Here is a 72,089-nt window from a genome sequence, read left to right on the forward strand (position 1 = left end):
ATATGGCGCCTGCCGTCTGCACGTCCGTCATATAGAGGTTTCATCATTAGCAGAGATAATGTACGGCTCTGTATTAAAGCAGCGTGTTACAAATGCTGCTCTCTGGTTATCATCTCTGCATAGTCACTATAACTCTACCTACATGTACATATTATCTCAATTACCTCCACTAACCTGTACCCCAGCACATTGACTCTGTACCGGCACCCCCCTTCTATATAGCCTCCACATTGACTCTGTACCGACACCCCCCTTCTATATAGCCTCCACATTGACTCTGTACCGGCACCCCCCTTCTATATTACATTTACATTACATTTAAGTCATTTAGCAGACGCTCTTATCCAGAGCGACTTACAAATTGGTGCATTCACCTTATGATATCCAGTGGAACAACCACTTTACAATAGTGCATCTAAATCTTTCGGGGGGGGGGGGGGGGTAGAAGGATTACTTTATCCTATCCCAGGTATTCCTTAAAGAGGTGGGGTTTCAGGTGTCTCCGGAAGGTGGTGATTGACTCCGCTGTCCTGGCGTCGTGAGGGAGCTTGTTCCACCATTGGGGTGCCAGAGCAGCGAACAGTTTTGACTGGGCTGAGCGGGAGCTGTGCTTCCTCAGAGGTAGGGAGGCGAGCAGGCCAGAGGTGGATGAACGCAGTGCCCTTGTTTGGGTGTAGGGCCTGATCAGAGCCTGACGGTACGGAGGTGCCGTTCCCCTCACAGCTCCGTAGGCAAGCAGCATGGACTTGTAGCGGATGCGAGCTTCAACTGGAAGCCAGTGGAGAGAGCGGAGGAGCGGGGTGACGTGAGAGAACTTGGGAAGGTTGAACACCAGACGGGCTGCGGCGTTCTGGATGAGTTGTAGGGGTTTAATGGCACAGGCAGGGAGCCCAGCCAACAGCGAGTTGCAGTAATCCAGACGGGAGATGACAAGTGCCTGGACTAGGACCTGCGCCGCTTCCTGTGTGAGGCAGGGTCGTACTCTGCGAATGTTGTAGAGCATGAACCTACAGGATCGGGTCACCGCCTTGATGTTAGTGGAGAACGACAGGGTGTTGTCCAGGGTCACGCCAAGGTTCTTAGCACTCTGGGAGGAGGACACAAGGGAGTTGTCAACCGTGATGGCGAGATCATGGAACGGGCAGTCCTTCCCTGGGAGGAGGAGCAGCTCCGTCTTGCCGAGGTTCAGCTTGAGGTGGTGAGCCGTCATCCACACTGATATGTCTGCCAGACATGCAGAGATGCGATTCGCCACCTGGTTATCAGAAGGGGGAAAGGAGAAGATTAATTGTGTGTCGTCTGCGTAGCAATGATAGGAGAGACCATGTGAGGATATGACCGAGCCAAGTGACTTGGGGTATAGTGAGAATAGGAGAGGGCCTAGAACAGAGCCCTGGGGGACACCAGTGGTGAGAGCAGTCTCAGTTGAATGCCCAGTCTTGAAACCTGACTGATTAGGATCAAGAAGGTCATTCTGAGAGAGATAGCAAGAGAGCTGGCCAAGGACGGCACGTTCAAGAGTTTTGGAGAGAAAAGAAAGAAGGGATACTGGTCTGTAGTTGTTGATATCGGAGGGATCGAGTGTAGGTTTTTTCAGAAGGGGTGCAACTCTCGCTCTCTTGAAGACGGAAGGGACGTAGCCAGCGGTCAAGGATGAGTTGATGAGCGAGGTGAGGTAGGGGAGAAGGTCTCCGGAAATGGTCTGGAGAAGAGAGGGTCAAGTGGGCAGGTTGTTGGGCGGCCGGCCGTCACGAGACGCGAGATTTCATCTGGAGAGAGAGGGGAGAAAGAGGTCAAAGCACAGGGTAGGGCAGTGTGAGCAGGACCAGCGGTGTCGTTTGGCTTAGCAAACGAGGATCGGATGTCATCAGCCTTCTTTTCAAAATGGTTGACGAAGTCATCCGCAGAGAGAGAGGAGGGGGGGGAGGGGGAGGAGGATTCAGGAGGGAGGAGAAGGTAGCAAAGAGCTTCCTAGGGTTAGAGGCAGATGCTTGGAATTTAGAGTGGTAGAAAGTGGCTTTAGCAGCAGAGACAGAAGAGGAAAATGTAGAGAGGAGGGCGTGAAAGGATGCCAGGTCCGCAGGGAGGCGAGTTTTCCTCCATTTCCGCTCGGCTGCCCGGAGCCCTGTTCTGTGAGCTCGCAGTGAGTCGTCGAGCCACGGCGCAGGAGTGGAGGACTGAGCCGGCCTGGAGGATAGGGGACAGAGAAAATCGAAGGATGCAGAAAGGGAGGAGAGGAGGGTTGAGGAGGCAGAATCAGGAGATAGGTTGGAGAAGGTTTGAGCAGAGGGAAGAGATGATAGGATGGAAGAGGAGAGAGTAGCGGGAGAGAGAGAGCAAAGGTTAGGACGGCGCAATACCATCCGAGTAGGGGCAGAGTGAGAAGTGTTGGATGAGAGCGAGAGGGAAAAGGATACAAGGTAGTGGTCGGAGACTTGGAGGGGAGTTGCAATGAGATTAGTGGAAGAACAGCATCTAGTAAAGATGAGGTCAAGCGTATTGCCTGCCTTGTGAGTAGGGGGGGAAGGTGAGAGGGTGAGGTCAAAGGAGGAGAGGAGTGGAAAGAAGGAGGCAGAGAGGAATGAGTCAAAGGTAGACGTGGGGAGGTTAAAGTCACCCAGAACTGTGAGAGGTGAGCCATCCTCAGGGAAGGAACTTATCAAGGCATCAAGCTCATTGATGAACTCTCCAAGGGAACCTGGAGGGCGATAAATGATAAGGATGTTAAGCTTGAAAGGGCTGGTAACTGTGACAGCATGGAATTCAAATGAGGAGATAGACAGATGGGTCAGGGGAGAAAGAGAGAATGTCCACTTGGGAGAGATGAGGATTCCAGTGCCACCACCCCGCTGGCTCGATGCTCTAGGGGTATGCGAGAACACGTAGGCAGACGAGGAGAGAGCAGTAGGAGTAGCAGTGTTATCTGTGGTAATCCATGTTTCCGTCAGCGCCAGGAAGTCTAGGGTCTGGAGGGTAGCATAGGCTGAGATGAACTCAGCCTTATTGGCCGCAGACCGGCAGTTCCAGAGGCTGCCGGAGACCTGGAACTCCACGTGGGTCGTGCGCGCTGGGACCACCAGGTTAGAGTGGCAGCGGCCACGCGGTGTGAAGCGTTTGTATGGCCTGTGCAGAGGGGAGAGAACAGGGATAGCCAGACACATAGTTGACAAGCTACAGCAGAGGCTACGCTAATGCAAAGGAGATTGGAATGACAAGTGGACTACACGTCTCGAATGTTCAGAAAGTTAAGCTTACGTTGCGAAAATCTTATTGACTAAAGTGACGAAAATGCTAGCTAACTAACACAACACTACACTAATCAAGTCGTTCCGTTGTAATGTAATAGTTTCTACAGTGCTGCTAGTCGGTAGAGGTTGGCTATTATACAAAAGCAACTTTGTAGCTAGCTAACATAACATAACACTAATCAAGACGTTCCTTTGTAATGTATTTAGTTTCTACAATGCTGCTCGTCGGTAATAGTTGGCTGGGTATGGAACAATGGCGTCGCGGGGGACGGAAATAGCTGGCTAGCTAACCTAGCTAACTTAGCTAGCCTCGATAATTACTAAACTACACAATTATCCTCTACGGGCCACGGGGGCAGTATTGAGAATTTTGAAAAAAATATGTGCCCATTTTTAACTGCCTCCTACACCAACTCAGAAGCTAGGATATGCATATTATTAACACATTCGGATAGAAAACACTCTGAATTTTCTAAAACAGTTTGAATGGTGTCTGTAAGTATAACAAAACTCATATTGCAGGCAAAAACCTGTGAAAAATAGATTTAAAAAAATGAGAATTTTGTGACTGTACTATTTAGTGTCATTGTTTTAAAGATACCACAGTGAGAAAGGATTCAGTTCGCAACTCCTACTGCTTCCACTAGATGTCAACGATCTTTAGAAAGTTGTTGGAAGCATCTGTGATGAATACAGACCGAATTAGAATGCTTACAAGTTGACACGTCATCACTTCATTTTTTGCGCCTGCGCATGAATCTGAGAAGAGTGTCTTTGTCATAATCGTTTATTCTAGACACTTGATAGGTTGTGTGAAAATATTACTGATGTTTACTGATGTTTCACGTTAAAAATGGACCAAAAGATTAATGCTAAACAACGTTTGACATGTTTGAACAAACATAAATAGATTATTTACTAGGTTTTTTTTAGCTTTTCGGCGTGACTTTACACTGCCCACCTCATTTTGTGGGAGCCTACTGAACGCTAACTATTTGGACATAAATTATGAACTTTATCAAAAGAAACCACATTTGTTCTGGACCTGGGATCGCTGGCAGCGCCTTCTGATGGAGATAATCAAAGGTAAGGGGATATTTAGAATGTTATTATCGATATTAGATTATGCTAATGCTAACGGTATAGCTTAGCTTAGCTTATAGCTTAGCTTATGTTGTTAGCATAGTACCCAGTTTATAGCAAAATGTGATTTCCCAGTAAAGTTATTTTGAGATCTGGCCATTCGGTAGCAATTACGAGATGATAATATATTATTCTTTGAATGACAATATTATAATTTACCAATGTTTTCGAATAGTAATTCCGTGATTTGTAATGCTGGATTCACTGGGAGCATTCGAGCCGAAAAAAATTCTGAATTTCACCGTGACTGTAAATGCTGTTTTGGATATAAATATGAACTTGATGGAACTAAAAATGCATGTATTGTCTAACATAATGTCCTATGAGTGTCATCTGATGCAGATTGTCAAAGGTAAGTGCATAATTCTAGCTAGTTTTCTGTCTGTTGATGCCCTTCTTTGAATTGGCTAAACATTACACGCAGCTATTGTCAATGTACTCTCCTCACATAACCTAACTTTATGCATTCTCCGTAAAGCCTCTGAAAATCGGACAGCGTGGTTAGATTTAGGAGATATATCTTTCAAATGGAGGAAAATAGTTGATTATTTGATTATTTGAAATGATTACTCTTGCAGTTTTGAATTCCCCGCCATGGTCACATGACAATGAATCCCAATACCGGGATAAGATCCTGCCCCCTGGCCTCAACAGGTTATCAAGCTATGACAAAGACAGCTATGTAGCTAGCTAGCTAACACTGCACTAGTCAAATTGTATAGCCTGACTATTGTTGTGTTACTGCTGCTCTTTAATTATTTGTTACTTTTATTTCTTATTCGTATTTTTTTTTTGTATAATTATTATTTTTTTTAACTGAATTGTTAGTTAAAGGCTTGTAAGTACACATTTCACTGTAAGGTCTACACCTGTTATATAGGTAAGGTCTACACCTCCTATATAGGGAATAGGGAACCGTGTTTTACACATGCATAGTGTTCTAGTGAGGAGACATTTCATTTCAATGTGTCCTGCTTTATTAAATGTGAAATTGCAGATTAACGCATTCTCCTTTTTTTTGGTCAGTGCTGAGATTTAATTTGTGTGTGTTGAGTTTGATGTACTTGAAACACGAGTTGTATATCGTGATACTAATCGAAACGACACATTCACGTTCAGTCACGAGAAGAGACAGAAAACATTATGCCTTAAATACAACTGTAAGGTCTTTAAAGAAAAAACAAAACATTACAAACCAAAAAAACTAAAGGACATTCATCTTCTTTCTGTCTCTCTTATCTCTGTTGTTAACCATGTCTGGTACTAAACCATCACCTATTTAGATCTGCATATTGAAGAGGATGACAAGTGTGGAGACCAGTGTGTAGACCAGTGTGGAGACCAGTGTGGAGACCAGTGTGGAGACCAGTGCGGAGACCAGTGTAGAGACCAGTGTGGAGACCAGTGTGGAGACCAGTGTGGAGACCAGTGTTGAGACCAGTGTGGAGACCAGTGTGGAGACCAGTGTTGAGACCAGTGTGGAGACCAGTGTGGAGACCAGTGTAGAGACCAGTGTAGAGACCAGTGTGGAGACCAGTGTGGAGACCAGTGTTGAGACCAGTGTGGAGACCAGTGTGGAGACCAGTGTGGAGACCAGTGTAGAGACCAGTGTGGAGACCAGTGTGGAGACCTGTGTGGAGACCACTGCTGAGACCACTGCTGAGGCCAGTTCCCTATGGGTAGTAGTGTCCTATGGGTAGTAGTGTCCTATGGGTAGTAGTGTCCTGTGGGTAGTAGTGTTCTATGGGTAGTAGTGTCCTGTGGGTAGTAGTGTCCTATGGCTAGTAGTGTTCTATGGGTAGTAGTGTCCTATGGGTAGTAGTGCACTATGGGTAGTAGTGTCCTATGGGTAGTAGTGTCCTATGGGTAGTAGTGTCCTATGGGTAGTAGTGTCCTATGGGTAGTAGTGCCCTATGGCTAGTAGTGTCCTATGGGTAGTAGTGTCCTATGGGTAGTAGTGTCCTATGGGTAGTAGTGTCCTATGGGTAGTAGTGTTCTATGGGTAGTAGTGTCCTGTGGGTAGTAGTGTTCTATGGGTAGTAGTGTTCTATGGGTAGTAGTGTTCTATGGGTAGTAGTGTCCTATGGGTAGTAGAGCCCTATGGGTAGTAGAGCCCTATGGGTAGTAGTGCCCTATGGGTAGCAGTTCCATTTATAGGGAATAGAGTGCCAAGTAGGACACATCCCTGCTGTATGCTGGGTGTTTAGTAACACTCTCCTGTCCCTGTCAAAGCCTCATCCTCATGTGGACAGGCCTGTCCCTGTTAAAGCCTCATACTCATGTTGACAGGCCTGTTCCTGTTAAAGCCTCATCCTCATGTGGACAGGCCTGTCCCTGTTAAAGCCTCATCCTCATGTTGACAGGCCTGTCCCTGTCAAAGCCTCATCCTCATGTTGACAGGGCTGTCCCTGTTAAAGCCTCATCCTCATGTGGACAGGCCTGTCCCTGTTAAAGCCTCATCCTCATGTTGACAGGGCTGTCCCTGTTAAAGCCTCATCCTCATGTGGACAGGCCTGTCCCTGTTAAAGCCTCATCCTCATGTTGACAGGCCTGTCCCTGTTAAAGCCTCATCCTGTTGTTGACAGGGCTGTCCCTGTTAAAGCCTCATCCTCATGTTGACAGGCCTGTCCCTGTTAAAGCCTCATCCTGTTGTTGAGTGGGTTGTCCCAGAACCAGGGTTAATCCCTGCTGGACATCAGAACCAGGGTTTAATCCCTGCTGGACATCAGAACCAGGGTTAATCCCTGCTGGACACCAGAACCAGAGTTAATCCCTGCTGGACACCAGAACCAGGGTTAATCCCTGCTGGACATCAGAACCAGAGTTAATCCCTGCTGGACACCAGAACCAGGGTTAATCCCTGCTGGACACCAGAACCAGGGTTAATCCCTGCTGGACATCAGAACCAGGGTTAATCCCTGCTGGACACCAGAACCAGGGTTAATCCCTGCTGGACATCAGAACCAGGGTTAATCCCTGCTGGACATCAGAACCAGGGTTTAATCCCTGCTGGACATCAGAACCAGGGTTAATCCCTGCTGGACATCAGAACCAGGGTTAATCCCTGCTGGACATCAGAACCAGGGTTAATCCCTGCTGGACACCAGAACCAGGGTTAATCCCTGCTGGACACCAGAACCAGGGTTAATACCTGCTGGACATCAGAACATGACTGAGCAGAAAATCACAGCTAATATTCACAGTAGTTGCTCTAGTATATCAAACAAATGTAATGCATGCTGGTAAATGTTTGCTGCATGTTATTACAGTTTTTAACAATCACTTCGCCACTAATTTCAGAACCTTGTGGTCATTTTTCAAAACTAAACACAAAACTCAAAACGGTCATCACTTGTAACACAGGCTGTCCAATGTTCAAAACATTGCATTGTGCGTTCATATCTTTAAAGAAACCTTCCACTTGCAGAATCATTCGTACAAATAACTCATTTATGATGAAATACCATAGGAACATTCATTTAGATCACCCACACACAAGATACCGATAGTTTCACTGTGTAGTTGTTTGTACAATCATTAAATGTTGTAGTACAAAATATGTGATACATGTTTCATTATGCTACTACACGTAAATACATCACTGTAAAATGACTAGTAGAGATAATACTACAGACACAGTGGAATCATTGAACAAAATCTGCAATGTATTGACGAAATACAATAAAATACCAACATTGGTTCAAAGAAACCTAAGCAAAAATAATTAGCTAGAAAAAAAGAAAAAAACTACAGTAAAACATCAACTGCAGTGTTCCTCACCTGGCTTACTGTAAAAAGGAAAACAAAGGATTGATTACTGTACTTCTGTATTTCCATCAACCCTGTCTTGTCGATTTGGCCACAGGTTCTCATCCACATCACAATGGATGTTTTCATTAGCCAAACATCTTGGGAAGAATCTTCGGGCGAATCCAGGCCTGATACTGGTCTGCCGTGATGTCATTGCATGCGTCATCCATGGCCTGGAGAAGGGTGGCTTGTTTGTGAGGGCGCCTATCATATACCTTCCACCTCCATGTGGAGAAAAATTCCTCAATCGGGTTAAGGAAAGGAGAGTATGGGGGTCAGTACAGGGTGGTAAATTGTGGATGGCCCTGAAACCATGCTTGCACCATTTGAGCATGGTGGAACCTGACATTATCCCACACAATGACATAGGTCACGCCATCAGCTCTACAGACCTGACTTAGCTCATCAAGGAAGGTTACATTCAAACAGCGAATCATGTGGCTGCCTGCAACTCAATATATAGAGTATATAGAGTAGAGAGCTTTAGATGTTGTTCGACCAAACATTAGAACGGGCAAGATGAGTAATCTAAGCAACTTTGACCGTGGTATGATTGTTGATGGCACACATGGTGATTCCAGCATCTCAGAAACAGCTGCCTTCTTGGGATTTGTATGCACTACAGTCTCCAGATTTTACAGAGAATGGTGCGATAAACAAAACACATTCAGTGAGCGGCAGTTCTGAGGGCAAAAACACCTTGTTAATGAGAGAGGTCAGAGGAGAATGTCCAGACTCATTCAAGCTAACAGAAAGGCCACAAATGCTCAAATAACAGCTGTTTAATACAGTGGTGTGCAGAATGGCATCTCTTAACATACAACACAATGAATAATTCAGGCTGTTGTGGAGGCACAAGGGGGTCCTACCCAGTACTAGATAAGTGTACCTAATAAAGTGACCAGTGAGTGTACAGTAATGTCAAATATGAAAACATGGTCTGGAAAAGTGGTACATGGGACCATAGAAACAGTGTCTGATAAAGAATGATGATGAAATATTACATCCATAGATAATGTAGTCCAATTGGTTCATGTTCCACGATAATTGGATGTCAATGGATCTCGTTATCCTGAAACTTTCATGATCTAAACATGGAATATTGTTTGTCAGTTTCCATAAAACTATGCATTAAGAGTAATGCAACAGTTACTTATCATTTTGAGCAGTTGTATCAGTTGATAGTTAGATCATTGTAATGAAATGAATAGACAGTCATCTCAGATGTAATGTCTGTATTGCATTTTGAAATGGTAATACTTTGATGTTAAGTTGTGTCATTTTGAACAGGTGATTTTAGTTCAATGAACAAATGATCTTAGCTTTATGTGTATTGTATCCAAGCAATTGGATAAAGTGTTAGAGTTTTGAAAAATGTGCATTTGTCACGGTTGTCGTAGGATGAAGCGGACCAAAATGCAGCGTGATTATCGTCCCACATATTTTATTGAACGGTGAAACTATGAAACTACATATAAACTAAACAGAATGAACAAAAACAACAAACCGTGACGAAGAGTTAACATACACGTACTCAAAATCAATCTCTCACAAACCCAGGTGGGAAAAACACCTTCTTAAGTATGATCTCCAATTAGAGACAACGATGACCAGCTGCCTCTAATTGGAGATCATCCCAAACAAAACCCAACATAGAAATACAAAACTAGAACAACAACATAGAAAATCTAAACTAGAAAAAAACCCTGTCACGCCCTGACCTACTCTACCATAGAAAATAACAGCTTTCTATGGTCAGGAGGTGACAGCATTTTGATCATCGGTTGTGAGTTTTGTGTCTAGAGTTTTGAAAAATGACATCAAGGTACCGAAATTAGTGCCAAAGCGATTGTAAAAAACTGTATTAGGGTATTTGAACCATGGGGTGTTTATGGGTCAGGGTCAGGGGTCAGGCCTAATGCCCCTCTCTGGGGACGGGGGAGTTTTGAATATCACCAAATGGAAGACGAGGAATACTCTGAGGACCGATGCTGCACATTGACTGTTACTGCTGATCATTGTGCTGTGTGTGTGTGTGTGTGTGTGTGTGTGTGTGTGTGTGTGTGTGTGTGTGTGTGTGTGTGTGTGTGTGTGTGTGTGTGTGTGTGTGTGTGTGTGTTTAAGGACAACACTGATGTGGTTAAGATAGCTCATCAGCCGTCGTTAAGACTAGAAGGGCGAAGCTAAAAAGTAGACGGACTCAGTTATCCAGCCGTGACAGCATCGTTACGACTCATATTGTCTCAGCCACATTACAGAGTCTTTGGCTCTGGCAAATAGCAAGTAAGGTTCTAACCTAACACGACACAATTATATATCCCCCTCCAATCTCCAATGTATTTTATCAGGCTGTATAAAGTCCGCAATGGCTTCTGTTTAAGCCCTCTTGATCTGGGAGGAAGAGAAAGTTGAATATTTAATGTGTAGGTAGCTTTGATAGCAGTCGAACCTGCCTAATCACAAGCACATGTACTCCTCTCGTACCCAGACACTCTTCTCCTATGGAAGGTAGCCTAAGCATTTGGGGTGACGACGAGAATACTGAAACTTTATTCATTAGTGCTTTTGACATCCGAGGTACACACGTGGAATGTGAATGGTGTGTAATACTGAGAACTTTTAGTGATGTATCACTCTGCAGGGCATTCTGGGTACTTTATAGTCCATGAAATGGGAAAGACAAGGAATTGGAAAAACAGACTGTAAGAAAATCTAAATATTATTGTGTGTCATGTGTGTGTGGGAATGGCGGTTGATAAATAATGTACGCTGTGTTTAAGCAGCCATGTCCATTAGGACTAGTAGTTCTATCATTTATTCATTCATGTTGGGTGGGCACCGTACCCGCCGTCTCCACTTACTTTCAAATGCATTCCTGTTTTCAGGCTCAGTCAAACCACTAATAATGCAGCAAATTCACTGTAGACTAATGTTTTTAAATGCAAAAGTAATATTATTACAACCTAAACGTAGAATACGGAGCCTGGTTTGAATATTGTATGTTTTGAAGGCTCTGCTATGAGCCTGTTGAGCCGGTCATCCGTCTAATAGACACTACATTATCCTGATGGAGCTAGAGTGGGCTGTTCAGGACAGAAGGAGACTGATAATGTGGTGCTATCATGGGCTGATCCTACACCTGTCCTGCTCTAATTACGTTGGTAACCAATTTAACACAGCAATAAGGCACCTCAGGTGTTTGTGGTATATTGCCAATATATCATGGCTAAGAGCTGTATCCAGGCACTCCGCATTGAGTCATGCTTAAGAACAGCCTTTGGCTGTGGTATTTGTTTTTGTATTTATTATGGATCCCCATTAGTTCCTGCCAAGGCAGCAGCTACTCTTCCTGGGGTTTATTAAGGATCCCCATTAGTTGCTGCCAAGGCAGCAGCTACTCTTCCTGGGGTTTATTATGGATCCCCATTAGTTCCTGCCAAGGCAGTAGCTACTCTTCCTGGGGGTTTATTATGGATCCCTATTAGTTCCTGCCAAGGCAGCAGCTACTCTTCCTGGGGTTTATTATGGATCCCCATTAGTTCCTGCTAAGGCAGCAGCTAATCTTCCTGGGGTTTATTATGGATCCCCATTAGTCCCTGCCAAGGCAGCAGCTACTCTTCCTGGGGTTTATTAAGGATCCCCATTAGTTCCTGCCAAGGCAGCAGCTACTCTTCCTGGGGTTTATTATGGATCCCCATTAGTTCCTGCCAAGGCAGCAGCTGCTCTTCCTGGGGTTTATTATGGATCCCCATTAGTTCCTGCCAAGGCAGCAGCTACTCTTCCTGGGGTTTATTATGGATCCCTATTAGTTCCTGCCAAGGCAGCAGCTACTCTTCCTGGGGTTTATTATGGATCCCCATTAGTCCCTGCCAAGGCAGCAGCTACTCTTCCTGGGGTTTATTATGGATCCCCATTAGTTCCTGTCAAGGCAGCAGCTACTCTTCCTGGGGGTTTATTATGGATCCCCATTAGTCCCTGCCAAGGCAGCAGCTACTCTTCCTGGGGTTTATTATGGATCCCCATTAGTCCCTGCCAAGGCAGCAGCTACTCTTCCTGGGGTTTATTATGGATCCCCATTAGTTCCTGTCAAAGCAGCAGCTACTCTTCCTGGGGTTTATTATGGATCCCCATTAGTCCCTACCAAGGCAGCAGCTACTTTTCCTGGGGTTTATTATGGATCCCCATTAGTTCCTGCCAAGGCAGCAGCTACTCTTCCTGGGGTTTATTATGGATCCCCATTAGTTCCTGCCAAGGCAGCAGCTACTCTTCCTGGGGTTTATTATGGATCCCCATTAGTTCCTGCCAAGGCAGCAGCTACTCTTCCTGGGGTTTATTATGGATCCCCATTAGTTCCTGCCAAGGCAGCAGCTACTCTTCCTGGGGGTTTATTATGGATCCCCATTAGTTCCTGCCAAGGCAGCAGCTACTCTTCCTGGGGTTTATTATGGATCCCCATTAGTTCCTACCAAGGCAGCAGCTACTCTTCCTGGGGTCCAACAAAATTAAAAATACTGCCCCCTAGCCCCAACAGGTTTTAAGGCAGTTTATACACAATTAAGAAAATATTACATGATGTTACATTTCATAACACTTTTCACAACACATGAAGTGTGTTCCCTCAGCCCACTACTCTACTATCACATATCTACAATATAAAGTACATGTGAACGTGTGTTTGGAGTGTTTGTCTTATCATGTGAATGTGTGTCTGTGCCTGTGTGTCTCTTCACAGTCCCCGAGGTTCCAATAGGTGTATTTTTATCTGTTTATTAAAAATCTGATTCTAGAGCCCTGCGTCGGCCATATACCGCACCTCACCCCCCTCGGGCCTTAATGCTTAATTATAGAACAAATATTTAAAATACACCTTCAATATAGAGGTATAGATTATACATTATTTCAACAAAACAATAACCTAAAGTGAATAGCATACTTTACATAGTTGAACTGTAAAACAGGAGTAATTATGGAAAGAAAATCTAAAAACAGCCTATTCCAATTCATTATTAGTAAGTTAAATCCTTACGGGCTCGACACAACCTTTCTCTCACCTATAACATCCAGTATAGTACGTTTAGGCTCCACGGTCTGAGAACGAACTCCTCTCTGTATAAAAAGGTCAAGCAACTCATCCACAACAGTAATGGTATATGATAGGTTAAAGCATATGAGCATGTAATCTGCTGCTAGCCACTGACTACCTCTCTCCACCTATTCAAGCAGTGACCTATTTAACTTCTCCATAATGATGAGACATTAAAACTGAAGTAGAGGAAGGGCCTGTGTCCAAAACGGCACCCTATTCCCTATCTAGTGCATTACTTTTGAACCCCAGCCCATAGGGAACAGGGTGCCATTCAGGACACCAACCTATAAAGCCTAGCCTTGTAAAAACCAGACAGGGTTTAATAATAATGATACCCTCTAACAAACACTGGATGGCTGTAGACAGAACAGAGAGGGTTTATCTGTCTATCTAGGATGGTTGTAGACAGAACAGAGAGGGTTTATCTGTCTCTAGGATGGTTGTAGACAGTACAGAGATGGTTTATCTGTCTCTAGGATGGTTGTAGACAGAACAGAGAGGGTTTATCTGTCTCTAGGATGGCTGTAGACAGTACAGAGATGGTTTCTCTGTCTCTAGGATGGCTGTAGACAGAACAGAGAGGGTTTCTCTGTCTCTAGGATGGTTGTAGACAGTACAGAGATGGTTTCTCTGTCTCTAGGATGGCTGTAGACAGTACAGAGATGGTTTCTCTGTCTCTAGGATGGCTGTAGACAGAACAGAGAGGGTTTCTCTGTCTCTAGGATGGCTGTAGACAGAACAGAGAGGGTTTATCTGTCTCTAGGATGGTTGTAGACAGTACAGAGAGGGATTCTCTGTCTATATAGGATGGCTGTAGTCAGAAACCCTCTCTGCACTGACTACAGCCATCCTATATAGACAGAGAATCCCTCTCTGTACTGTCTAGAACCATCCCAGAGACAGAGAAACCCTCTCTGTACTCTCTCTCTAGGATGGCTGTAGACAGTACGAGAGGTTTCTCTGTCTCTGGGATGGTTGTAGACAGTACAGAGAAGGTTTATCTGTCTTTAGGATGGTTGTAGACAGAACAGAGAGGGTTTATCTGTCTCTAGGATGGTTGTAGACAGAACAGAGAGGGATTCTCTGTCTCTAGGATGGCTGTAGACAGAACAGAGAGGGTTGCTCTGTCTCTAGGATGGCTGTAGACAGTACAGAGAGGGTTTCTCTGTCTTTAGGATGGCAGTAAACAGTATATTAAGTTGAAGGTGAATGAGTTGTTGACTACATAAATGAAAGGTAAATAGAGGGATATGCACAGACATGTATGCAGCTTACTACTATTAAACATAGTGTATACTCTAACATGATCACAGGAACGAAAGATCAAGATGGTGTTGGTGGTCACCCATGTTCTGTACCACCCATACCATGTACCACCCATGTCCTCTACCACCAATGGCATGTACCACCCATACCATATACCACCCATGTCCTGTACCACCCATGTCCTGTACCACCCATACCATATACCACCCATGTCCTCTACCACCAATGGCATGTGCCACCCATGTCCTCTACCACCAATGGCATGTACCACCCATGTCCTCTACCACCAATGGCATGTACCACCCATGTCCTGTACCACCCATGTCCTGTACCACCCATACCATGTGCCACCCATGTCCTGTACCACCCATGTCCTCTACCACCCATGTCCTGTACCACCCATGTCCTGTACCACCCATGTCCTCTACCACCAATGGCATGTACCACCCATGTCCTGTACCACCCATGTCCTCTACCACTTTGAAGCATACCATAATTTACTCTACATCAAATTAAATGTTTTTTTTGGCACATGCTTCTTAAACAACTTGTGTAAACACATTGAAATGAGAAATAATAGAAATAATAGAAATAATAGAAATAATAGAAATAATAGAAACACAATGATTAATGTTAACTTGGCTATATACACAGGGTACCAGGTAATAACGTGTCTATATACACAGCGTTCAAGGTAATAACTTGGCTATATACACAGGGTACCAGGTAATAACTTGGCTATATACACAGGGTACCAGGTAATAACTTGGCTATATACACAGGTTACCAAGTAATAACTTGGCTATATACACGTGGTACCAGGTAATAACTTGGCTATATACACAGGTTACCAGGTAATAACTTGGCTATATACACAGGTTACCAGGTAATAACGTGGCTATATACACAGGGTACCAGGTAATAACTTGGCTATATACACAGCGTACCGGGTAATAACTTGGCTATATACACAGGGTACCAGGTAATAACGTGGTTATATACACAGGTTACCAGGTAATAACTTGGCTATATACACAGGTTACCAGGTAATAACTTGGCTATATTCACAGGTTACCAGGTAATAACTTGGCTATATACACAGGTTACCAGGTAATAACTTGGCTATATACACAGGGTACCAGGTAATAACTTGGCTATATACACAGGTTACCAGGTAATACCTTGGCTATATACACAGGTTACCAGGTAATAACGTGGCTATATACACAGGGTACCAGGTAATAACTTGACTATATACACAGGGTACCAAGTAATAACTTGGCTATATACACAGGTTACCAGGTAATAACTTGGCTATATACACAGCGGACCAGGAAATAACTTGGCTATATACACAGGTTACCAGGTAATAACTTGGCTATATACACAGGTTACCAGGTAATAAGGTAATAACTTGGCTATATACACAGGGTACCAAGTAATAACTTGGCTATATACACAGGTTACCAGGTAATAACTTGGCTATATACACATGTTACCAGGTAATAACTTGGCTATATACACAGGGTACCAGGTAATAACTTGGCTATATACACAGGGTACCAGGTAATAACTTGGCTATATACACAGGTTACCAGGTAATAACTTGGCTATATACACGTGGTACCAGGTAATAACTTGGCTATATACACAGGTTACCAGGTAATAACTTGGCTATATACACGTGGTACCAGGTAATAACTTGGCTATATACACAGGTTACCAGGTAATAACTTGGCTATATACACAGGTTACCAGGTAATAACGTGGTTATATACACAGGGTACCAGGTAATAACTTGGCTATATACACAGCGTACCGGGTAATAACTTGGCTATATACACAGGGTACCAGGTAATAACGTGGTTATATACACAGGTTACCAGGTAATAACTTGGCTATATACACAGGTTACCAGGTAATAACTTGGCTATATTCACAGGTTACCAGGTAATAACTTGGCTATATACACAGGTTACCAGGTAATAACTTGGCTATATACACAGGTTACCAGGTAATAACTTGGCTATATACACAGGTTACCAGGTAATACCTTGGCTATATACACAGGTTACCAGGTAATAACGTGGCTATATACACAGGGTACCAGGTAATAACTTGGCTATATACACAGGGTACCAAGTAATAACTTGGCTATATACACGTGGTACCAGGTAATAACTTGGCTATATACACATGTTACCAGGTAATAACTTGGCTATATACACAGCGGACCAGGAAGTAACTTGGCTATATACACAGGTTACCAGGTAATAACTTGGCTATATACACAGGTTACCAGGTAATAACTTGGCTATATACACAGGGTACCAAGTAATAACTTGGCTATATACACAGGTTACCAGGTAATAACTTGGCTATATACACATGTTACCAGGTAATAACTTGGCTATATACACGGGGTACCAGGTAATAACTTGGCTATATACATAGCGTACCAGGTAATAACTTGGCTATATATTCGGGGTACCAGGTAATAACTTGGCTATATACACAGCGTACCAGGTAATAACTTGGCTATATACACATGTTACCAGGTAATAACTTGGCTATATATTCGGGGTACCAGGTAATAACTAGGCTATATTCACAGGGTACCAGGTAATAACTTGGCTATATTCACAGGTTACCAGGTAATAACTTGGCTATATATTCGGGGTACCAGGTAATAACTAGGCTATATTCACAGGGTACCAGGTAATAACTTGGCTATATTCACAGGGTACCAGGTAATAACTTGGCTATATTCACAGGGTACCAGGTAATAACTTGGCTATATTCACAGGGTACCAAGTAATAACTTGGCTATATTCACAGGGTACCAAGTAATAACTTGGCTATATTCACAGGGTACCAGGTAATAACTTGGATATATATTCGGAGTACCAGGTAATAACTTGGCTATATTCACAGGGTACCAGTACTTAGTCGATATGCAGGGTTACGAGGTAATTGAGGTAGATATGTACATGTTGGTAGGGATAAAGTGAATATTCAACAGGATAAATAATAAACCGTACCAGAAGTGAATGTGTTGAGTCAAAAGAGTTAGTGCCAAAAGGGTCAATCCAGATAGATAGATATAGCCAGATAGTCTGGGCAGCTATTGTTTAAATATTTAACTCACTATTTAGCGGCCTTATGGCTTGTGGGTAGAAGATGTTCAGTTTCATGTTGCTTCCAGACTTGGTGCATCGGTACCGCTTGCCGTGCAGTAGCAGATTCCTTGGTCATACAGCAGGAAAGCGTGAGGATCATTTCCCTGTGTTCCCCACCTCGTGTACGTATGTTAATGCAGAGTTCTGTTTAGCTGATTCCATACATTGACATAACAATAGAAAAAACGCAAATGCTCAACCACATCTCTAAATTGCACCTTGAGTATTCTACTATATTCCAGACTAGTCTGTGCTTCCAACTTTATGGCAACAGTTTGGGGAAGGCCTTTTCCTGTATCAGCATCACAATGCCCCCAGTGCACAAAGCGAGGTCCATACAGAAATGGTTTGTCGAGATCAGTGTGGAAGAACTTGACTGGCCTGCTGTTGTAGCCATAAAGGGGGGACCAACTACATATTAATGCCCATGACATTGGAGTGAGATGTTCAACGAGCAGGTGTCCACATACTTCTACTGTATGTATAATCACCACGTATGAGGCCAACATTTCTGATAATCTGTACGAGCCACGTATTCTGTATAATCAACAAGGTGACCGTTCCAATATACAATGAGGGTACAAAACATTAGGAACACCTGCTCTTCCCATGACACAGACTGACCTGGTGAGTCCAGGTGAACGCTATGATCCCTTATTGATGTCACTTGTTAAATCCACTTCAATCAGTGTAGATGAAGGGGAGGAGACGGGTTAAAGAAAGATTTTTAAGCCTTGAGACAATTGAGACATGGATTGTGTATGTGTGTCATTCAGAGGGTGAATGGGAAAGACAAACGATTTAAGTACCTTTTGTCACGTCCTGACAATATACTGAGGTAATTTTGTAATATATTTGGTCAGGACGTGGCAGAGTTATGTTTGGTTATGGTATAGTGGGGTTGTGAGTGTTGGGTTAGGTTCTAGGTTAGGTTTTCTATGTGTAGGTGTATGTCTATGTTTGGTTAATTGGGGTTGGGACTCTCAGTTGAAGGCAGGTGTTGTCTATCTGCCTTTGATTGAGAGTCCCATATAGTGGGGTGTGTTTGTGTTTGGTATTTGTGGGTAATTGTATTTTGCACTGGGTTTCGTTTCTCCTGTGAAACTGTCACCTTTCGCCTTTGCGTGTTTATTTTGTTTTGTCGTTTCCATCTATAATAAATATGATGTGGAATAGTCAACCTGCTGCGTATTGGTCATCAAGTGATTTCGACATATCTTCCGATGAGGGAGAATACGAGGAACGTGACAGAATTACCCACCAACAACGGACCAAGCAGCAGAGGAAGGAGCAGCACAAGGAGAGGCACCAGGAGAAAAGCTATCTGGAGTCATGGACTTGGGAGGAGATCCTGGATGGGAAAGGACCATGGGCTCAAGCTGGGGATTATCGCCGCCCGCAGTGGGAGATCGAGGCGGCGAGAGCTGAGAGGCGCTGGTATGAGGAGAGGGAGCGCAACGGACACGGGAGGCAGCCCCACAATTTTTTTGGGGGGGGGCACACGGGGAGATTGGCGGAGTCAGGTGGTAGACCTAAGCTAACTCCCCGTGCTTACCGGAAGCATCGTGGTACTGGTAAGACACCGTGTTATGCTGTGGAGCGCACGGTGTCCCCAGTGCGCGTTCAAAGCCCGGTGCGCTACATACCAGCCCCCCGCAAGTGCTATGCGAGTGCAGGCATCGAGCCAGGGCGGATGGTGCCAGCTCAGCGCGTCTGGTCTCCAGTGCGCCTCCTCGGTCCAGGTTATCCTGCGCCGGCGTTGCACACTGTGTCTCCAGAGCGCTGGGAGGGTCCAGTTCGCCCAATGCCTGCTCTCCGCCCGTGCCGGGCCAAAGTGGGCATTCAGCCTGGAGTGTGGGTAAAGAGTGTCCGTACCAGAACTCCAGTGCTCCCCCACAGCCCGGTTTATCCTGTGCCTCCTCCTCGGACCAGGCCTCCAGTGGGTCTCCCCATCCTGGTCCATCCTGTGCCACCTCCCAGGACCAGGCCTTCAGTGGGTCTCCCCATCCTGGTTCATCCTGTGCCACCTCCCAGGACCAGGCCTCCAGTGGGTCTCCCCATCCTGGTCCGTCCTGTGCCACCTCCCAGGACTAGGCCTCCGGTGGGTCTCGCCAGTCAACAGTCGTCAGAGCTGCCCGCCAGTCAACAGTGGCCAGATTGCGCTGAACTGCCGGAGTGGCCAGACTGCGCTGAACTGCCGGAGTGGCCAGACTGCGCTGAACTGCCGGAGTGGCCAGACTGCCCTGAACTGCCAGAGTGGCCAGACTGCCCTGAACTGCCAGAGTAGCCAGACTGCCCTGAACTGCCAGAGTGGCCAGGGACACCCGCCAGCCCGGTGAGTCCTGTACCTGTGCCCAGGGCCAGGCATCCATCATGTCTCCCCAGCCTGGTGAATCCTGGGTCAGGGCCGTTGGAGTATCCGACACCGGTGTACGGCCCAGAGGATCCGACACCGGGGTGCGACCCAGAGGATCCGACACCGGGGTGCGGACCAGAGGATCCGACACCGGGGTGCGGACCAGAGGATCCGACACCGGGGTGCGGACCAGAGGATCCGACAACAGCTTGCGACCCGGGACTGAGGGGAGCTGCCTGTGACCCAGAACCGGGTGAGTCTGGTCACAATTCTAAAGTAAAGTTGATTAACTATGACTGTGATGATTCTGCCTACAACCCAGAACCGAAGGAGTCTGCTTACAACCTGGGACCGAAGGAGTCGGCCCACGAACCAGAACCAAAGAAGTCTGCCTACTGTCCTAAGCCCAACAGGTCTGTCTACGGTCTGTTGGACAGTAGGCCAGATCCGGAGCCACCTTCAATATAGGTGGGTTGGGGAGGGGGGGTGTAGCACTATGCCGTCGTTGACGGCAGCCACCCTCCCTTCCCTCCCTTTAGTTAGGGGGTTAATTGTGTTTTTTTTTCTGTTGGTTTGGTGCATTCAGTGTATGCACCTTTAGGGGGGGGGGTAATGTCATGTCCTGACCATATACTGAGGTAATTTTGTATTATATTTGGTCAGGACGTGGCAGAGTTATGTTTGGTTATGGTATATTGGGGTTGTGAGTGTTGGGTTAGGTTCTAGGTTAGGTTTTCTATGTGTAGGTTTATGTCTATGTTTGGTTAATTGGGGTTGGGACTCTCAGTTGAAGGCAGGTGTTGTCTATCTGCCTTTGATTGAGAGTCCCATATAGTGGGGTGTGTTTGTGTTTGGTATTTGTGGGTAATTGTATTTTGCACTGGGTTTCGTTTCTCCTGTGAAACTGTCACCTTTCTCCTTTGCGTGTTTATTTTGTTTTGTCGTTTCCATCTATAATAAATATGATGTGGAACAGTCAACCTGCTGCGTATTGGTCATCGAGTGATTTCGACATATCTTCCGATGAGGGAGAATACGAGGAACGTGACACCTTTGAACAGCGTTTGGTAGTAGGTGCCAGGCACACCGGTTTGAGTGTGTCAAGAACTGCAACGCTGCTGGATTTTTCACACTCGACAGTTTCCAGTGTGTATTAAGAATGGTCCACCACCCAAAGGACATCCAGCCAACTTGACACAACTGTGGGAAGCATTGGAGTCAACATGGGCCAGCATCCCTGTGGAACGCTTTCGACACCTTGTAGAGTTGCATGCCCTGACGAATTGAGGCTGTTCTGAGGGCAAAAAAAAGTGTTCAGGAATCAGGAATCAGGAAGGTGTTCTTAATGTTTTGTCCATACCATATATCATTCAGCAGACACTTTACTCCAAAGTATTTTACAGTCACAGGTAAAGTTATGGTTCGCCCCGGGAACTGTGCCATGCTCTACCAACTGAGTCATACAGGACCACATTATACATATTCTGATCAACAAGATGAACATTCTGACCAATCAACAGCCAAACAGGATGACCATTCTGACCAATCAATAGCAAAACAAGATGACCATTCTGACCAATCAACATCCAAACAAGATGACCATTCTGACCAATCAACAAACAAACAACAATAACCAAACAAGGTGACCATTCGTCCAATCAACTACCAAACAAGATGACCATTCTGACCAATTACAAGATGACAGTTTTGACCAATCAACAACCAAAAAAGATGAACATTGTAAACAATCAACAACCAAACAAGATTAACATTCTGACAATTCACAAGATGACCATTCTGACCAATCAACTACCAACAAGGTGACCATTTGTCCAATCAACAGCCAAACAAGATGACCATTCTGACCAATCAACGGCCAAACAAGACAACCATTCTGACCAATCAACAGCCAAGCAAGATGAACATTCTGACCAATCACAAGATGACCATTCAGACCATTCAACAACCAAACAAGATGACCATTCTGACCAATCAATGGCCAAACAAGACAACAATTCTGACCAATCAACAGCCAAGCAAGATGACCATTCTGACCAATCAACATCCAAACAAGATTACTGTTGTAACCAATCAACAACCAAACCAGATGAACATTCTGACCAATCAACAGCCAAACAAGATGACCATTCTGACCAATCAACATCCAAACAAGATGACCATTCTGACCAATCAACATCCAAACAAGATGACCATTCTGACCAATCAACAGCCAAACAAGATGACCATTCTGACCAATCAACATCCAAACAAGATTACTGTTGTAACCAATCAACAACCAAACCAGATGACCATTCTGACCAATCAACAACCAAACAAGGTGACCATTTGTCCAATCAACAGCCAAACAAGATGACCATTCTGACCAATCAACAGCCAAACAAGATGACCATTCTGACCAATCAATAGCCAAACAAGATGACCATTCTGACCAATCAACAGCCAAACAAGATGACCATTCTGACCAATCACAAGATGACCATTCTGACCAATCAACACTCTTGTCACCAGTAGCCAGATCCACCTGACAGGACAGGAGACCCTGGCAGAACTCCCCCATTAGCATAAAGGACAAAAGGACCATCCTAGCGTGCCGAGAGGACTTCCTATTTTCTCTTCTCGCCACACGATCACGGCATCTCTAATGCGATGTGACACAACATATAATAGTCAATTCGATATGGCATTTATCTAATAATGTTTAATTTTACTCCTCATTTAACATGATTTCTGACACAGTGATTACAAGCGTAGATAGTATTAATTTGAGCAAGATGTATGATGTAGAATTACATTTTGGAATTTGATAGAATGAGTTACGATGACTTATTCTAATCACGTTCTTAAGTGTGGAACTAGAAAACTAATAGCTTAATCATCTTTTAGATGACATCACCTTACGTTATGCATTATTTAGTCTTGGGTATCAGAAGGAGTGTCATTCTGCACTGCAGGCGTACAAGGACCGTGTCCCCAAACGGCACCCTGTTCCCTTGCTAGTGCACTCCTTTCGACTAAGGCCTATACGGCTCCGGTCAAAGGTAGTGCACTAGGTAAGGAATGGGCTGCTGTTTGGGACAAACCCCGAGGCTTTACAGTCAGAGTTAACTGGCTTGAAATGCACCACGTTCATCTCTTATTGACTTACATTGTTGTTGACTTCCACCTTCTGATATCAAACACAATGGCAGTAACAATAGAAACAGTAACAATGATATACAGAGACCAGCATGAGTAGCTGCCTCACAACATAACAATCACAATGATATACAGAGACCAGCATGAGTAGCTGACTCACAACATAACAATCACAATGATATACAGAGACCAGCATGAGTAGCTGCCTCACAACATAACAATCACAATGATATACAGAGACCAGCATGAGTAGCTGCCTCACAACATAACAATCACAATGATATACAGAGACCAGCATGAGTAGCTGCCTCACAACATAACAATCACAATGATATACAGAGACCAGCATGAGTAGCTGCCTCACAACATAACAATCACAATGATATACAGAGACCAGCATGAGTAGCTGTCTCACAACATAACAATCACAATGATATACAGAGCCCAGCATGAGTAGCTGCCTCACAACATAACAATCACAATGATATACAGAGACCAGCATGAGCAGCTGCCTCACAACATAACAATCACAATGATATACAGAGACCAGCATGAGAAGCTGTCTCACAAAATAACAATCACAATGATATACAGAGACCAGCATGAGTAGCTGTCTCACAACATAACAATCACAATGATATACAGAGACCAGCATGAGTCTCAGAACATAACAATCACAATGACATACAGAGACCAGCATGAGTAGCTGTCTCACAACATAACAATCAACTACTTTATTACTGACAACCACAGTATAATTACAGCTGTAAATCACTATACTGTAGTTAGATACCACAGTATAACTACAGCTGTAAATCACTATACTGTAGTTAGATACCACAGTATAACTACAGCTGTAAATCACTATACTGTAGTTAGATACCACAGTATAACTACAGCTGTAAAGGACTATACTGTAGTTAGATACCACAGTATAACTACAGCTGTAAATCATTATACTGTAGTTAGATACCACAGTATAACTACAGCTGTAAATCACTACACTGTAGTTAGATACCACAGTATAACTACAGCTGTAAAGGACTACACTGTAGTTAGATACCACAGTATAACTACAGCTGTAAAGGACTATACTGTAGTTAGATACCACAGTATAACTACAGCTGTAAATCACTATAGTGTAGTTAGAATACACAGTATAACTACAGCTGTAAATCATTATACTGTAGTTAGATACCACAGTATAACTACAGCTGTAAAGCATTATACTGTAGTTAGATACCACAGTATAACTACAGCTGTAAATCACTATACTGTAGTTAGATACCACAGTATAACTACAGCTGTAAAGCATTATACTGTAGTTAGATACCACAGTATAACTACAGCTGTAAAGGACTACACTGTAGTTAGATACCACAGTATAACTACAGCTGTAAATCATTATACTGTAGCTAGATACCACAGTATAACTACAGCTGTAAATCATTATACTGTAGTTAGATACCACAGTATAACTACAGCTGTAAATCACTATACTGTAGTTAGATACCACAGTATAACTACAGCTGTAAATCACTATACTGTAGTTAGATACCACAGTATAACTACAGCTGTAAATCACTATACTGTAGTTAGATACCACAGTATAACTACAGCTGTAAATCATTATACTGTAGTTAGATACCACAGTATAACTACAGCTGTAAATCATTATACTGTTGTAACGATCGTCGTATGCAATGGACCAAGGCGCAGCGGGTTGAGTGCTCATATTAAACTTTTATTGAGACACTTAAACAAAAACAAGAAAACGAATGAACGAACGAACAGTAATGCAGGCTACACACAGCTATCCAAAAACAACTTCCCACAAACCACAAGTGAAAAAAGGGCTACCTAAGTATGACTCCCAATCAGCAACAACGATGTACAGCTGTACCTGATTGAGAGCCATACCAGGCCAACAAAGAAATACACAACCTAGAAAATCATAGAAATACAAAACCAGAACAATACCCCAAAACCCCGGAACACATAAACCAAACACCCCTCTTACATAAGAACATATCCCAACAAACCCCGAACCACATAAAACAAACACCCCCTGCCACGTCCTGACCAAACTACAATAACAAATAACCCCTTATACTGGTCAGGACGTGACAACTGTAGTTAGATACCACAGTATAACTACAGCTGTAAATCATTATAGTGTAGTTAGATACCACAGTATAACTACAGCTGTAAATCACTATACTGTAGTTAGATACCACAGTATAACTACAGCTGTAAATCATTATACTGTAGTTAGATACCACAGTATAACTACAGCTGTAAATCATTATACTGTAGCTAGATACCACAGTATAACTACAGCTGTAAATCATTATACTGTAGTTAGATACCACAGTACTACAGCTGTAAAGCATTATACTGTAGCTAGATGTAAATAGAGTGAAGATCATTCTAACAGTGAACCAGAGTTGGTTCAGGAGTTGAGGAAGGAATGTGTTGGTTATCTTACAGGAAGACACGTGTCCTTTACTGTCGAGGTTTCCACAGCCTCGCCTGTCTATGTTGTAAGCCATTATTCACAAACAATCACGCCATTGTGTTGAGTTGATATGTAACGGATATCACCATTTCTGTCATGCCTCACACACTAGCTGGAAACTAGGAAGTTAAACATGTAGTATATTTTACTCTGCAGTAGCCTACAAATATTCCTCTCTAATAGTCAGGGCCAGGCCACTCATGGACCTGAAAATAACCATGTTTATTTATACTTTCAAATGTATTCAGAAAAAACCAACCAGTCAAATCCATCATGTTTATCCTCTGTTTATTATCTAGATTTCAGTTGAGTTTCTTTTTCTCAGCCAACCCAAGGAAACTCTAGGGCTTTGGTTGGTATACTTAAGCATTCTTCCAGAGGCCTGCTGGTTCGTGTCTAGTTTGATGGCGTTGTCAAAGACGAGAGAGAGAGAGAGAGAGGAGAGAGAGAGAGAGACAGAGAGAGAGAGAGAGAAAGAGAGAGAGAGAGAGAGAGAGAGAGAGAGACAGAGAGAGAGAGAGAGAAGAGAGAGAGAGAGAGAGAGAGAGAGAGAGAGAGAGAGAGACAGAGAGAGAGAGAGAGAGAGAGAGAAAGAGAGAGAGAGAGAGAGAGAGAGAGAGAGAAGAGAGAGAGAGAGAGAGAGAGAGAGAGAGAGAGAGAGAGAGAGAGACAGAGAGAGAGAGAGAGAGAAAGAGAGAGAGAGAGAGAGAGAGAGAGAGAGACACAGAGAGAGAGAGAGAGAGAGAGAGAGAGAGAGAGAGAGACAAAGAGAGAGACTCTCTGCAGTGGCTGACCTCGCCGGCGTGGGGTTGAGGAACGCTGGAGAGGAAGGTCTGTGTGTGAAGCCATCCTTGGGCCCCACTCTCTCTTTCCACCCCACACCCACAGGGCCTCTCTCTCTGTGAACAGCCATGGTGCTGTGGGCCAACCCCCCCTCTCTCCCTCTCCCTCTCCTTCTCCCTCTCCCTCTCCCTCTCCCTCTCCCTCTGCATACAGCCATTGTGTTTTGAACTTCTCTCGTTCAACTTGTGACGTCCCATCACACTCAGGGCTCCTGCACACAGCTCTCTTCCACCTGTCTAGCCCACAGACTCCCAGATATCACTGTGTCCATCACACTCTGTGTCCCCAATGTAGCAGGCTACACTGTTCGCAGGTACATCTCAATGGCAGGATACCCTGTGAAATCAATAGGTAGTCCTGATTGTCATCGTCGACGCTGGGTGAGACGATTTTCCGTTTCCCACTTGTCACAATAAGCTGATTTGTGAAGTTTGTATATTTGTGATGTGGTGGTGTCGTAGAGGGTTTTGACAGACTCTCTTAGGCTTTGTGTTTTACAGTGTTAGTGATTTAGTGATGCAAACAACAACGGATGAAAGAGCCCCAACACAGACTAGAAGCAACAGGGAGAGGAGAGGAGGACATTAGCATATATCTGTTTGTCTGTGTGTGTGTGTGTGTGTGTGTGTGTGTGTGTGTGTGTGTGTGTGTGTGTGTGTGTGTGTGTGTGTGTGTGTGTGTGTGTGTGTGTGTGTGTGTGTGTGTGTGTGTGTGTGTGTGTACGCATGTGTCTGTGTGTGTGTGTGTGTGTGTGTGTGTGCAGGCCAACATCTGTTAGGGCAGAAGCAGAACTAATGTTAGCCAACATTAATTATAATATGTCTTCAGCCCCCCCCCTATAATATGTCTTCAGCCCCCCCTATAATATGTCTTCAGCCCCCCCCCCCCCACCACTACTCTCCACTAGAATCATTGTGTTATTTTAATACCTTGTGGAGAACCTCCCCCCCCCCCCTAGACCCTTCTAGAGGTCAGAGGCATGTTGATGACAGCCAAATCTCCTTCATTTTTCATGACTTGCTTAAAGGCATGGACCGTTTTTCCTGGCGTAGCAGGGGTCCTGTAATGGGCTAGCGTTTTGTTCATCACGCTCATTATGCCAAACTGTTTGTACACACACACACACACACATTTTAATATAACACACACACATGCATGTGTACATACACACACTCTCACACGCACGCATTCACTCACACGCACACATGGACACAAACACATTTGTACAAGGGAGGGAAGTGGGCATACCGTTATGTAAGATATATTGGGTCTTATTGTACGTGGGGCAGGATAACCACGCAAAATACATTTTTAGGTTTATTAAAAGTAATTAATAAATATTTTACAAATATTCCTATCTGGTTAGAATGACCATAAAAAAGAGATAGAACAGGTGTTTGTATCATTTCACACATTTAAATATTATGAATGTAAAATGCTGTCAGAATGTAAACCTGGTTTTCTCTTAGGAGGGATACATGACGGTGATGCAGAGAACTGAAAGGAGAAACATTATGGTGATTTATCCCTCCTTAAAGACTGTCCATGAAACCTGATGTCTGGCGTCTCTGTCCATATCCCGTTCCCTGATAATACATACACGAGCAATGATGAGAAAACATGATTCCTGATTCCTCACAAGGTACCCAAGAGGCCTCAGCAATCATTCTCAACACTCAGAGATATTTTCTCCTTTTCACGTCCTGGCACGCCTTCTCTATTACTCTTCATCTGTCATCAATAACGTGACAGACAGACAGACAGACAGACAGACAGACAGACAGGCAGGCAGGCAGGCAGGCAGGCAGGCAGGCAGGCAGGCAGGCAGGCAGGCAGGCAGGCAGGCAGGCAGACAGACAGACAGACAGACAGACAGACAGACAGACAGACAGACAGACAGACAGACAGACAGACAGACAGACAGACAGACAGGCAGGCAGGCAGGCAGGCAGGCAGGCAGGCAGACAGACAGGCAGGCAGGCAGACAGGCAGGCAGGCAGGCAGGCAGGCAGGCAGGCAGACAGACAGACAGACAGACAGACAGACAGACAGACAGACAGACAGACAGGCAGACAGGCAGACAGGCAGGCAGACAGACAGACAGACAGACAGACAGACAGACAGACAGACAGACAGACAGACAGACAGACAGACAGACAGACAGACAGGAAATAGAGCTTCAACCATTCCACCTCTTTTCTTTGTATTTTTATAGGAATGAATACGATTAATGAGGTCAAGTAAAATGAAGTTGCTAGCAGCAGCTTGCATGGTGTGTGTGTGTGTGTGTGTGTGTGTGTGTGTGTGTGTGTGTGTGTGTGTGTGTGTGTGTGTGTTTAGCAGAGTGCACGTTGATCACACAGGAGGTTTGGGGTGTGTTCATGTTGATATGTAATTTGAGACTGGACGTTATCATCAGCATGTTTATTTTCTGAGGAACTTTGCAAATGTTTATTTCTTTTGACTTCCTCCAATTATTTGCTCTAATCATGTGGTCTGTGGTTTTATGAACTGTTTTCACTTTTTTTTTTTACATTTTCTTTAGAAATTAGAGTGAGTCAGACAATTATTATTTTTTTATTATTAATTTTATTTCCCTCCAGTTGACTTGCATATGTAACAGTCGAGGATAACTGGTATGCTTTGTTGTCAACTGCCTAACTGCTTTTCTCCAATTCACATAATGGAGAATCAAAACAACACTTGTATTCTAAGAGGCAATTCCGCAGTAAAGACACCTCACCGCGAACAGTCATGTTCTCCTTCTGTTCCTGCTGTTTCTCCTTTCTTTACCTCCTTCTTCTCATCCCTTTGTAGAGGAGAGGACAACAACGGCAAGCAGCAAATACTTTACATACCACCCTCCTTTGATGGTTGATAGGTGCGATGTATTTGGGAGTCTACATGAAGCAGGACTTGTATGTTGCTGTTGATGTGTGTTCCTGCTGGCTCCTTCAGCAGGTTGTGTCCTGGAGTCTTCTTTCATCTGTCTGTCACGCCGGGTCTGGAATCAAACAGGGAGCCCCGGTTGGAGTCTCTTCTCTGGTTGCTTTAAAGAGGCAAACACTATCACCCCTGTGTTTGTCACCTACCTGCAGATTCTGTCTCTCATCCGCCATCTGGGTGGTTTGTAGCCTAGTTGGGAGGCGGAGGAGAGAGGTACGGAGGGAAGCAGGAGGGGAGGCAGTGGGGAGGAATGGGGGGAGGCAGTGGGGAGACCATTTCCTTCTAACTACCTGCTGTCACTCGACATTTCAAGAAATGTGCAAATCCTCCTTGCTTTAGTTTGACTTGAGAACAAGGTGGTTGTCTGTATGTCTGTATGATGAACAGACATCAGTGGCCTTCCTCGTTTCAATACCGTCTGTAAATCAGAGGATTCAGTGATCGTATGTTTCAATACCGTCTGTAAATCAGAGTATTCAGTGATCGTACGTTTCAATACCGTCTGTAAATCAGAGGATTCAGTGATCGTATGTTTCAATACGTCTGTAAATCAGAGGATTCAGTGATCGTACGTTTCAATACCGTCTGTAAATCAGAGTATTCAGTGATCGTATGTTTCAATACGTCTGTAAATCAGAGGATTCAGTGATCGTATGTTTCAATACCGTCTGTAAATCAGAGGATTCAGTGATCGTATGTTTCAATACGTCTGTAAATCAGAGGATTCAGTGATCGTATGTTTCAATACCGTCTGTAAATCAGAGGATTCAGTGATCGTATGTTTCAATACGTCTGTAAATCAGAGGATTCAGTGATCGTATGTTTCAATACCGTCTGTAAATCAGAGGATTCAGTGATCGTATGTTTCAATACCGTCTGTAAATCAGAGGATTCAGTGATCGTATGTTTCAATACGTCTGTAAATCAGAGGATTCAGTGATCGTATGTTTCAATACCGTCTGTAAATCAGAGGATTCAGTGATCGTACGTTTCAATACGTCTGTAAATCAGAGGATTCAGTGATCGTATGTTTCAATACGTCTGTAAATCAGAGGATTCAGTGATCGTACGTTTCAATACGTCTGTAAATCAGAGGATTCAGTGATCGTATGTTTCAATACGTCTGTAAATCAGAGGATTCAGTGATCGTATGTTTCAATACGTCTGTAAATCAGAGGATTCAGTGATCGTATGTTTCAATACCGTCTGTAAATCAGAGGATTCAGTGATCGTACGTTTCAATACGTCTGTAAATCAGAGGATTCAGTGATCGTATGTTTCAATACGTCTGTAAATCAGAGGATTCAGTGATCGTATGTTTCAATACGTCTGTAAATCAGAGTATTCAGTGATCGTATGTTTCAATACGTCTGTAAATCAGAGGATTCAGTGATCGTATGTTTCAATACCGTCTGTAAATCAGAGGATTCAGTGATCGTATGTTTCAATACGTCTGTAAATCAGAGGATTCAGTGATCGTATGTTTCAATACCGTCTGTAAATCAGAGGATTCAGTGATCGTATGTTTCAATACGTCTGTAAATCAGAGGATTCAGTGATCGTATGTTTCAATACGTCTGTAAATCAGAGGATTCAGTGATCGTACGTTTCAATACCGTCTGTAAATCAGAGTATTCAGTGATCGTATGTTTCAATACGTCTGTAAATCAGAGGATTCAGTGATCGTACGTTTCAATACCGTCTGTAAATCAGAGGATTCAGTGATCGTATGTTTCAATACGTCTGTAAATCAGAGGATTCAGTGATCGTACGTTTCAATACGTCTGTAAATCAGAGGATTCAGTGATCGTACGTTTCAATACCGTCTGTAAATCAGAGGATTCAGTGATCGTACGTTTCAATACCGTCTGTAAATCAGAGGATTCAGTGATCGTATGTTTCAATACCGTCTGTAAATCAGAGGATTCAGTGATCGTATGTTTCAATACCGTCTGTAAATCAGAGGATTCAGTGATCGTATGTTTCAATACGTCTGTAAATCAGAGGATTCAGTGATCGTACGTTTCAATACGTCTGTAAATCAGAGGATTCAGTGATCGTATGTTTCAATACCGTCTGTAAATCAGAGGATTCAGTGATCGTATGTTTCAATACCGTCTGTAAATCAGAGGATTCAGTGATCGTATGTTTCAATACCGTCTGTAAATCAGAGGATTCAGTGATCGTATGTTTCAATACGTCTGTAAATCAGAGGATTCAGTGATCGTATGTTTCAATACGTCTGTAAATCAGAGGATTCAGTGATCGTATGTTTCAATACGTCTGTAAATCAGAGGATTCAGTGATCGTATGTTTCAATACGTCTGTAAATCAGAGGATTCAGTGATCGTATGTTTCAATACGTCTGTAAATCAGAGGATTCAGTGATCGTACGTTTCAATACGTCTGTAAATCAGAGGATTCAGTGATCGTACGTTTCAATACGTCTGTAAATCAGAGGATTCAGTGATCGTATGTTTCAATACGTCTGTAAATCAGAGGATTCAGTGATCGTATGTTTCAATACGTCTGTAAATCAGAGGATTCAGTGATCGTACGTTTCAATACCGTCTGTAAATCAGAGTATTCAGTGATCGTATGTTTCAATACGTCTGTAAATCAGAGGATTCAGTGATCGTATGTTTCAATACCGTCTGTAAATCAGAGTATTCAGTGATCGTATGTTTCAATACGTCTGTAAATCAGAGGATTCAGTGATCGTATGTTTCAATACGTCTGTAAATCAGAGGATTCAGTGATCGTATGTTTCAATACGTCTGTAAATCAGAGGATTCAGTGATCGTACGTTTCAATACCGTCTGTAAATCAGAGTATTCAGTGATCGTATGTTTCAATACGTCTGTAAATCAGAGGATTCAGTGATCGTATGTTTCAATACGTCTGTAAATCAGAGTATTCAGTGATCGTATGTTTCAATACGTCTGTAAATCAGAGGATTCAGTGATCGTATGTTTCAATACGTCTGTAAATCAGAGGATTCAGTGATCGTATGTTTCAATACGTCTGTAAATCAGAGGATTCAGTGATCGTACGTTTCAATACGTCTGTAAATCAGAGGATTCAGTGATCGTCCGTTTCAATACGTCTGTAAATCAGAGTATTCAGTGATCGTACGTTTCAATACCGTCTGTAAATCAGAGGATTCAGTGATCGTATGTTTCAATACGTCTGTAAATCAGAGGATTCAGTGATCGTATGTTTCAATACGTCTGTAAATCAGAGGATTCAGTGATCGTACGTTTCAATACCGTCTGTAAATCAGAGTATTCAGTGATCGTATGTTTCAATACGTCTGTAAATCAGAGGATTCAGTGATCGTATGTTTCAATACGTCTGTAAATCAGAGGATTCAGTGATCGTATGTTTCAATACGTCTGTAAATCAGAGGATTCAGTGATCGTATGTTTCAATACGTCTGTAAATCAGAGGATTCAGTGATCGTACGTTTCAATACCGTCTGTAAATCAGAGTATTCAGTGATCGTATGTTTCAATACGTCTGTAAATCAGAGGATTCAGTGATCGTACGTTTCAATACCGTCTGTAAATCAGAGGATTCAGTGATCGTATGTTTCAATACGTCTGTAAATCAGAGGATTCAGTGATCGTACGTTTCAATACCGTCTGTAAATCAGAGGATTCAGTGATCGTATGTTTCAATACGTCTGTAAATCAGAGGATTCAGTGATCGTACGTTTCAATACGTCTGTAAATCAGAGGATTCAGTGATCGTATGTTTCAATACCGTCTGTAAATCAGAGGATTCAGTGATCGTACGTTTCAATACGTCTGTAAATCAGAGGATTCAGTGATCGTACGTTTCAATACCGTCTGTAAATCAGAGGATTCAGTGATCGTATGTTTCAATACCGTCTGTAAATCAGAGTATTCAGTGATCGTATGTTTCAATACGTCTGTAAATCAGAGGATTCAGTGATCGTATGTTTCAATACCGTCTGTAAATCAGAGGATTCAGTGATCGTATGTTTCAATACCGTCTGTAAATCAGAGGATTCAGTGATCGTATGTTTCAATACGTCTGTAAATCAGAGGATTCAGTGATCGTATGTTTCAATACGTCTGTAAATCAGAGGATTCAGTGATCGTATGTTTCAATACGTCTGTAAATCAGAGGATTCAGTGATCGTATGTTTCAATACGTCTGTAAATCAGAGGATTCAGTGATCGTATGTTTCAATACGTCTGTAAATCAGAGGATTCAGTGATCGTATGTTTCAATACGTCTGTAAATCAGAGGATTCAGTATACTCATTTCTTTTTTGTGTTCCTCTACATTTTACGTTGACATCTTGTTAAAAAAATATTTTGCCATCAGCTAAAAAGAGAATCAAGATGAACTTTGAATTCCTTTTCCTATCTTTCTGTTGTGTACATTATAAAGGCCACTATATGGCATATGTACCTTTTGTGAACTAGTCTCTATTTACACCTAAGTGTATTGCATGGTTTTACAAGAGTTTTGTAAACCAGATAGCTACTGTGTGTAAACATAGAAACTGTTAATTGCAGAGGGACTGTAAACAGACAAGCATGGAATGATTAAACAATCATCTCTCTAATCCTGTGTATTTAGCAACATTATGAAACAGACACACAAATAGGAATATAAAACCAACGTTTATTGACTGAAATTCCCCGCGCAGTTTTTGCAGGTGAAAAGAGATCGAGCCTGAATAATACTTTAAGCTCAGACTGTCACAACCTTTTCCCCGGCTGAATTTCACTCTTAACGCAGCACTATTGATTGATACCTTGATGACAGGAAGAACATAGCAGAAGAGGACATTACAAAAGCTTTCATTTATAACAGTTGTTTGGCATACCAAAAGTATACAATCCAAACAAAAATGTTCACAGTAAAAAAGAAATAATCTTAAATTATTCCATGTCAAACGGCCCTGTGAATGGATCCTAACTTCAGATCAGCATCTATATACAGCTCTTCATTAATTTGTGATTTCTGTGTAAACCCAATTTTACACACAACAGAATCCTCCCTGTGTGCTTAGGTCCTAAAGAGCTTGAGGACATTGCAAAAAAACACTATCAACTTGTAAAGGTTAAAGTTGAAAGGTTAAAGGGAATGTTTAACATGAGTATTATACTAAATCATCCATCGCTCCAGGTCCTAGGAGCATCCTACCCAGCTCTGAACAAGTAGGGTCCGTGTCCCAAATGGCACCATATTCCCTTTATAGTGCCCTACGGGCCCTGGTCAAAATGTAGTTCACTAGGAAGGGAATGGGGTGCCTTTTGGGATGCAACCTATCACTGTGTTTCTGCCAGGAGAGCACTTCCCTCCCTACCTCTGGGACAGGGCCCTTCAGCCAGGCCTGAGGGTGGTGGTTTGTGGGTAAGTGCCTGCCTGCTAAGGCACTGCTACCCCTGAGTCTCTTTCAGTCTGTTTAAGTCTGTTTTCAGAGTTGTAACAGAGGGATGTTGATAATGAATGTGACTCTCTATGGAATTTAGAGACTGATTCCCATTCCAACTCATTCTGAGAAGCATTTACTTCAGGTTGCTGAAATTGTTCACAAAAATAAAAAAAATATTTAAATGACTAGAAAAAGACAAAATATGTGATCAGGTCAGAGTTTGACGATCCCGTATCCCGTCAGAGTTGGACGATGCCCTGAGAAACGTATCCCGCAGCGGTAACACCATCAGAGGCAGGGGACTAACCATGATGCACCTGGGAAGTCTCTCCCGCCGTCGGGTGTGCCTCGGGCCAAACCATCCCCGGTGAACACCAGCCAAAACACATCCAGACTCATATGGCTGCTATAAAAACTTCTACGGTTGTGACTGAGGATGTCTCAGACTGCACTCTTTCCCCTTTATTGTGCATCACTACACAAGGAATAGAGTGCCATTTGGGATGCATCCTGAGTGTACAGTGTATTTGGAAAGTATTCAAACCCCTTGACTTTTTCCACATTTTTTTACTTTACTGCCCAATTCTAAAATGTATAAAATTATCGTTTTTTTCTCATCAATCTACACTCATTACCCCATAATGACATCACAATACCCCATAGTGACATCACAATACCCCATAATGACAAAGCGAAAACAGGTTTTTAGAAATGTTTGCACATTTATTAAAAATAAAAACCAGAAATACTTTATTTACATAAGTATTCAGACCCTTTGCTATGAGACTTGAAATTGAGCTCACGTGCATCCTGTTTCTATTCATCATCCTTGAGATGTTTCTACAACTTCATTGGAATCCACCTGTGGTAAATTCAATTGATTGGACATGATTTGGAAAGGCACACACCTGTCTATATAAGGTCCCACAGTTGACAGTGCGTAGGAATTGTCTGTAGAGCTCCGAGACAGGATTGTGTGGAGGCACAGATCTGGGGAAGGGTACCAACACCTTTCTGCAGCATTGAAGTTCCCCAAGAACACAGTGGCCTCCATCATTCTTAAATAGAAGATGTTTGGAACCACCAAGACTATTCCTAGAGCTGGCCGCCCGGACAAACGGAACATTCAGGGGAGAAGCCATTGGTCAGGGAGGTGACCAAGAACCCAATGGAGCATGAGCATGAGAAACAATAATCTCTGGTCTGACGAAACCAAGATTGAACTCTTTGGCCTGAACACCAAGCGTCATGTCTGGAGGAAACCTTGCACCATCTCTACGGTGAAGCATGGTGGTGGCAGCATCATGCTGTTGGGATGTTTTTTAGCGGTAGGGACTGGGAGACTAGTCAGGATCAAGGGAAAGATGAACAGAGCAAAGTACAGAGAGATCCTTGATGAAAACCTGCTCCAGAGCGCTCAGGATCTCAGACTAGGGTGAAGGTTCACCTTCCAACAGGACAACAACCCTAAGCACACAGTGAAGACAACGAAGGAGTGGCTTCGGGACAAGTCTCTGAATGTCCTTGAGCGGCCCAGCCAAAGCCCGGACTTGAACCCGATCTAACATCTCTGGAGAGACCTGAAAATAGCTGTGCGCAGCAATGCTCCCAATCCAACCTGACAGAGCATTAGAGCATATGCAGAGAAGAACGATAGAAACTCCCCAAATACATGTGCCAGGCTTGTAGCATCATACCCAAGAAGACTCGAGGCTGGTTTCATTGCCAAAGGTGCTTCAACAAAGTACTGAGTAAATGGTCTGGATACTTAGGTATATGTGATATTTCATTTTTACATTTTTAATACATAAAAAAAAAATCTAAAAACCTGTTTTTGCTTTGTCATTTTGGGGTATTGTGTGTAGATTGATGGGGGGGGGGAACAATTTAATTAATTTTAAAATAAGGCTGTAACATAACAAAATGTGGAAAAAGTCAAGAGGTCTGAATACTTTCCGAATGCATTGTGTGTAGCCTCCATGTCATGGCCTCTATGAATGCCTCTGCTGTTGGGAGTAGGCGTATGTCTCCCATCCCAAGGGAAGTCAAAGCAGAGTGATCCTCTTTGGGATAGGGGGCAGTATTTTCACGTCCGGATGAAAAGCGTGCCCAACGTAAACTGCCTGCTACTCAGGCCCAGAAGCTAGGATATGCATATTATTAGTAGATTTGGATAGAACACACTCTGAAGTTTCTAAAACTGTTTGAATAATGTCTGTGAGTATAACAGAACTGATTTGGCAGGCGATACCCCGAGCACAATCCATCCAGGGAAAAAACATTTGGAGCTCAATCTGTTTTCCATTAGTTTTCTATGGCAATCCTTTTTTAATAGAAATAGTGGCTTCCACTAGATGTCAACAGTCTTTAGAAATTGGTTGATGTTTTTCCTTTGAGAAATGAAGAAGTAGCCCTTTCCTTTCTGAGTGTCAAGCCAACTGTACTTTTTTGTTTGTTGCGCGCGACCTGGAACTTGCTCCACTTGCATTTTATCCGCTATTGAACACAGTATATTCCGTCTTAAATTTGATCGATTATTTACGTTTTAAAATACATCAAGTTGGATTAGGAAGGTTCTTTGAAATGTTTGGACAAAGTTTACAGGTAACTTATTAGATACTTTGTAGGCATGTTGGGCGAGTTGGAACCGGTGTTTTTCTGAATCAAATGCGCCAAATTAATGGACATTTTGGGGATAAATAGAAGCAATTTATTGAACAAAGGGACCATTTGTGATGTTTATGGGACATTTTGGAGTGCCAACAGAAGAAGATCTCCAAAGGTAAGGCATGAATTATATCGTTATTTCTGACTTTTGTGTAGCACCTGCCTGATTGAAATCTGATTTTCATGTGTTGGTATGCTGGGCGCTGTCCTCAGATAATCGCATGGTCTGCCTGACAGTTGAAGCAGAGCGATCCTCTAACTGACAGTTGAAGGGAAGTCAAAGCAGAGTGATCCTCTAACTGACAGTTGAAGCAGAGTGATCCTCTAACTGACAGTTGAAGCAGAGTGATCCTCTAACTGACAGTTGAAGCAGAGTGATCCTCTGACTGACAGTTGAAGCATAGTGATCCTCTGACTGACAGTTGAAGCATAGTGATCCTCTAACTGACAGTTGAAGCAGAGTGATCCTCTAACTGACAGTTGAAGCAGAGTGATCCTCTAACTGACAGTTGAAGCAGAGTGATCCTCTGACTGACAGTTGAAGCAGAGTGATCCTCTGACTGACAGTTGAAGCAGAGTGATCCTCTGACTGACAGTTGGAGCAGAGTGATCCTCTAACTGACAGTTGAAGCAGAGTTATCCTCTGACTGACAGTTGAAGCAGAGTGATCCTCTGACTGACAGTTGAAGCAGAGTGATCCTCTAACTGACAGTTGAAGCAGAGTGATCCTCTGACTGACAGTTGAAGCAGAGTGATCCTCTGACTGACAGTTGAAGCAGAGTGATCCTCTAACTGACAGTTGAAGCAGAGTGATCCTCTGACTGACAGTTGAAGCAGAGTGATCCTCTAACTGACAGTTGAAGCAGAGTGATCCTCTAACTGACAGTTGAAGCAGAGTGATCCTCTAACTGACAGTTGAAGCAGAGTGATCCTCTGACTGACAGTTGAAGCAGAGTGATCCTCTGACTGACAGTCAAAGCAGAGTGATCCTCTGACTGACAGTTGAAGCAGAGTGATCCTCTAACTGACAGTTGAAGCAGAGTGATCCTCTGACTGACAGTTGAAGCAGAGTGATCCTCTGACTGACAGTTGAAGCAGAGTGATCCTCTAACTGACAGTTGAAGCAGAGTGATCCTCTGACTGACAGTTGAAGCAGAGTGATCCTCTAACTGACAGTTGAAGCAGAGTGATCCTCTAACTGACAGTTGAAGCAGAGTGATCCTCTAACTGACAGTTGAAGCAGAGTGATCCTCTGACTGACAGTTGAAGCAGAGTGATCCTCTGACTGACAGTCAAAGCAGAGTGATCCTCTAACTGACAGTTGAAGCAGTGTGATCCTCTGACTGACAGTTGAAGCAGAGTGATCCTCTGACTGACAGTTGACTGTTTGTTTGTTTGTTCATCTTCCGTGTATTACCTCAGCTTAGTCACATGACACATGACGTCTACAAGTTTGGATACACACACAAACACACTCACTCACTCACTCACTCACTCACTCACTCACTCACTCACTCACACAGACACACACGCACACAAACAAACACAAACGCACAGAGACACACACAAACGCACAGCCCCAGGTCTGAAGGGACGATGTGGACCTCTTTACATCTGTCATTACTATTCACAGTTGTATCAGGATGATTCTGTATAAATAGTTGTATTTTCTTTCAAACCCGCTGGTCCCTTGTTACAATCTGCGAGGCCACACTGGTTGACACGACTCTACCAAGACTCCCTGGGAATATGCATCAAACTCTGCTTCATCATTTATGTAATGACATTTACTTGGACACTGATTAGCTACCTTATCAAATCCGTAATAAATAAAGACCTTTTATAACCCCTAGTTTATCATTCCTTTATCTGGAGTCTTTTTGAATTATATGACAAGATTGTAATGTAATCATTATGCAGAGCAGCAAGTGTCGGACTGGTGGTGCTACACAGCCGGTGTCATAGACTGGCATAGTTCCTGCTTCCTCATTTGTCGTCTCAGCCCCTTAAACATTTAGAAAACAGAGTCAACACAAAGAAATGTTGCAGAAAAGAGGACCGGATCTCAGGGACTGAGACGACAGAGAGGCCTGGATCTCAGGGACTGAGACGACAGAGAGGACACTGAGACGACAGAGAGGACTGGATCTCAGGGACTGAGACGACAGAGAGGACACTGAGACGACAGAGAGGACTGGATCTCAGGGACTGAGACGACAGAGAGGACACTGAGACGACAGAGAGGACCGGATCTCAGGGACTGAGACGACAGAGAGGACCGGATCTCAGGGACTGAGACGACAGAGAGGACTGGATCTCGGGGACTGAGACAACAGAAAGGACTGGATATCAGGGACTGAGATGACAGAGAGGACTGGATCTCAGGGACTGAGATGACAGAGAGGGCTGGATCTCAGGGACTGAGATGACAGAGAGGACTGGATATCAGGGACTGAGAGGACAGAGATGACAGAGAGGACAGAGATGACAGAGAGGACTGGATCTCAGGGACTGAGACAACAGAAAGGACCGGATATCAGGGACTGAGATGACAGAGAGGACTGGATATCAGGGACTGAGATGACAGAGAGGACTGGATATCAGGGACTGAGATGACAGAGAGGACTGGATATCAGGGACTGAGATGACAGAGAGGACTGGATATCAGGGACTGAGACAACAGAGAGGACTGGATATCAGGGACTGAGACAACTGGATCTCAGGGACTGAGATGACAGAGAGGATTGGATATTTAAAGTGACTACGTTTTACATTTTAGTCATTTAGCAGACGCTCTTATCCAGAGCGACTTGAAGTAGTGAATGCATACATTTCATTTCATGTATTTTTTTTTTTGTACTGGCCCCCAGTGGGAATCGAACCCACAACCTTGGTGTTGCACACACCATGCTCTACCAACTGAGCCACAGGGATGATACAGGTATGACTATTGATACCTTTATTAAGTCCATTTATTTAAGTGGCCAGAGATTTGGGTCTGTATGTAGGCAGCAGCCTCTCTATGTTAGTGATGGCTGTCTAACAGTCTGATGGCCTGGAGATAGAAGCTATTTTTTCAGTCTCTCGGTTCCAGCTTTGATGCACCTGTACTGACCTCGCCTTCTGGATGACAGCGGGGTGAACAGGCAGTGGTTCGGGTGGTTGTTGTCCTTGATTATCTTTTTGGCCTTCCTGTGACATCAGGCGCTGTAGGTGTCCTGGAGGGCAGGTAGTTTGCCCCCGGTGATGCGTTGTGCAGACCGCACTACCCTCTGGAGAGCCTTGCGGTTGAGGGCGGTGCAATTGCCATACCAGGCGGTGATATAGCCTGACAGGATGCTCTCGATTGTGCATCTGTAAAAGTGTGTCAGATTTTTGGGTGACAAGCCAAATTTCTTCAGCCTCCTGAGGTTGAAGAAGAGCTGTTGCGCCTTCTTCACCACTCTGCCTGTGTGGGTGGACCATTTCAGTTTGTCTGTGATGTGAACGCAGAAGAACTTAAAACTTTCCACCCTCTCCACTACTGTCCCGTCGATGTGGATAGGGGGGTGCTCCCTGTGCTGTTTCCTGAAATCCACAATCATCTCCTTTGTTATGTTTTGTGAGGTTATTTTCCTGACACCACACTCCGAGGGCCCTCATCTCCTTCCTGTAGGCCGTCTCGTCGTTGTTGGTAATCAAGCCTACCACTGTAGTGTCGTCTGAGTTGAAGCGTGCATGACCACGTAGTCATGGGTGAACAGGGAGTACAGGACACAGCTGAGAATGCACGCTTGTGAGGACCCAGTGTTGAGGATTGGCAGGGTGGAGATTTTGTTTCTGGAATATCTGGAAGACTCCTCTATCTCCTGATAATACCCTGTCAGGAACCCAATCTCCTAATAATACCCTGTCAGGAACCCCATCTCCAAATAATACCCTACCAGGAACCCCATCTCCTAATAATACCCTGCCAGGAACCCCATCTCCTGATAATACCCTGTCAGGAACCCAATCTCCTAATAATACCCTGCCAGGAACCCCATCTCCTAGTAATACCCAGCCAGGAACCCCATCTCCTAATAATACCCTGCCAGGAACCCCATCTCCTAATAAAACCCTGCCAGGAACCCCATCTCCTAATAATACCCTGCCAGGAACCCCATCTCCTAATAATACCCTGTCAGGAACCCCATCTCCTGATAATACCCTGTCAGGAACCCCATCTCCTAATAATACCCTGCCAGGAACCCCATCTCCTGATAATACCCTGCCAGGAACCCCTATCTCCTAATAATACCCTGCCAGGAACCCCATCTCCTAATAATACCCTGTCAGGAACCCCATCTCCTAATAATACCCTGCCAGGAACCCCATCTCCTAATAATACCCTGTCAGGAACCCCATCTCCTAATAATACCCTGCCAGGAACCCCATCTCCTGATAATACCCTGCCAGGAACCCCATCTCCTGATAATACCCTGCCAGGAACCCCATCTCCTAATAATACCCTGTCAGGAACCCCATCTCCTGATAATACCCTGCCAGGAACCCCATCTCCTGATAATACCCTGCCAGGAACCCCATCTCCTAATAATACCCTGCCAGGAACCCCATCTCCTAATAATACCCTGTCAGGAACCCCATCTCCGAATAATACCCTGCCAGGAACCCCATCTCCTGATAATACCCTGCCAGGAACCCCATCTCCTAATAATACCCTGCCAGGAACCCCATCTCCTAATAATACCCTGCCAGGAACCCCCATCTCCTAATAATACCCTGCCAGGCACCCCATCTCCTGATAATACCCTGCCAGGAACCCCATCTCCTGATAATACCCTGCCAGGAACCCCATCTCCTGGTAAAACCCAGCCAGGAACCCCATCTCCTAATAATACCCTGTCAGGAACCCCATCTCCTGATAATACCCTGCCAGGAACCCCATCTCCTAATAATACCCTGTCAGGAACCCCATCTCCTAATAATACCCTGCCAGGAACCCCATCTCCTGATAATACCCTGCCAGGAACCCCATCTCCTGGTAAAACCCTGCCAGGAACCCCATCTCCTAATAAAACCCTGCCAGGAACCCCAGCTCCTAATAATACCCTGCCAGGAACCCCATCTCCTGATAATACCCTGCCAGGAACCCCATCTCCTGATAATACCCTGCCAGGAACCCCATCTCCTGGTAATACCCTGCCAGGAACCCCATCTCCTGATAATACCCTGCCAGGAACCCCATCTCCTAATTATACCCTGCCAGGAACCCCATCTCCTAATAAAACCCTGCCAGGAACCCCATCTCCTGATAATACCCTGTCAGGAACCCCATCTCCTAATAATACCCTGTCAGGAACCCCATCTCCTAATAATACCCTGCCAGGAACCCCATCTCCTGATAATACCCTGCCAGGAACCCCATCTCCTGGTAATACCCTTTCAGGAACCCCATCTCCTAATAATACCCTGCCAGGAACCCCATATCCTGATAATACCCTGTCAGGAACCCCATCTCCTGATAATACCCTGCCAGGAACCCCATCTCCTGATAATACCCTGCCAGGAACCCCATCTCCTAATAATACCCTGCCAGGAACCCCATCTCCTAATAATACCCTGTCAGGAACCCCATCTCCGAATAATACCCTGCCAGGAACCCCATCTCCTGATAATACCCTGCCAGGAACCCCATCTCCTAATAATACCCTGTCAGGAACCCCATCTCCTAATAATACCCTGCCAGGAACCCCATCTCCTGATAATACCCCATCTCCTAACAATACCCTGTCAGGAACCCCATCTCCTGATAATACCCTTTCAGAATTCCTGATTTTGGAACTATCTTTTAAAAGGGGACCTTGCACTCTATGACAAATATTTTGTATTAAAAAAAATAAAAGTACATTTGTAACATATTGGTCCCGTAGCTACTTCCTGTACATGAGGAAACTAGCCACATTGTGTACCTCTGTCATCACTGGTCCTGTAGCTACTTCCTGTACATGAGGAAACTAGCCATGTTGTGGACCTCTGTCATCACTGGTCCTGTAGCTACTTCCTGTACATGAGGAAACTAGCCATGTTGTGTACCTCTGTCATCGCTGGTCCTGTAGCTACACTTCCCTGTACATGAGGAAACTAGCCATGTTGTGGACCTCTGTCATCACCTCCTCCAAACAAAAGGTAATGAAAGGAAAAGCTGGACCAAAATAACATGTTGCCCTTGTCGTTGCCAAAACAGACGGTCAATCATACCTTTCATGTAATTCTGCTGACAACTAAAGGAAGAGCTGGGGCACATGGAATTATTGAGTCCATGAAATCATTCTTTGAAAACAATAGGATCTGAGAAACATTGCATGACTTGGAACAGCATGGCTAATTTTACACCTCTGGACACCGGCGTGAACATTTCCTGTTGTTCTGTGTGCCGTTTGAGTTGACACGCTTAGCTGTGCTTTGGTTGGGTTTGCTGGTCATGTCACCATTAAATACCACAGTTTAGTAAACACACTGACTGTGGTTCCTTAACACATTCATAACTGTCAATAAAATCCCCCTCTTGTTATCATCATGAGCCTGAACACCATGAACTTGTCAAACAGAAGGGGGACTGAACTGAGAGGAAGTAGATCCTGTACCTTTATCAACCTCTAGATGAGCTTTAAGCAGAAAGGGGGACTAGACTGAGAGGAAGTAGATCATGTATCTTTATCAATCTCTTCATGAGCTTTAAACAGAAAGGGGGACTAGACTGAGAGGAAGTAGATCATCTACCTTTATCAACCTCTTGATGAGCTTTAAGCAGAAAGGGGGACTAGACTGAGAGGAAGTAGATCATGTATCTTTATCAATCTCTTCATGAGGCTGATGTGATATATGAGGGATGCGTGAGAGAGAGAGAGACTGTGTGCATAAGTGTCCTGTTAGTTCCAGCAGAGGGGGCTCCTTGCTTTACTGGCTACCCAGAGCATTAATAAGTCTGATTAATGAGAGGGATTCTCATCATGTTGTGGCATGGCTTCCTCCTTATGTCTCCGTCTCCCCCCATGAAACATCTTGACTCTGATCCTACAGAGTGATAAACCACCAAATCCTCTGGCAGTGGTTTGTCAATCTCAGGGGGAGAGAGGTTTCGTCTCACTATATCTGTCTTTCTTTCTGGCTTTCTTTTTTTCCCTCTCTGTCTCTCTCTCTCTCTCTCTCTCTCTCTCTCTCTCTCTCTCTCTCTCTCTCTCTCTCTCTCTCTCTCTCTCTCTCTCTCTCACGCTCTCTCTCTCTCTCTCTCTCTCTCACGCTCTCTCTCTCTCTCTCTCGTTCTCTCTCTTAACACACAAGTACACACATACACATTTTTAAGTTCAAACACTTCACAATTTGGAATTTACAGAGTTAAGGTATATCATTGCAATATGGACTCTTTACCTGTTTTCTTACAGATACCATACCTGCTGTTCTATCAGATGTATTGCTGACTGTCTACTATCTATGTTGACTGTCTATTCTCTATGTTGACTGTCTACTATCTATGTTGACTGTCTACTATCTATGTTGACTGTCTATTCTCTATGTTGACTGTCTACTATCTATGTTGACTGTCTACTGTCTATGTTGACTGACTACTCTCTATGTTGACTGTCTACTATCTATGCTGACTGTCTACTATCTATGTTGACTGTCTACTGTCTATGTTGACTGTCTACTATCTATGCTGACTGTCTACTGTCTATGTGGACTGTCTACTATCTATGTTGACTGTCTACTATCTATACTGACTGTCTACTATCTATGTTGACTGTCTACTATCTATGTTGACTGTCTACTATCTATGTTGACTGTCTACTATCTATGTTGACTGTCTACTATCTATACTGACTGTCTACTATCTATGTTGACTGTCTACTGTCTATGTTGACTGTCTATTCTCTATGTTGACTGTCTACTATCTATGTTGACTGTCTATTCTCTATGTTGACTGTCTACTATCTATGTTGACTGTCTACTATCTATGTTGACTGTCTACTGTCTATGTTGACTGTCTATTCTCTATGTTGACTGTCTATTCTCTATGTTGACTGTCTACTATCTATGTTGACTGTCTACTATCTATGCTGACTGACTACTATCTTTGTTGACTGTCTACTATCTATGTTGTGTCTCTACTATCTATGTAGAGTGTCTATTCTGTTGACTGTCTACTCTCTATGCTGACTGACTACTATCTTTGTTGACTGTCTACTATCTATGTTGTCTGTCTACTATCTATGTTGACTGTCTATTCTCTATGTTGACTGTCTACTATCTCTGTTGACTGTCTACTCTCTATGCTGACTGTTTCTGCTAGATGTTGTGTTTTGTCCATGCGTTTCTGTCCCTGTGTTGTGATGTCTGTTCTCATTGTGCTCTAATTGTTCTTCATTTCATTGTGTGTTTGCTACATGTCCCTGTCATTCTGGGTTGTCATGATAATCTTCTACACTGAGTTCAATGTTATAACTTTTAATTTTTTATTTTATTGCAAGTAAATTTTTTCCCAGTCGTCACAGGCCAATCCAGCATAGTAAGTAAGGTGTTCTTCATTGACTCACCTGGATAAATGAAGGTTGCAGAAATAAATACAAATATATATATACAGATTGTCTATCTACAGATATGGTGAAATCCGTTTTTTATGTCTGGCATTTTAAGTGGATCATTAGACAGGAGAAAAGATCTCTCCATTCCTTTACCACTAACAGGAGTATAGAGCTCTCCATTCCTTTACCACTAACAGGAGTATAGATCTCCCCATGCCTCTACCACTAACAGGAGTATAGATCTCCCCATTCCTCTACCACTAACAGGAGTATAGATCTCCCCCTTCCTCTACCACTAACAGGAGTATAGATCTCCCCATCCCTCTACCACTAACAGGAGTATAGATCTCCCCATTCCTCTACCACTAACAGGAGTACAGATCTCCCCATCCCTTTACCACTAACAGGAGTATAGATCTCCCCATGCCTCTACCACTAACAGGAGTATAGATCTCCCCATTCCTCTACCACTAACAGGAGTACAGATCTCCCCATCCCTCTACCACTAACAGGAGTATAGATCTCCCCATGCCTCTACCACTAACAGGAGTATAGATCTCCCCATTCCTCTACCACTAACATGAGTATAGATCTCCCCATTCCTCTACCACTAACAGGAGTATAGATCTCCCCATGCCTCTACCACTAACAGGAGTATAGATCTCCCCATTCCTCTACCACTAACAGGAGTATAGATCTCCCCATCCCTCTACCACTAACAGGAGTATAGATCTCCTCATCCCTCTACCACTAACAGGAGTATAGATCTCCCCATCCCTCTACCACTAACAGGAGTATAGATCTCCCCATGCCTCTACCACTAACAGGAATATAGATCTCCCCATCTCTCTACCACTAACAGGAGTATAGATCTCCCCATTCCTCTACCACTAACAGGAGTATAGATCTCCCCATCCCTCTACCACTAACAGGAGTATAGATCTCCCCATGCCTCTACCACTAACAGGAGTATAGATCTCCCCATTCCTCTACCACTAACAGGAGTATAGATCTCCCCATCCCTCTACCACTAACAGGAGTATAGATCTCCTCATCCCTCTACCACTAACAGGAGTATAGATCTCCCCATGCCTCTACCACTAACAGGAATATAGATCTCCCCATCTCTCTACCACTAACAGGAGTATAGATCTCCCCATTCCTCTACCACTAACAGGAGTATAGATCTCCCCATCCCTCTACCACTAACAGGAGTATAGATCTCCCCATCCCTCTACCACTAACAGGAGTATAGATCTCCCCATGCCTCTACCACTAACAGGAATATAGATCTCCCCATCCCTCTACCAGTAACAGGAGCATAGATCTCCCCATTCCTCTACCACTAACAGGAGTATAGATCTCCCCATCCCTCTACCACTAACAGGAGTATAGATCTCCCCATTCCTCTACCACTAACAGGAGTATAGATCTCCCCATCCCTCTACCACTAACAGGAATATAGATCTCCCCATCCCTCTACCAGTAACAGGAGTATAGATCTCCCCATTCCTCTACCACTAACAGGAGTATAGATCTCCCCATCCCTCTACCACTAACAGGAGTACAGATCTCCCCATTCCTCTACCACTAACAGGAGTATAGATCTCCCCATGCCTCTACCACTAACAGGAGTATAGATCTCCCCATTCCTCTACCACTAACAGGAGTATAGATCTCCCCATCCCTCTACCACTAACAGGAGTATAGATCTCCCCATCCCTCTACCACTAACAGGAGTATAGATCTCTCCATCCCTCTACCACTAACAGGAGTATAGATCTCCCCATCCCTCTACCACTAACAGGAGTATAGATCTCCCCATCCCTCTACCACTAACAGGAGTATAGATCTCCCCATCCCTCTACCACTAACAGGAGTATAGCTCTCCCCATTCCTTTACCACTAACAGGAGTTTAGATCTCCCCATTCCTCTACCACTAACAGGAGTATAGATCTCCCCATCCCTCTACCACTAACAGGAGTATAGATCTCCCCATCTCTCTACCACTAACAGGAGTATAGATCTCCCCTTCCCTCTACCACTAACAGGAGTATAGATCTCCCCATCCCTCTACCACTAACAGGAGTATAGATCTCCCCATTCCTCTACCACTAACAGGAGTATAGATCTCCCCATTCCTCTACCACTAACAGGAGTATAGATCTCCCCATCCCTCTACCACTAACAGGAGTATAGATCTCCCCATTCCTCTACCACTAACAGGAGTATAGATCTCCCCATCCCTCTACCACTAACAGGAGTATAGATCTCCCCATCCCTCTACCACTAACAGGAGTATAGATCTCCCCATCCCTCTACCACTAACAGGAGTATAGCTCTCCCCATTCCTCTACCACTAACAGGAGTTTAGATCTCCCCATTCCTCTACCACTAACAGGAGTATAGATCTCCCCATCCCTCTACCACTAACAGGAGTATAGATCTCCCCATTCCTCTAACACTAACAGGAGTATAGATCTCCCCATTCCTCTACCACTAACAGGAGTATAGATCTCCCCATCCCTCTACCACTAACAGGAGTATAGATCTCCCCATCTCTCTACCACTAACAGGAGTATAGATCTCCCCATTCCTCTACCACTAACAGGTGTATAGATCTCCCCATCCCTCTACCACTAACAGGAGTATAGATCTCCCCATCTCTCTACCACTAACAGGAGTATAGATCTCTCCATCCCTCTACCACTAACAGGAGTACAGATCTCCCCATGCCTCTACCACTAACAGGAGTATAGATCTCCCCATTCCTCTACCACTAACAGGAGTACAGATCTCCCCATCCCTCTACCACTAACAGGAGTATAGATCTCCCCATCTCTCTACCACTAACAGGAGTCTAGATCTCCCCATCCCTCTACCACTAACAGGAGTATAGATCTCCCCATTCCTCTACCACTAACAGGAGTATAGATCTCCCCATTCCTCTACCACTAACAGGAGTATAGATCTCCCCATCCCTCTACCACTAACAGGAGTATAGATCTCCCCATCTCTCTACCACTAACAGGAGTATAGATCTCCCCATTCCTCTACCACTAACAGGTGTATAGATCTCCCCATCCCTCTACCACTAACAGGAGTATAGATCTCCCCATCTCTCTACCACTAACAGGAGTATAGATCTCTCCATCCCTCTACCACTAACAGGAGTACAGATCTCCCCATGCCTCTACCACTAACAGGAGTATAGATCTCCCCATTCCTCTACCACTAACAGGAGTACAGATCTCCCCATCCCTCTACCACTAACAGGAGTATAGATCTCCCCATTCCTCTACCACTAACAGGGGGTGGAGTAAGGATCAAGCCTGCATGGTAAAGGAGAAAGCTCTGACACCTAACAATGGTTTCCTACAAACCTTTTTGCTTTATCATCAATTACTGTCTGACTTCAATAGTGGCTGGTGAGGATTTTGTCTTCCCGCTGTTTTGGTGTTATGTGCTAATCTGGCCGTGATTTGTCTGCTGTTTTAATTCATAAATCAGATCTTGTTTTATAACTGCATGCTTTAATGATATTTGGCTAATCCCCTTTTCCCTCTCTGCTAAGAGACCAGCCTTAGGGTTGAGTTAGCTGTGAAGGCCGTGCAACTGAAACAAAGCAAAACACAGAAATTAGATTAATGTCCAATTGTTGTCCTCCGTGTCCTAGAGAGTTGTTACACAGCTGTTTGCCCTGAAGTGAATCAAATAACAATGTTTAGTCTATTGTCATCTGATGTGAAACCTTTTTTATCATTGATACGGTGAATTAAAGATCCTTTTTGTTCCAATGCATATGCCATGTACACCATAGATTACATGCCCCCCTTCGCCACAGCCAAGCCACCCCTTAGCTACCCCAGATAAACATACCCGGTGCCGATTAGATGGTAATTATTTGATGATAGAGGTCACACTGGAAACATTTAAGAGGTTGACGCTGTACTGCTTTGACTTGCTAACCCCGGAATACTGATTACCTTCTGGATGTTTGCCTTGGCCGTTAGTAAGAAAATGGAATTCAAATATCCCAAAGTCTACAACAAAGAGCAATCACACATTGGCTGTGCCCTAAATCGCATTCTATTCACTATATAGTGCACTACGTGTGACCAAGGCCCCATATGCGCTATATAGGGAATACAGTGGCGTTTGGGAAGCACATATTGTCCTTAAACAGCTGCATTAACCGCCTATCACTACTACATGGTTTGAATAATTCTAATGCTGCTTGCTGAATGTTTATACAACGGAACAGTTTGAGTCTTAGAAATCCCATCTTGTAAATACCACGGCCTGGTGGGTGGGTGGATGGATGGAGGGAGAGAGGGAGAGAGGGAGGGTTGAAACTGACTCAGATAACTTTATCTGTGGAGCCTGGGACTGAATTCAACAGGGTGTTTAACCCCATATTCCAGATCACTGCAATGTTCTATTTAGATCTGGGGGTGGAGTGACTGCCCATATTTATGTTGCTTTAAGAGTCTCCAGCTCAACCAGCTGGGATAAGACCACAGAGGAACCTAAACCGAAAGCTTATTATCACAGAACCAAGCCAGCACACAAAACATACATGCATGGAGGAAAAATAAACAACAAGCTTATAACAATCACACTAAGATAGGGATCTGATCTGAGCTGCTCCCAGAACACTAAGATAGGGATCTGATCTGAGCTGCTCCCAGAACACTAAGATAGGGATCTGATCTGAGCTGCTCCCAGGACACTAAGATAGGGATCTGATCTGAGCTGCTCCCAGAACACTAAGACAGGGATCTGATCTGAGCTGCTCCCATAACACTAAGATAGGGATCTGATCTGAGCTGCTCCCATAACACAAAGATAGGGATCAGGGCCCATACCCACAAAGCATCTCAGAATTGGTCCTAGGAATCCTGTTAAAACAACAAAACAAAAAAAACTCCCAGCTCAGAGTAGATTTTAGCATGATGTTAAGACACTGCTCAGAGTAGATTTTAGTATGATGTTAAGACACATCGCTCAGAGTAGATTTTAGCATGATGTTAAAACACTGCTCAGAGTAGATTTTAGCATGATGTTGAGACACTGCTCAGAGTAGATTTTAGTATGATGTTGAGACACTGCTCAGACAAACTCTGAGACAGGAGTAAAATCAGCATCAGAACTGTACCGTCTGCGTGGGAATATACAGACGGTGAATACCTGACTACCTGCAGTTGATTTATGGAATCTGAAATGCATTAGGCTACTTATTATGGACATCTTAACTACAACAGCACTTAGATTGACAGATCTGAGCCCGCCCGGTTGATCGGTCGATCAGACAGACATGTCAAACTGAAAGTCAGATCTGAGACGTTATTGTGGAGCTGAGGACGTGGTTATCATTGAAAATCATATGATTAGGGTTCCAATGATGGGGACAGGCGTTTTTGATAGTTTACATTTTAATGAAATTATGCTGAGTTGTGAGTATATTACCATCTATGATTTACATCGTACGTTGTCTTAGCATGCTTTCAGTTGTAATTTACAGATTTAATGTGACCAGTTTCTCACATAAGGAAAATAATACTGCAGCAACAGGAGATGTGAATTATTATGTTGATTATAATGAATTGCATTTTGTTTTTTGTAGGGGTTGATACATTTTCCATTAGAGCAAATCAAGTCTGACATTTTACAGTGGAAATTACAAAATATAGATGCCTTTTAAAATGCCTTTTAAAATCTTGATTAATAAACTACAGCATTGCATTGCCTGCAGCAAATTAAGTGAAAACAACTGTAGCTAACAGGGTCGCTAGGCGTTATGATGCTATGCAATTCTCTATGCTATTCTTTTCATTTCATCATCCAATTACACTGAACAAAAATATAAAGCGACATGTAAAGTTTTGGTACCATGTTTCATAAACCTGTCACCTGTCACCTGACAGGTGTGGCATATCAAGGCAATGATTAAACAGCATGATCATTACACAGGTTCACCTGTGCTGGGGACAATAAAAGGCCACTCTAAAGTGTTCTGTTTTGTCACAGAACATAATGCCACAGATGTGTCATGTCTTGAGGGAGCATGAAATTTGCTGTTGCCAGAGAATTGAATGTTAATTTCTCTACCATAAGCCATTTTAGAAAGGTTAGCAGTACGTCCAACCATCCTCAAAATCGCAGACCACGTATATGGCGTCGTGTGGGTGAGCGGTTTGCTGATGTCAACGTTGTGAACAGAGTGCTCCATGGTGGAGGTGGGGTTATGGTGTGGGCCCCATGGTGGAGGTGGGGTTATGGTATGGGCCCCATGGTGGAGGTGGGGTTATGGTATGGGCTCCATGGTGGAGGTGGGGTTATGGTATGGGCCCCATGGTGGAGGTGGGGTTATGGTAAGGGCAGGTATAAGCTACAGACACAGAACACAATTGCATATTATCGATGGCAGTTTGAATTCACAGAGATACCGTGAAGAGATCCTGAGGCCCATTGCCGTGCCATTCATCCACCATCATCACCTCATGTTTCAGCATGATAATGCACAGCCCCAAGTTGTAGGATCTGGACACAATTCCTGGTAACTGAAAATGTCCCAGTTCTTCCCATGGCCTGCATACTCAACAGACAGGTGACCCATTGAGCATGTTCCTGCCAATATCCATCAACTTCGCACAACCATTGAAGAGGACTGGGACAACATTGTACAGGCTACAATCAACAGCCTCGTCAAGCTTATGAAAAGGAGATGAGGCAAGTGGTGGTCACACCAGATACTGACTGGTTCTCTGATCCACACCACTACGTTTTTTTTAAGGTATCTGTGACCAATAGATGTATATCTTTACTCCCAGTCATGTGAAATCTATAGATTAGGGTCTAATGAATTTGTTTAAAATTGACTTATTTCCTTATATGAACTATAACTTAGTAAAATCTTAGAAATTCCTGCATGTTGTTCAGTATACATGACAGTACAGTGACAAACATACACAACAAATCGAGGGCTTCTATAGACCTGCAGTATATCAAGCTGGTTCCAGGGTGTCAAACCTATCAGGCTGTTTATTAAGTTCTCTGTTCCATCTTCTGTCTCCGTTCAGACCTCACTGTGTGACACAATGACTAAATGGATGGGGAAGTGCTGATATTTATTCATAGAATTCACTGTAGCAGAGGCTCTAAGCATTCTGGGGCAGAGTAGGCAACGGCACCCTATTCCCTATGCAGTGCCCTACTTTTGATGGATCCTGGTCAAAAGTAGTGCACTAGGGAATATAGGGAATAGGGTGTCGTTTATGAATGTGGAGTAGAGGCATTGTCCTTCTCTGCTCACCACAGTACTATCAAGAAGCCTCTGAGTCCAATACTGTACCAGTACAGTAACACCAGCACTCACTGTAACTGCATGTAGGGACCTCCCATTCATAGTGTTTGAGTCTGCTTCACTCCCTAAGGCGGCCTGAACTCTCCTGATTAAATGTTGGTAATAGAGATTTGATCTCATTGAATGATCATAATATGGGACTTGTCCGGTATGGATCCGTTATGTTACCTGGCCCCTAACAATATACACCGCTTGGCTAAAAGTATCTGGACACCTGCTCGTTAAACATCTCATTCCAAAATCATGGACATTTATATGGAGTTGTTCCCCCCTTTGCTGCTATAACAGCCTCCACTCTTCTGAGAAGGCTTTCAACTAGATGTTGGAACATTAATACGGGGACTTGCTTCTGTTCAGCCACAAGAGCATTAGCGAGGTTGGGCACTGATGTTCGGCGTTCCAATTCATCCCAAAGGTGTTCAATGTGGTTGAGGTCAGGGCTCTCTGCAGGCCAGTCAAGTTCTTCCACACTGATCTCCACAAACCATTTCTGTATGGACCACGCTTTGTGCATGCGGGCATTGTAATGCTGAAACAGGAATGGGCCTTCCCCAAACTGTTGCCATGAAGATGGAAGTACAGAATCATCTAGAATGTCATTGTATGCTGTAGCATTAAGATTTCCCTTCACTGGAACTAAGGGGCCTAGCCCGAACTATGAAAAACAGCCCCAGACCATTATTCCTCCTCCACCAAACTTTACAGTTGGCACTATGCATTGGGGCAGGCAGCATTCTCCTGGCATCCGCCAAACCCAGATTCGTCTGTCGGACTGCCAGATGGTGAAGCGTGATTCATCACACCAGTGAACGCTTTTCCACAGCTCCAGAGTCCAATGGCGACAGCTTTACACCACTTCAGCCAATGGTTGGCATTGCACATGGTAATCTTAGCGTTATTCCATGGCTGCTCGGGCCACGGAATCCATTTCATGAAGCTTCCGATGAACAGTTCTTCCAGAGGCAGTTTGGAAATTTGATGAACTGACTCGTTGGAAAGGTAGCATCCTATGACGGCGCCACATTGAAAGTCACTGTATGGGCTATTTCAGTAAGGGCCATTATACTGCCAATGTCTATGGAGATTGCATGGTTGTATGCGTAATTATATACACCTGTCAGCAAAGGGTGTGGCTGAAATAGCCGAATCCACTAATTTCAAGAGGTGTTCTTACACTTTTGGTTATGTAGTGTAGTTCTGATGGATTACAGTGGTTCTTCCTTTAAAAGTTGTGGCGTACTGCAGCACAGCTTGCATGGTGCCTCAGAATTCTATGGCACGTTATTTAAGTGTCATCCATTGTTGCCAGAATGACGCAATTTACCACAATCTGCCACCATCTACCACAAACCGTCGTGGCATAAAGCTCCAAACTTTTAAAGGAAGAACCAGTGTAAATGAATATGTTTCACAGCACATCCTACGGGTACAGTAGTAGGCTTGCTGTTTGATTTGATCAATAATTGACCTTTGAACTCTCCTCTCGCAGACAGGCCTGAGGTTTTATCTAAACTAGACAGACCCTTTGTGGTGCCTCTTAAACTATAGAAACTCCCGAGATGCCTTCATTTAAACAGTCAAACCTCCACAAAATACAAATATGGGCCATTTTCACCCTTTCAACCTGTTCAATGTCAGTCATTCCTACCCTGTTCAATATCAGCTCTTCCCAACTGGTTCAATATCAGCCCTTTCCCAACCTCAACCTGTTCATTGTCAGTCCTTCCCAACCTGCTCAAAGAAGCTCTTCCCAACTGGTTCAATATCAGCCCTTCCCAACATGTTTAATATCAGCCGTTTCCCAACCTCAACCTGTTCAATATCAGCCGTTTCCCAACCTCAACCTGTTCAATATCAGCCGTTTCCCAACCTCAACCTGTTTAATATCAGCCGTTTCCCAACCTCAACCTGTTTTATATGAGCCGTTTCCCAACCTGTTTTATATCAGCCGTTTCCCAACCTCAACCTGTTTTATATCAGCCGTTTCCCAACCTGTTCAATATCAGCTGTTTCCCAACCTCAACCTGTTTTATATCAGCCGTTTCCCAACCTCAACCTGTTTTATATCAGCCGTTTCCCAACCTGCTTTATATCAGCTGTTTCCCAACTTCAACATGTTTTATATCAGCCGTTTCCCAACCTCAACCTGTTTTATATCAGCCGTTTCCCAACCTCAACCTGTTTTATATCAGCCGTTTCCCAACCTGCTTTATATCAGCCGTTTCCCAACTTCAACATGTTTTATATCAGCCGTTTCCCAACCTCAACCTGTTTTATATCAGCTGTTTCCCAACCTGCTTTATATCAGCCGTTTCCCAACTTCAACATGTTTTATATCAGCCGTTTCCCAACCTCAACCTGTTTTATATCAGCCGTTTCCCAACCTCAACCTGTTTTATATCAGTCGTTTCCCAACCTGCTTTATATCAGCCGTTTCCCAACTTCAACATGTTTTATATCAGCCGTTTCCCAACCTCAACCTGTTTTATATCAGCCGTTTCCCAACCTGTTTAATATCAGCCGTTTCCCAACCTATCCAGTGCAGATGCATAATCCTGGTGACTGTCACTAGTGTTCTACAGAGGAAGTGGAGAGTGTTGCTGTGGCAATGCATTCTGGCAGGGTATGTGATTGATCTCTCTCACCTGTATAAATAGTTCCTCTGTCAGATGGAAAAGATGGCCAATACTTTACTATACAGTCGGCTATAGGGAATTAATAATATAATAATCCAATACATTTGCGATTCAACTCATGATGACATGGCAGGAAACCTCAGCTCTCACCTTTGTCATTCTGTCCCCATTAAGAATGACCTCTGAGGTGTTAGTGGCTCTAGCTGCTTCCTCCTACCACTGACTCTATTGTTCCTCAATTATTTATGATTCTCCTCACACAGTCAGTAGGGAAGTCAATGCAAGTGGCTATTTTCTGGTTGGTAGTTTGTCCCTTATTGGGCCACCGTAGTAAAGGGCCCTCGAGGAGTCATGTTCATATTTTGAAGTTAATAGAACAGCGCCGGTGTCATGTTAAAGCTCTAAACATCTTTATAATGTCTTTATAAGTTAACTAGAAACTATATAGACTGTAACATCAGTCAGTACATGGACTAGAAACTATATAGACTCTAACATCATCAGTCAGTACATGGACTAGAAACTATATAGACTATAACATCATCAGTCAGTACATGGACTAGAAACTATATAGACTCTAACATCATCAGTCAGTACATGAACTAGAAACTATATAGACTATAACATCATCACTCAGTACATGGACTAGAAACTATATAGACTCTAACATCATCAGTCAGTAGATGGACTAGAAACTATATAGACTCTAACATCATCAGTCAGTACATGGACTAGAAAGATATAGACTCTAACATCATCAGTCAGTACATGGACTAGAAACTATATAGACTATAACATCATCAGTCAGTACATGGACTAGAAACTATATAGACTCTAACATCATCAGTCAGTACATGGACTAGAAACTATATAGACTATAACATCATCAGTCAGTACATGGACTAGAAACTATATAGACTCTAACATCATCAGTCAGTACATGGACTAGAAACTATATAGACTCTAACATCAGTCAGTACATGGACTAGAAACTATATAGACTCTAACATCATCAGTCAGTACATGGACTAGAAACTATATAGACTCTAACATCATCAGTCAGTACATGGACTAGAAACTATATAGACTCTAACATCATCAGTCAGTACATGGACTAGAAACTATATAGACTCTAACATCATCAGTCAGTACATGGACTAGAAACTATATAGACTATAACATCATCAGAAAGTACATGGATTAGAAACTACATAGACTCTAACATCATCAGTCAGTACATGGACTAGAAACTATATAGACTCTAACATCATCAGTCAGTACATGGACTAGAAACTATATAGACTCTAACATCATCAGTCAGTACATGGACTAGAAACTATATAGACTATAACATCATCAGTCAGTACATGGACTAGAAACTATATAGACTCTAACATCATCAGTTAGTACATGGACTAGAAACTATATAGACTCTAACATCATCAGTCAGTACATGGACTAGAAACTATATAGACTCTAACATCAGTCAGTACATGGACTAGAAACTATATAGACTCTAACATCATCAGTCAGTACATGGACTAGAAACTATATAGACTCTAACATCATCAGTCAGTACATGGACTAGAAACTATATAGACTATAACATCATCAGTCAGTACTTGGACTAGAAACTATATAGACTCTAACATCATCAGTCAGTACATGGACTAGAAACTATATAGACTATAACATCATCAGTCAGTACATGGACTAGAAACTATATAGACTCTAACATCATCAGTCAGTACATGGACTAGAAACTATATAGACTCTAACATCATCAGTCAGTACATGGACTAGAAACTATATAGACTATAACATCATCAGTCAGTACATGGACTAGAAACTATATAGACTCTAACATCATCAGTCAGTACATGGACTAGAAACTATATAGACTATAACATCATCAGTCAGTACATGGACTAGAAACTATATAGACTCTAACATCATCAGTCAGTACATGGACTAGAAACTATATAGACTCTAACATCATCAGTCAGTACATGGACTAGAAACTGTATAGACTATAACATCATCAGTCAGTACATGGACTAGAAACTATATAGACTCTAACATCATCAGTCAGTACATGGACTAGAAACTATATAAACTATAACATCATCAGTCAGTACATGGACTAGAAACTATATAGACTCTAACATCATCAGTCAGTACATGGACTAGAAACTATATAGACTATAACATCATCAGTCAGTACATGGATTAGAAACTATATAGACTCTAACATCATCAGTCAGTACATGGACTAGAAACTATATAGACTATAACATCATCAGTCAGTACATGGACTAGAAACTATATAGACTATAACATCATCAGTCAGTACATGGACTAGAAACTATATAGACTCTAACATCATCAGTTAGTACATGGACTAGAAACTATATAGACTCTAACATCATCAGTCAGTACATGGACTAGAAACTATATAGACTCTAACATCATCAGTCAGTACATGGACTAGAATTTATATAGACTATAACATCATCAGTCAGTACATGGACTAGAAACTATATAGACTCTAACATCATCAGTTAGTACATGGACTAGAAACTATATAGACTCTAACATCATCAGTCAGTACATGGACTAGAAACTATATAGACTCTAACATCATCAGTCAGTACATGGACTAGAAACTATATAGACTCTAACATCATCAGTCAGTACATGGACTAGAAACTATATAGACTATAACATCATCAGTCAGTACATGGACTAGAAACTATATAGACTCTAACATCATCAGTTAGTACATGGACTAGAAACTATATAGACTCTAACATCATCAGTCAGTACATGGACTAGAAACTATATAGACTCTAACATCATCAGTCAGTACATGGACTAGAATTTATATAGACTATAACATCATCAGTCAGTACATGGACTAGAAACTATATAGACTCTAACATCATCAGTTAGTACATGGACTAGAAACTATATAGACTCTAACATCATCAGTCAGTACATGGACTAGAAACTATATAGACTCTAACATCATCAGTCAGTACATGGACTAGAAACTATATAGACTCTAACATCATCAGTCAGTACATGGACTAGAAACTATATAGACTATAACATCATCAGTCAGTACATGGACTAGAAACTATATAGACTATAACATCATCAGTCAGTACATGGACTAGAAACTATATAGACTATAACATCATCAGTCAGTACATGGACTAGAAACTATATAGACTCTAACATCATCAGTCAGTACATGGACTAGAAACTATATAGACTCTAACATCATCAGTCAGTACATGGACTAGAAACTATATAGACTCTAACATCATCAGTCAGTACATGGACTAGAAACTATATAGACTCTAACATCATCAGTCAGTACATGGACTAGAAACTATATAGACTCTAACATCATCAGTCAGTACATGGACTAGAAACTATATAGACTCTAACATCATCAGTCAGTACATGGACTAGAAACTATATAGACTCTAACATCATCAGTCAGTACATGGACTAGAAACTATATAGACTCTAACATCATCAGTCAGTACATGGACTAGAAACTATATAGACTATAACATCATCAGTCAGTACATGGACTAGAAACTATATAGACTCTAACATCATCAGTTAGTACATGGACTAGAAACTATATAGACTCTAACATCATCAGTCAGTACATGGACTAGAAACTATATAGACTCTAACATCATCAGTCAGTACATGGACTAGAATTTATATAGACTATAACATCATCAGTCAGTACATGGACTAGAAACTATATAGACTCTAACATCATCAGTTAGTACATGGACTAGAAACTATATAGACTATAACATCATCAGTCAGTACATGGACTAGAAACTATATAGACTATAACATCATCAGTCAGTACATGGACTAGAAACTATATAGACTCTAACATCATCAGTCAGTACATGGACTAGAAACTATATAGACTATAACATCATCAGTAAGTACATGGATTAGAAACTATATAGACTATAACATCATCAGTCAGTACATGGACTAGAAACTATATAGACTATAACATCATCAGTCAGTACATGGACTAGAAACTATATAGACTCTAACATCATCAGTCAGTACATGGACTAGAAACTATATAGACTATAACATCATCAGTCAGTACATGGACTAGAAACTATATAGACTCTAACATCATCAGTCAGTACATGGACTAGAAACTATATAGACTATAACATCATCAGTCAGTACATGGACTAGAAACTATATAGACTCTAACATCATCAGTCAGTACATGGACTAGAAACTATATAGACTATAACATCATCAGTCAGTACATGGACTAGAAACTATATAGACTCTAACATCATCAGTCAGTACATGGACTAGAAACTATATAGACTCTAACACCATCAGTCAGTACATGGACTAGAAACTATATAGACTCTAACATCATCAGTCAGTACATGGACTAGAAACTATATAGACTCTAACATCATCAGTCAGTACATGGACTAGAAACTACATAGACTATAACATCATCAGTCAGTACATGGACTAGAAACTATATAGACTATAACATCATCAGTCAGTACATGGACTATAAACTATATAGACTCTAACATCATCAGTCAGTACATGGACTAGAAACTATATAGACTCTAACACCATCAGTCAGTACATGGACTGTGGCACTGTTTTGACTTGTTGACTTAATTAAAAAAACAAGCTGAATAGCGTCAAAAAATAACAGTGGGTAATTTCCGTTTGGAATGTGAGGTTTTAAAAGCTTTACTCAGACTCTCCCAGTTAGCTAAATGGTTGGAGTCAAACACTGTAATGTTATGTGACTGTATGCACGGTACGACATTTACATTTGAGTTATTTAGCAGATTTACAGGAGCATTTAGCAGATTTTTCAAAAAAATGTAAACACACTCTGGTTTGCAGAAGTGGAAAGGGGAGACTAATCAGTCAAACAGAGAGATAATGACTGAGGTAATAAAACAACAGTCTTTAACAGAGAGATAATGACTGCGGTAATAAAACAACAGTCTTTAACAGAGAGAGAATGACTGAGGTCATAAAACAACAGTCTTTAACAGAGAGATAATGACTGCGGTAATAAAACAACAGTCTTTAACAGAGAGATAATGACTGAGGTAATAAAACAACAGTCTAAGTCAAACAGAGAGGTAATGACTGAGGTAATAAAACAACAGTCTAAGTCAAACAGAGAGGTAATGACTGAGGTAATAAAACAACAGTCTAAGTCATACAGAGAGATAATGACTGAGGTAATAAAACAACAGTCTAAGTCAAACAGAGAGGTAATGACTGAGGTAATAAAACAACAGTCTAAGTCATACAGAGAGATAATGACTGAGGTAATAAAACAACAGTCTTTAAGTCAAACAATATTGGAGTTGCTTCTGGAGAGAGAGAGAGAATGACTGAGGTTATTAAATTCATGCAAATACACAGACCCAAACGTACAGTCCTGCCTCTGTGACCTTTAAGTTCATGATGAAAAACAAATGTCAAGAGTCTAAGCAGGAGGAAGAATGTTTCTGTCTTTGCTGGGGATTTGGTGTGTTGTCTGATACCGAGGGCCACACATTAATTCAGCTTCACCATCAATATCAGAGAGAGTTCGCCAGTTCAAATCCAGCAACATAACACATACGAGAGACATGATTTAGATGTGGTAAATAAGAAAGTAATAAGAAAATACACTTCAAGTAATATTTATTTAACCTCCATCCGTAACTTTTTGGTTGAAAACAAAACAATTAAAACCAACTTTTCTTTTCAAGGATTAAGGCAAACATACAGTACATGGTAATAGTGATGCCTATCCCACCCACTGTGCTCCATGCACTGTCACATCCACAGCAATATAACACCAGATCCATGTCAATATTTGACAGCTGTCCAGCTCCTGAGTGGTGCAGTGGTCTAAGACACTGTATCTCAGTGCTAGAGGCATCACTACAGACCCTGGTTACATTCCAGGCTGTATCACAGCGGTCTAAGACACTGCATCTCAGTGCTAGAGGCGTCACTACAGACCCTGGTTCCATTCCAGGCTGTATCACAGCGGTCTAAGACACTGCATCTCAGTGCTAGAGGCGTCACTACAGACCCTGGTTCCATTCCAGGCTGTATCACAGCGGTCTAAGACACTGCATCTCAGTGCTAGAGGCGTCACTACAGACCCTGGTTCCATTCCAGGCTGTATCACAGCGGTCTAAGGCACTGCATCTCAATGCTAGAGGGGTCACCACAGACCCTGGTTCCATTCCAGGCTGTATCACAGCGGTCTAAGACACTGCATCTCAGTGCTAGAGGCGTCACTACAGACCCTGGTTCCATTCCAGGCTGTATCACAGCGGTCTAAGGCACTGCATCTCAATGCTAGAGGCATCACTACAGACCCTGGTTCCATTCCAGGCTGTATCACAGCGGTCTAAGACACCGCATCTCAGTGCTAGAGGCGTCACTACAGACCCTGGTTACATTCCAGGCTGTATCACAGCGGTCTAAGACACCGCATCTCAGTGCTAGAGGCGTCACTACAGACCCTGGTTCCATTCCAGGCTGTATCACAGCGGTCTAAGACACCGCATCTCAGTGCTAGAGGCGTCACTACAGACCCTGGTTCCATTCCAGGCTGTATCACAGGGGTCTAAGACACTGCATCTCAGTGCTAGAGGCTTCACTACAGACCCTGGTTCCATTCCAGGCTGTATCACAGCAGTTTAAGGCACTGCAGCTCAGTGCTAGAGGTGTCACTACAGACTCTGGTTCGATTCCAGGCTGTATCACAACCGGCTGTGATTGGGAGTCCCTTAGGGTGGTGTGTAATTGGCCCTATGAGACTCCCAATCACAGCTGGTGATTAGTAATTTGGCTGGGGTAGGCTGTCATTGTAAATAAGAATTTGTTCTTAACTGACTTGCCTGGTAAAATAAATAAATGTTGGGAGATGCCTAATATACTGTCCACTAGGGGCAATTATTACCATCTGGTAGGCTTGCTAGTGTGTTGTAGATGGAGGACAGGCTTCAACAGCATTCTGTGGCTCCCAGGGTCACTCCCAGTGACAGGTACTCTTATTTGTTTCCTTTTAAACCCTATCTACATCTACATTTTAGTCATTTAGCAGACACTCTTATCCAGAGCGACTTACAGTAGTGAATGCATACATTTCATTAATTTTTTTTTTCAGTAATGGTCCCCCATAGGAACCGAACCCACAACCCTGGTGTTGCAAACACCATGCTCTACCAACTGAGCCACATGGGACCACACAGGACTATCTCAAACCTTAACCATTCACCTTTAACCCTATCTCAAACCTTAACCCTTACATTAACCATTCACCTTCAACCCTGTCTCAAACCTTAACCATTAAACTTTAACCCTATCTCAAACCTTAACCATTCACCTTTAACCCTATGTCAAACCTTAACCCTTACCTTAACCATTCACCTTTAACCCTATCTCAAACCTTAACCCTTACCTTAACCATTCACCTTTAACCCTATCTCAAACCTTAACCATTCACCTTTAACCCTATGTCAAACCTTAACCTTTACCTTAACCATTCACCTTTAACCCTATCTCAAACCTTAACCATTTGGGAATTAATGCCAAAACTTAATCGTCAAAAGTTGAAGACTGAAGTGAGACTATGAGATCTTGATGTACATCCACTGTCTTCAGTATCTTGAAGATGCGTACAGTAGAAGGTTTTTCTTCATACATATTTCTCTAGATTGCATCATGGAAAAACAGGCGAAGAAGCACCATTACAATGATTTCACATATATACAGTAATCAGAGAGCAGCCCCGTTGTGTGCAGCCAGTCAGTTAACCAGCCAGTCAGTCAGTCAGTCAGCCAGCCGGTCAGCCAGCCGGCCGGCCAGTCAGTCGGCCAGCCAGTCGGCCAGCCAGTCGGCCAGCCAGTCAGCCAGCCAGTCAGCCAGTCAGTCAGTCAGTCAGTCAGCCAGCCAGCCAGCCATTTAGTCAGCCAGCCAGCCAGTCAGTCAGTCAGCCAGTCAGCCAGCCAGTCAGCCAGCCAGCCAGCCAGCCAGCCAGCCAGTCAGCCAGTCAACCAGCCAGTCAACCAGTCAGCCAGTCAGTCAGTCAGCCAGCCAGCCATTCCACCTCCTGTGTCATGCAGTTATTGTTTATAAAGCAGCTGACATGATGGATGCTGCAGCTCTGTCAGGCCCTGGAACAGGCTTCAGTGGACCTTTCCCCATCACTCATCTATCACCCACCACAATGGAGATTAATAGGCCCCACTCCTATTCCTGGATTGTTCCGAGGGGCACTTGTGTCTTGACCCCACCCCCTGTAAACAATTAGATCTTTTTTGGAGAATTGAGCTCTCTATCCATGGACTGGCTGTGCTACTTGGTCGCTCTAAAGGAATATGTCAATAGAACAAGTCCTGTAAATTGGCTGGTCTGTTGAACAATAACCAGAGTGAAAATATATACACAAAGATGTATTAATTAGTGAATTTACACATTTACCATCTTCAAACGTACTTATTTTTTGATGCATAGCAACATGGTAATAATAGGGGCTGTTGTCTACACTACAGGAGCCATACAACTTGCAGTATTATAGAGCAAACAAACATGTTCATTTTTTTTGTTTTTAAACAAGCTTGTTAAACATGAATACTTAACTCTTCTGTTTATTAAACACTATGCTTGCAGTTTTTTTTGTTTTTTGTTTCCTTGTTTTGTTTTGTTTTTCGGTTGGTGTGGGGGGGTGGTGTCTTATCTCGTTCCCAGATTCAAATCTACGTAGGAAAGTACACTCCTAATTGGGATGTGAAGTTGTATTATTTTCATGTAATTAATAGCAGACGACTAGTTCTGGTAGTTCCTCAGTAGGTATTTGTGAATCTGTGTCAGAACTGATTGTGTACCAAGAGATGTAAAACAGAGCATCATACTATCAAAAGACTCAAGCTCTGGGGGCTTTGAGGATATTTATATATTTTTTTATCATAATTGAGTTTTTATATGACTATTCGGGGCACATTTGTTCCTTTATACTTTCAAAGCATTTCCTGGATCTGTTTTGCTAAACACTGTGCTGCAAAACAGCTGAATAGGCGTTTGTAAAATATTGATATTAGTGTGATTGTTCTGGAAGTGAAGGGAACTTATAGACTTTGTGTAAACTGTGTGTTGTGTAGTAGAACTGTTTGTTGTGTAGTAGAACGGTTTGTTGTGTAGAACTGTTTGTTGTGTAGTAGAACGGTTTGTTGTGTAGTATAACTGTTTGTTGTGTAGAACTGTTTGTTGTGTAGTAGAACGGTTTGTTGTGTAGTAGAACTGTTTGTTGTGTAGAACTGTTTGTTGTGTAGTAGAACGGTTTGTGTGTAGAACTGTTTGTTGTGTAGAACTGTTTGTTGTGTAGTATAACTGTTTGTTGTGTAGTATAACTGTTTGTTGTGAAGTAGAACTGTTTGTTGTGTAGTAGAACTGTTTGTTGTGTAGTAGAACCGTTTGTTGTGCAGGACTGCGTAGTAATGGTCTTTGCGTATTGAGCTTGGTCACGGTTTAGGTCAATCGAGGTGAATGGGTTAAATATTAAGGAGAGAAGAGAAGACGTTCCTCAGTGCTGATCATTTCCGTGTTGTGCTAAAGGGGTCAGCTTCAAAACAATAAAACTTGACTTATCCTAGCCATGTCCACTTTGCTACACCAAACTACTCTATCCATCAATCTGTCACGTAGTGCTATTGTACTGTACTTAGTTCTTCCACTCTCAGGAATCTGCAGAAACAACCCTTCTACATTGCTGGTCCATCTGACATAATACAATATCAGACATTAGTGCAAATATAGATGTCCCATCAATGCACAACAACCTGAAGAAGAATTAGCCCAGCTTGTCGAAGAGAAGGTTGTTTTTTTTAGACAATCTAATAACCTCAAATGATATTATTTTAGCTGGGATGTAAGTTATTGCTTTAATGTAATAGCATTTGATATTTAAAGATAGACCTGTTATAATTTAGCTGGTAGTGCTTTTGAAATTAAGTTGCAGCAATTCCAATAATTTTTTATTTTTTTTGTAATAATGCATTCCTAGTGCAATATCCTTTTATTGTATTTTTTCTGGTTACCAATTAAATGATCCTCTGTCGGGTTAGCTTCTGTGTCACCTTTGTGATGGAATCAGTTTATACGTTTTATATTACTGAGGAATTTACCTTGAGAAAATAATACATTTTGTCCTGATAAGTCATTCAGTTTGTTGCACTTTAATGGTTTCATGAATGTTGGACCTTGCAGGCTGACTGCTGGCTGTCCCCTGTAGGAACATCTCATTATGTTGTGTTACTCCAGATACACCAATGTGTTGACAGTAACCAGAGCCCTGCAACCACCCAGCACTAGAAACTGCCATGTTCATACCAACAACGGCTTAGAGACGACTCACCATTACAACTAGCTAGAAAGTACACATATTGAGTTAAGTTAACATGCCACCAAAACATAAGCCAATAGTCAGTGAACGGTTACATTTTGAAGAGCTTAAAGAACATTGGGATATTGGATACAAGTGCCTTGTTTGAAATCATATGGGTCTGTGGTGTCATTTCCTGTAAGTGCTAAGAGTTGTTTGCCAAATGACCAGTAAGTTTGGTAAGCTCGTAAAGCCTTGTCACAGCAGATATCCTAGAAGGGCCTATCCGTATGTGCTGCTGTCTGTTGGCCTGCCAACTCATTCACACTCTGCTTTGCCAGCCTCAGTAACACGGCTGGCATGGATCTGCCTCACAGACAACTGAGGGAGTTTAATTGACGTAAATGAACCAGTGAAAATACAAACATAGAAAGCGAAAAAAATAAATAAAAAAAAAACATTATCCGTCACTTTGTACATGGACTGATTGGATGTTTTATTTGTATTGTCTCTATCACCAACCTCTACATTACATGACTGGATGGATAATAGCAGGGAAGACATTACTATTCCAATGTATATTGGAGAAGGTTGCCGCCCGTGGACAGCTAAGAACGTTAATTAATGACAACTCCATTGTGGATAATTGAGAGATGTTACCCAGATGAAACATAGGCCTCTCCCGAGTGGTGCAGCGGGTCTAAGGTACTGCATCTCTGTGCTAGAGGCGTCACTACAGACCCTGGTACGATCCCGGACTGAATCACAACCGGCTGTGATCAGGAGTCCCGTAGGGCGACGTACAATTGGCCAGGGTAGGGCGTCATTGTAAAATAAGAATTTGTTCTTAATAACTGAGTTGCCTAGTTAAATAAAGGATACATAAAGTAAAACATCATGAGACCCAGAAATTCAATGTTGTTCTTTCTAGTGGACGTCAGGTTTTGGTCCGTATCTGTGAGGCCGTACAAGCCACTGACTGTATTAAGTCCCGTTGTTCCTTATGAGGGGACATTCTGGGCTTTTCAATGACATCACATGTGTTGGGGTGTGTAACCTTGACAACTTTCTTTTCCTGTCCTCTGTAGTGGACACCCGAAAACATCAAGCATGTTTCTAACCTACTGTACCCATTGACTGGAACGTTAATGTTCCACCTACTGTACCCATTGACTGGAATGTTAATGATTTTCACCTACTGTACCCATTGACTGTAATGTTAATGTTTTCCACCTACTGTACCCATTGACTGTAATGTTAAAGTGTTCCACCTACTGTACCCATTGCCTGGAACGATAACTTTTTCAGATGTACGTCCTAATAACCACTACAATGGATAATTTTGTCATTACAATAAAATATAAATAAAAATATATTTAAAAAAAATATATGTATTTTATTTTACCCAAAACAAGTATGTTATGTCAGGTCTCAGGAGGATATAGAAAAATGTACTAATAAATCCAAAGTCAACATTCCTAAAATATAATATCAGTTACGTTTCCACCCAGTTAAGCTCTTCTCAACATGGGTGTTGGTTTGTATCATTTACTTTTCCACCCAGTTAAGCTCCTCAAACATTATTTGGTGCAAAGACAAGAGTGATTGTCTGAATTGAGGAGTAGATGTGAATGCTGTTGGCTGGACCAAGGCATCTCTTCCACTGCAGGAAGAAGACTGGTGTGGTCTGCCTTCTGTCACTCAGTGTGGTGGTGCTGTGCTAAGAGGCCCAGCCAGGCATCGTGCCATAAAGCCCTAAGCTGCCTTTAACTCATTATTGTCACTGCTTTGAAAGAAAGTCTGTTGACCTTAGATAGAGAAAGGGATTTTCAAGTGAATGAAATGAAGCCTGTTATTTGATGTATTTTCCGAGACTTGACCCATGTATTCGCCACGCCGTTTGGACGCCATTGTATTTTTGTTGCTATCATCTTGAAGAGCATCCAAGGATTTTTCACAGGGATTCTTGTTCCAAAGAATGGGGTAGAAATGTGACATTCTAGCGTTGTCATTGGTGGCTATGGTTCAAACTATTCAGATGAGTAAAATGTCAAGTGTTTGGCTCTTAACATGTTGGTACTTCTAACCTGGCCTTTTCTTTCTGTTGGCTTGAATTTACCCCAAAACCTAAGCTGAAGGCAGTGAAGTACGGACTGTCTCCAAAATCCTGCTCCTTTTTCAAAGTTCACAAAAAAACTAAATAATTATCAATAAGTGTCTCTGGTGATTAAAACACAAAAACACAGTAAAAGTGTTCAGTCAGTGTAGGCCGTCATTGTAAATAAGAATTTGTTCTTAACTGACTTGCCTAGTTAAATAAAAAAATAAAAAATGTCCTATATCTATTTGGGTCATCAAAAAAGCCATGCATTACTGCTGTTGTTTAGAACAATACAAACCCCCAGAGGATGATCACTCAGAGGAGATAATACAGTTCCTATATACTGTAGACAACACACAAACTGACAATGGTAAATAAAATAGTTGTGTTCATGTAAGGGAATTTGCAAAGGAGCCAACACAGTACAATACAATATGATGGTTTACAATACAATATGATGGTTTACAATACAATATGATGGTTTACAATACAATGTGATGGTTTACAGTACAATATGATGGTTTACAGTACAATGTGATGGTTTACAATAGAATGTGATGGTTTACAATACAATGTGATGGTTTACAATACAATGTGATGGTTTACAATACAATATGATGGTTTACAATACAATATAATGGTTTACAATACAATATGATGGTTTACAATACAATGTGATGGTTTACAATACAATGTGATGATTTACAATACAATGTGATGGTTTACAATACAATATGATGGTTTACAATACAATATGATGGTTTACAATACAATGTTATGGTTTACAATACAATGTGATGGTTTACAGTACAATGTGATGGTTTACAATACAATGTGATGGTTTACAATACAATATGATGGTTTACAATACAATATGATGGTTAACAATACAATGTGATGGTTTACAATACAATGTGATGGTTTACAATACAATGTTATGGTTTACAATACAATATGATGTTTACAATACAATGTGATGGTTTACAATACAATATGATGGTTAACAATACAATGTGATGGTTTACAATACAATGTGATGGTTTACAATACAATGTTATGGTTTACAATACAATATGATGTTTACAATACAATGTGATGGTTTACAATACAATATGATGGTTTACAATACAATATGATGGTTTACAATACAATATGATGGTTTGGCAGAAAAGCTTTATTATAATTATTTATGTATCAAATTATTTTTTTGTTGTTGTCTCACTACTAGACTTATATACTCTGTAGTTAACTTAAAGTCATAACTTTAAGTATAATTTCTATTTTGATATGACTGTGTTTTGTTCTAAACATCCATTTTTCTTTGACCAGAAACTTACGGTATCATTCTGGAGACTCTCCCCAAGAGCTAAGTGTTCAGGAAGTCACATTCCATCTTTCCCTTTAACCCTCTGAAGGACAGATCTACCCCATGGGGTAGGAAAATAGTGCTCACAACAACCAATTCAAGACGAGGATGCTCTACCTGTACTGTGGATGATGAGATGGGCTCGGGAAAAAGATTTGATTAATAAAAGTGTGAAATTTTACAGGCTGAAAAGAATCTGTAGATGTGATGGAGTGGAACCGTTCTCATCAAACTGTGGAAATGTTTGCAGATCCCTGAAGAACTGCAGCCAGGCAGTGGCTCCGACCGTACAAATGTGGTTCTCTGGAAGAGAGATTTCAGCTCAAAAAGGAGAAATTTGATGGCACATGCAATGAGTGTCACACAACCTAATTTCAACCTAATTTCAACATCTAAGAGTAGATTGAATACCGCTATTCATTTTGGGTAATTTAAATGGCTTCGGATAGGCATTTTGTTTTCATACCTTTTACTCCCTGGTGCATCCTAACCCAAAGTTGATGAGAAATCTATGATAATTACTTGCAATGGCTACATTAACTCATTTTGAAATGCATTTGTCAGTTTCAAATGGGAGTCTGCTTTTCAAAAGTTAAATGTCTGTATTTATTTTTACTTTCGTATAAGCACACATCTGACAAAACTATCCATCCAAACGTTTTACCACTTATCAGGAAGTGCATCATCACCGTTGTATTACTACACAACAGTCCAACCTGATTGGTCGATGAGACCAGCAGCCCATGTCACTGTGACAAGAAGAGGATTGTTTGTGTCCATTGACAGTCTGTTAAATCAATGTACAGTATATACCACACTAGATATTTATTTGGACAGCGAAGTTAAAATATTTAATTTGGCTCTATACTCCAGTATTTCACAGCATCTATACACAAACAAACTGCAAATGCATTCAACTAATTTGTAGAGTCACAGGCTTGGTGTAGTCATTGTATGCTAGGAATATGGGACCAAATACTACAGTTTTGACTAAATGTAATACACTATACTGTAGGAGAATTACGTTCCTCAAATGGGGGTGACAGGTAGCCTAGTGGTTAGCGTGTTGGACTAGTAACCGCAAGGTTGCTGGATCGAACCCCTGAGCTGACAAGGTAAAAAATATATTCTTCCACCCCTGAACAAGGCAGTTAACCCACTGTTCCCAGGTATGCTGTCACTGTAAATAAGAAATTGTTCATAAGTGACTTGCTTAATTAAATAACTGAAGGGACTAGTTACATAAAGATAATTCATTTCTGAATGGTAAAACAGGTATGTAAATACCCTCAAATTAAAGGTTATGTACTGTCACCTCATATAAAACATTTTTATCTCAAATCCAAAAGGCTTGAATATAAAGCCAAATTAAAAGTGGAAGCTTCACTGTCAGAAGACTGTATGTACAGTTAGGGAACATTCTGTACAACATATTTTCTTGTGTTCATTAATGTGTACGTTGTTTCAGTGTCAACAAAAAGACCTTGAGGAAACCTTATTGTATTTCCGGACCATTCAGCCAGATCAAGTTGAGTTTCCTTAAAGGAAAAAAGCAGTGTCTTCAGCGACCCTCTACTAAGCAGACACCTTAACAAGCCCACAGCCAGCGACTAGCTGGATTACACACATCTTCAGCGACCCTCTACTAAGCAGACACCTTAACAAGCCCACAGCCAGCGACTAGCTGGATTACACACATCTTCAGCGACCCTCTACTAAGCAGACACCTTAACAAGCCCACAGCCAGCTAGTAGCTGGATTACACACATCTTCAGCGACCCTCTACTAAGCAGACACCTTAACAAGCCCACAGCCAGCGACTAGCTGGATTACACACATCTTCAGCGACCCTCTACTTCTCAGACACCTTAACAAGCCCACAGCCAGCGACTAGCTGGATTACACACATCTGACAAGAACACTCAGTGCTGTCAGATTTAGTGAAGTGGGAGAATCCATGGTGTAATTGACAACATGTTGAGATGT

The sequence above is a fragment of the Salmo trutta genome, chromosome 18, assembly GCF_901001165.1.
Source record: "Salmo trutta chromosome 18, fSalTru1.1, whole genome shotgun sequence".
In the NCBI taxonomy this organism is placed as follows: domain Eukaryota; kingdom Metazoa; phylum Chordata; class Actinopteri; order Salmoniformes; family Salmonidae; genus Salmo; species Salmo trutta.